Here is a 72,089-nt window from a genome sequence, read left to right on the forward strand (position 1 = left end):
TAACAATTTGCTTATGGCTGGAATAGAATACATAACATTATGAAAAACTCGTTTCTATGCATTAGCTCACCACACCACAAAAAGTGCTACTCCCTAACATTAACTAAGACTATTGAAGCACATTGGGAATGTATGGAAGAAGGAGGGGATGAACAGAGAGATAGAGACAGATGCAGAGAGAAATGACAGAAATATGTTTTGCAGGACATGTAGGAATGTTGTGTTAGTCTTACTTATGAAATCATCATTAATCCATCCTGCTCTGTATAATGAACCGATTGCTATAGGTACAGATAAGAGGTGGGAGATTGCAATAATCATGAATACCTAACCAAGATAAGATTGGTTTACTAAGTCTCCCTGTTGGAGCAGAAATGTTTTTGAATATGATGTCTTGCTGCACGATTCCATTGTTATGTTAAGGAAATGTGTTATATGTAAACAAATACAGACATTTGTAAGTAAATATAGATAAGAATATGAACTGTCATGAAGTAACAAACTGACATGCAACTCTAATCAAACCCATGACACTATGCCAAAACATCAGGCTACAAACAGTAAATATCTATACACTCTATATAGGAACTCCTACTTTAATTTATCCAGCAGCTTAATAAATGTTACATTAACTGCTCTACAGTACTGTCTTTAGTATGGATTTACTCTGTATTCCCATAGTACAACAAATTTAAGGACATTTGCACAGAAGTAACCAGACTACTGCAGACTAAATTATTAATTCTTAGTTTTTGCAATAAAAAGTTAAACAGCAGTCAGTGTCACGCAGCTTTGCTGCACTATGCCAAATTTCACATGAATGCTGAAGAAATAAACTGAACGTTTTTTCATGGTCCATTTCTGGCCATGTGTGTTTTGTGTGTGTGTGTGTGTGTGTGTGTGTGTGTGTGTGTGTGTGTGTGTGTGTGTGTGTGTGTGTGTGTGTGTGTGTGTGTGTGAATCTATTTTTTGACCAGACTAAACATATGAAAAAGGTTTGGATATGAAAGTGGTGAAAATGGAGTTGGCAAGCAGAGGGTAGCACATAAAGTAAAATAATACAGGTATTTGTAGGAGGGTCATAGGAGAGCACCATAGCTAGCCACTTCTTCACAATATCAGTGTATAATTTTACAAGCAATTTCATCACTTTCTAAAGTCACCACAACAATTATGGGTGACAACAATGGAAACATGTATAGCCAACTGGATTGAATCAATTGTGTCAGGTTGCTACATAGTACTATATATGGGACTTAATTTCTTTGTGGAACAGGTGCCCATTTTTTTTTTTTTGGGAGAGAAAGGAATGTTGGGAAAGGCTTAGGAATGAAGAGAAAGGTAGTTAGCACAGGTTATGAAGCATCCACAGACATACAGGATACAATACAAACAAGACAAACAAGAATGGTGATGGAGACTAAAGGTTGGGTGACACCGTGATTGGGGATAGGTAGGGGACATTAGAGGTGCACCCACATCCAGCATGAGAACAGTGAGAATCTAGACCTCACCCTCAGAATTGTCACCACTGTCTCCTGCAGCAGCTCCCTGGGCCAGTGCCAGACATAGTATCATCTTTGCAATATGACACAGGACTCTTTCAACTCTGCTGATATATGCATCACAGCCCATCTCTATAGTATCCTCCACCAGCCCTGTCCATCCTGCAGGGTGACAAAATCACAATTTCTACTACTACTACTACTACTGCTCCTGGAGGGTACCATTGCACCAGCAGCTGGGGCAGAGTTACCTGATGTACTTGGGGCAGGTAGGGCAGGGTCGTGGAGGTAATACTGACTGGTTGTGACCCTGAAGTGCTGAGTGTCTGTGCTGACATCTTTGGAGATATGGTGGGCAGAGCCACAGTGGTTGGTGTACCTTTTCTGTGTTATTGATGATTAATTTGTATCAGCAAGTTATGCAAGCAGCAGATTGTTAATAACGTATATCCTCTCCCAAAAAAAGAGGCAATGCTGGGGGAGACAAAAAAAGAGATAATTAGATACATGTCATGTAACAGCACTGCATAACGTAAACAAGCTTTTATTTAGCAATACATAAACAACTATGATGATTTACTATTGCACACTTTTGAAGCAAGCATATATGATGAAAAGGTATTTATCTGGTATTAAATAAACAAATTTCTCTAATTTAATATAAGAAATAGCTGCTTTTATTTCACTATGACAGACTGGAATTATGCATTCTAACTTAAATTTTACAATTACCATAATGTAATTCTTCCTGATATACTGTTGCTAAGCTCTTATAAATAATTATCAATTTCTAACAAAATGCTGATTTTTACATACTGAACCCATACACACAGTAAATCTCGCACTCTAATTGTCTAAGGTAAGCAGCAACACTTATTGGGGAAGGCATGCATGCTTGAGATGAATGATGAGCTATGCCTGCTCAAGCTTGAGTGAATGAAAATAATATGTCTTTAATTTTCACTGGACTCATACTTACCCCATGCCTCTCTGAGGCAAGTTAATCTCTTCTGGTGCACTTCATGGTTTGCAACAATCTCTTCTGCAGCTGTAGAGATCAAAAAGAAGAGAAACAGATACAAAAGCATAACGAGTTACTGCATTGGCTGGCTAGATAATTACTGCCACATTACAGAAGGGTTTTGGGCTAGAATACTTCCACAACTGACGTGTTCTCAATCCTAAATTTAGCCTCTTATTGGCTTTGGAGGTCTTGCTTGCTCTTTTTAAGGTCACTACCATAGGTTCATAGGTTGATACTAGGCTATCTGCCCTAGGGAATTTATAAGCCTAGCCAGAGTGTGTTTGGCTTTGGCCACCCTTTTAGATTAGGTGACTGTGCCTCTGTATAGTAGGTCACAGAAGATAGCCCTTTTAAGGTTAGTTTACTGTGCCTCTGTCTAGTAGGGACACAGAAGATATCCCAGGGGTAAACCTATGATCTCCCATCCACTCGTCAAGATTTCTCTTGAAGAGGGTCATTGAGGTGTCTGCCTAACATGGATTGGGATTTTTGTTCCAGAGTGAGGGGAGCCTCTGGGATATGAATATGTCCCTCCAGCATGTCCTATTTATTTATGTGCTGAGGTTTAAGTCCCTGGAGCATGTAGCTCTAAGGGATTTGGATATCCTGGGGTGGAGCATGTCCATTAATTCTGGTTTGGACATGGCTTTATACGTCAGGCACAGATCGCCTCTGAGTAGGCGGTAAGCAACTGAGTAGAGCTGGAGTTTCTTTAGCTTAACTGCGTAGGGCATCTGTTTGAGTCCCTTGATCCTCTTGGTGAGGTACTTTTGGGGTCTTTCCAGTTGCTGCAGGTGTTGGGTAAGATACATCCCAAATGGGGCATTGTATTCAATTATGGGCCTGATGAGTGATGAGTCGAGGGGCACAATGACCTCTCTTGATCTAGATGTGAACCCTTTCGTGATAAGGTGGGCTATATAGAAGGTCTTTCTAACCACTTTGGCAACATGATTGTCAAAGGAAAGATTGCTAACTACTTGGGTCCCCAAATCCCTAATTACTTCTTCCGTACTTAATGGATTACCACCTATGTGGTAATTTGTGAGCACTTTGTTTTTCCCAAAGGGGATGACTATGCACTTTTTGGCATTTAGCTTTAGGCCATGGCTCTGGCACCAGTAATCCATCTCTGTGAGACTCTTTTGGAGGATGCTTGTGTCAGTTGGTGAGTCGATTATGGCACCCAGTTTGCAGTCATCTGCGAACTTGGTCAGCCATAGTCCTCCCGTGTTAGCCTGTACCTCAGAGAAATATATACCGAACAAGAGAGGTCCCAGGACTGAGCCTTGTGGGAAGCCACTTGTAACTGGTTTAGAGTCTGACATGGCACCTGCAATTCTGACCATGTGGGTTCTATCCCTGAGCCAGTTTGCAACCCATCTTGTGACATAGGGGTTGATATTTAAGCTGGTGAGCTTATTTATGATGCCCGAGTGGGGTATTGTATCGAAGGCTTTTGCGAGGTCCAGGTAGGCTGTGTGGACTACCTTCCCTTCATCTATGGCCTTGGTGACTGTTTCAAAGAAGTCGACCAGGTTCAAGAGGCAAGATCTGCCCTTAACAAAGCCAAATTGGGTAGGATCCAGTGTTTGGAGGTTCCCAATGTCTTTGTTTATGAGTTCCATGATGATATACTCCATAGCTTTGCAGACCAGGCTAGTCAGGCTTACAGGGCGATAGTTTGCGGGGTCCGTTGTGGCACTACCTTTGTGGAGTGGGACCACTGTTGCTGTACGCCATTCCTTGGGTACATATCCTGTAGTAAGGCTGAGATTGAACAGTGACTTTATGTGAGGGTTCAGTTCTTCTTGGAGCTCATGTAAGACGCAGCCCAGGACACCGTCTGGTCCCATTGATGCTGTGTTTTTTGCTTTGGAGAGGGCAGCTCTCACCTGTGCATCTGTGATGTCAGGGAGGCTACACTCTGTTGGGATAGACATTTGCTCTTTTGGGGGGGAAGGGGGGGGAGTTTGCACTGAACCTGTCTGCCAGGATGTTGGCAATGTCTGTGGGTTCAGTGTATTTTTTGTCATTTTGCACTAACTCAGAGCATATCTGGGAGTTGCCACCAAGGTTCCTGACATAACTAAAGAAGGCCTTGTGATTATCTTTAGCGTCTTGTGCAATTTTTCTTTCAAAGCTGGCCTTAGATAATTTTATGAGGGATTGTAGTTTCTTGCTACTACTGATCAGAGATGCCTTCCTTTTTTTGGGATTTTGCTCTATCATGTAGTAGCTTCCTCCTTCTGTTGTATAGCTTATTTATGGCTGGGGTCCACCAGACAGGTCTCCTGCCTTTGGAGGAGTGAGTCTTGGTTTTATTTGGGATAGGATGATCCATGCATTCCTGTAGGTGTCCAGAGAATGCGTTTGTAAAGGATTCTGCGGTTTGGGCCATATTTTCCACTGGCCCGGGGGCTTTGAAGGATTAGACCTCGGTTTTGAGAAGTGTGAAGTTTGCTTTTGAGATGGTGGCGATGTTGTTCCCCATTGTGTGGAATGCCAGTTGCAGTGGAAACAGCCTTGAAACCTGGTGTAATCCCCCTGCAGCAGCCTATAGCTGTAGTGCTTCATGAGGAGTTCCACAAATATCCTGGACTCCTCAGTACTACACCTTTGTGCTCTAAAGTAGCACCATTCTACCAACTGCCAAGTATATCTGCAAAAGTCAAGATTACAACCAATGTCTAAACTGACACCTAAATCAGCTCTCACATGTTACTGGTATTGTACAAACATGCACAGCCTTGCCAACTGCATTTTTAAAGTTGTAAGTGGATGGACCCATTGCAGACATATTGGCATTACTTACAGCAGATAGCAGTGAATGTATGAAATATGTCTTTGAGCTGTGCCATTTGTGATGCTCCACCCATTGTCACAGTTTCCAGTGGACTGCTTACTGGCATGGATTTTGAAGGTTACACTTTGGAAGGTGAAAGATGGCTGAGCTCTGACATATCATCAGTTTGGAGCTCACCCAAGGTTAAAATATTTTATAACAACTGGAAATAGAACTCATGGGATACAGGAGGCAACAATTTGCAACTGAATGTTTTCACTAATATTTCCAAAGGAGAACTAAATCTTCACCATGGAGATTTGACATTTCCTGCTATCTGAATGAATGGAGATACACTTCATAGAGGCCTGTATGCATGTCTTTGTAATCCTGTCTTGAAATACATTCCTAAGTAAAAGTCATTTCTATTGCAATTAATTATGGTTCATATAGCTACTTGCTGGTGTGAGCATTAGCTCTAGATGATTATCACTTTGGAAATGACACCCTGACCCATGTCAAAAGAGGAAAAAAAGAGTTGTTGATAGATGGCTGAATGGATGGATACAGTTGAATGTGAAGATCAAGACAGGTGGGTTTATGTTACATGCAGAAGACATAAGGGTCCTAAATATATAGTTGAGATATGTTATGAGTCATGATGATTACAACAAAGGTATTGTGCCCTTCATACATATGCTACTGATTTTTTAATGAAATATATTTATTGTTATGTTGAAGAAAGTGGACATTTAGGTTGTGTTTATATGTCATACATTAACTATATATGTTAAAAAGCACATTTTCAATATGCAGGGCTTACTGATAAGTTGCTTGACAGAATCATGTTTAACATTATCAATTTCCATTAATGTTATGGTCCAAAACTTTCTAAACATTTGCAACTTACATCCTTTTTAAAAAGTATTTTCTAGATGGATTCAAACCCTTAAGATCATAGAGGAATTTATTTAAAGTCATTGTTCTCACAACTTGTGCCACAGAGACAGTTCTATGAAAAGTAGAATTTCTCCTCTCAGTACTTATCCAGAGTGCTGAAGATACACTGTTTCCAGGCATGTTTGAGCTATTTAAGGCAGCCTAAACTAAATTTTTCACTTTTTTTTCTTTAGGTAGGGAACTGTCTTTGCATGATGCCAAGAAGAGAGCAAATCTGACTTAAAATGGAAAGAAATGAAAAAGTAAATATTGTGAATTACGGCAACATGTTCTGTAAAAAGGATTCAAACAAATCTTTATGTATGTTATTTCTGCTAGTTCACCTCATTTACACCTTGCACCACAGAGAAAATTACCTGACAAGTGCATTTTCCTGAATGATTACTACCCAGGGTTCTGCCAGCAGCACAAAACCGACAGGTGTTTTTAAACTGCCTAAGACAGCTTAAACTAAAGTTGCCTTTATCTTTAAATAGTGCACACTGTTTGCATGATGCCAAGCAAATACCAAATGCACCATAAAAAGAAATCAAATAAAAAATTCATATTATGATAAATTGCAATGTTTTCTCTACGTACTATTCAAACAATGCTTCATGTGCTTTTCTCCTCTTGATTCACTTCAGTTACACCTCGTACCTCAGAATTTGACATCTGTCAGGTGCATTTACTGAAGTAAGTACTCCCCTGTTGTTGGGCGGGGGATGCAATGATACCAGGTCTTATTTAACTAACTAAGGCAGCCTAAACTAAATTTTTACTTTTTTCCTTAAGTAGTGAACCTTATTTGTGTGATGCTAAGCAGAGAGGAAATATTCCTAAAAATGGAGTACAATTGAAAATTAACTATTGTTCATTATGGCAAGATGTTCTGTAAACAGGATTAAAACACTGCCTCATGTACCTTATTTCTGCCTAAACTAAATGTTTCAGCTTTTTCTTTAGGTAGTGAACCATCTTTGCATGATGGCAAATAGAGAGCATGTAGAACAGTCACTGAAGGGTATTATATGTTAGGAAAATTATAGGCACTGAATGAAATGCAGTGCATGGGTATATGTAGCAATGACTGGGTATAGGTAGCAATGAACAAAGTAAGAAATGCATTCAAGTGAACAATTCTTCCTTCTCACATCTCCATGCAACATCAGACGTACTTTACTGAACACATCATCAGACCTGTATTTTCCTGACATACTATCTTTATAGTGGACAGAATAATGATCAGATGTTGTTAGCAATAGTGACAACAGTAGATTTTTAAACAAAACTATGGTATCACAAATTGAGATTAAATATATATTCTGACTATCTTCTACAAAAGTATCATGCCAGTGGAGTCACGTCTTGCCTTGCATCATATCTGCTCCCCGGTATGATGTATCCTCCGAAGTAGCATGCTCCTCGTGTAAGTCCACAGTGATCTCTAAAATGTTATGTGTTAGCTGTTAATATCTTACAGAGTTGTATGGCACTACATAATTATTTTAAGTGATTGATATACACATACTGGTAGTATCTGACATTAGACAGTTGAGAAATGCCACCAAAAAGTCTATACTACTAGATAAAAGAAACTTCAATCATAACAACCAGCAAACCCATCAATATAAACCTCAAAAGTTCTAGGCAGGCATTAACAGACTCCTCCACCCAGGACAGTCCAAACTCCCACCCCAACAGGATCCAACTATGAAAGTCCTAAGCATATCGTTAATGCCTTTAATACCTTCTTTACTGAAGCAGTCCAAACTCTCGCTGACTCACTACCTTCTGTTAGCACATCTACCATCCTCCTTGTCGACTTTAACCCCCTAATTTAATTTACAACCAGTCCCAATGTCCCTCATCTGCACTCTTCTTCATAAACTAAAACCTTGCACCCCCTCAGCTGACCATCTACCAACAGAATATCTGCAGATAGCTGCAGCAGCAATATCCTTTCCTATTTCCATCCTTATAAATAGAACCATCACTGAAGGAATAATCCCATCTATCTGGAAAGTCTCCCATATTATCCCACTCCACAAAGGAGGCAACTCAACTGAACTCTTAAGCTACTGCCCAATAGCTTTACTCTCCCCTTTAGCTAAAATTATGGAAAAATGTATCCACCGCCAACTACTAGACCACTTACTGAAAAATAACTTACTAGCTAACTGCCAGCACGGCTTTAGGCCTCACCATAATACCACCACAGCCCTCCTATCCTTTTCTGACTGTATTAACAATAACTGAAAGAACAATACTCTATCCTCAGCACTCTTTATTGACCTATCATAAGCCTTTGATATGGTCAACCATCACCTTCTCTTGAATATACTTGGTTCTCTCTCACTAGATATACAGGCGTTACAATGGTTTAAATCCTACCTTGAGAATAGATAACAGGCTGTGCTCTGGGAAAATAATCTATCCTCTCACCTTCCTATTTCCCTAGGAGTCCCCCAAGGTTCTGTCTTAGGTCCTCTCCTATTCTCAATTTTCATAAATGATCTCAATCTGATCATTCCTCAAGCTACATGTATCCAATATGCTGATGCCGCCACACTAATATGCTCAGCTACCTCTACACCTCAACTTCAGGCCATTACCCAAACAGTGCTTAACAGTGCAGAAAGGTGGTTCTTACAGCATAGCCTCCTCCTGAATCCTAAAAAAACAAAACTACTGCTCTTCACTCCCACACAAAGTTCCCCTCCAATTCACTTCACAGTTATATCCAATGATGGTATCATTATATCTCCTAACCCAACTACCAAGCTCTTAGAGGTTACAATAGACCATAATCTTAGCTTTGGCATACATATTAACAAAACAATAAAAACAGTAAACAGAAAATTAAGCTCCTTCTATAGGATTAAACCCTTCCTTACTCCAACAGCTAGAACAACTATTGCCCTCACCCATCTAATTTCCACCCTTCTCTATGCCTGTCCCATCTATACCAACCTATCAAAAAACAACCTTAACAAACTAGCTACCTCCTACAACAATATTGCCATATTTGCTACTGGTTCCTCATTTAGAACTCACCACTGCCAAAACCTAAAGCAACTAGGATGGCTAGAACTTCATAATCAACTCCAAATTAAACAACTTATTATCGCCCATAAAATCCTCTATCTTCCAAAAAATTCTCCTATACTTACTAGCCTTCTTACCTCCTATAGTAATTTGACAACCCTTCGCTCAGCCAATAAAGTACTGGTATCCACAGTCAAATCCAAAAATAAGGCTGGTGACTCTCTGTTCGCCAACACTGTTGGCAAACCCTGGAACCTCCTTCCCAATGAACTCCCATCTCTCTCCTCAGTAAAAATGTTCAAAAAACAACTCAGACAACACCTTTGCAACCACTGGTTATGCCCATGTACTAACCCAGACTAATCTTACCACCACTTTCTCTGTAGCCTTCCCACATTGCCATTTGCAATTGAATTCATACTCTCTCCATGCCTCAGACAGTAGTCACACCTTTACTTTTTTAGGCTTTATAACAGTTGCATTCACATAATCTTTCTCTAATTGTGTACTTGCTTAGCTAGCAGCAGTAATCTATTTATCACATAAAAACATCCATATAAACTTTCTTTATACTTCCTACTACATGCTTCTCTTAAGTTGCTATGCTAATATAGGATAAATGGTATAACTCTCTGCTAAATACTGCTCCTTGAGCTGTTATATTTATTTGTGTATTTTTTCTTCACCTCTCTTCCTTATTGTGTGCCACTTTAAAATAGTTTGTTGCTCTATCTGTTTCTTATCTTCTGCTCCTTTAATAATAATATTTGTCTATATAACGTGTATTCTTCAGCTTCAAATAGTACTGTACCTTAAGTTGTTGCATAATTATTTATCTGTACCTGAAGTTGTAAGTTTTGCTTATGTAGAGCTTTTCTCCATGGGCCTCTACTGAAAATGGACATATATCCAGTTAGACTAGCCCGGTCAACAAATGTAAAATAAAATAAAATAAATAAATAAAATAAAATAAAATCTGCAAGCTGCCCTATGAGGTTTTAATCTGTGTTTGATAAGTTATGTCTACTAGCTTAACTGCGCTTATTTTTAATTTTATTATGCTAGTTTCTTCACTGTGTTTATAGGATTATTTTATTAATTTTTGCTGGTCTACATGCTAACAGCTAAAGATATAAAAATAGGCAGCTCTGACTTTGTTTTGCATATTTCTGCCTGTTAGTTGAAAATAGCTGTTTTGGGTTACTGCAGCAACATTGCTATTATAGTGTTAGAGGTGTTTTAGAGCTATGTATTGTATGTATTCTTGCCAAGTGTTAAGGTACCCTGTGTTTTCTGTCTCTTACTTTCCATCTAGTCTCTTGTCCTCCATTTTTAATATCATACCTAGCTTTCATGAGTACGCATTGTCTCAAACCACACTACAGAGCATAGTGTCTTGGTAATCTGTTGCTAAGAATACTTTATGTTTCTGCTGCCATTGTTTCTATTTAACACTGTACAGATAAACAACACTAGTATGCTACTGTGGAATCTTCATTAAACAATTCACCTTCAGCGGTATTATACTTAACACTTTTTTTCTCTTTTTCTTCCTCCTAGTTGTGCAATATAATTTTGCTTGTATACAGCTGACTATGCTGAGCCTGAGTCCCTCGCAAGACTGACATCCCATCTGCTTATCAAAAAAGAAACCTATCCATCTGTTTGTTTTTTTTTTTTTTTGCAACAAAGTATGTCACAACCTAAGATTTCTTAAGTCTATGAAGTTTTGTAACTAATTAGTTTCTTTTGTCATAACTTGCAGACAGCACGCTACAAGGAATGGCAGTCGCCCATACGTCATACCCGGTAAACCCATTTTTATTTCCCCTGCTTCAATGCCCCTATGTTACTCCTAGAATCTTAGTTTTTACCACTCTTTGGCAACTTGTTTGTTTTTGCTTAATCTTTGGCCAGGTTTTTGCCCCTGCATACTTTTTGGTATAGCTGTACTTTCTTATTAGTTCTGATACCCTTTCACTATTGTTTAAACTGTAAACATTTTACCAAGTTCTTATAACCTCACTTGCTAGCCCCCATCAATAATTTTCTTTTATCCAGTACATTTGTCTTTCTTTGACAGTTGGCTAGTTGTTTCAGTGACATTACCTGCTTACTGGTTCCTCTGCAGTCATTATCCCCCTGGAATGGGAGATAGCTTTATTTTATTACACTTAGCTCTCTGAGACTCGCGCAAACCCTCTCCGTTCACCCTCGCTCTGCTCAGGCTCACTCCGCTCCCGTACTCTACCCCTATCCCAAACCATCTCTGCTTACTCTATATTTATTATTACTCCTTAACTGCCATGCCCAAGCCTTATCCACCCACAACCCAATTTTCTTTCCACACCACTCCTCTTTTCTCAATTATATCTTGTTACCAAACCACACCCTCATTGTTTTCCTTCCCAGCACAATAGAACAACTCTACATCCAACTCTCCTCACACTGACTAATACACATTTACTCCCTCTACACTATCTTTCTTACCTACTTCACTACATAAGCCCCCCACAGCAATTATTCTCCTTACCACTCTCTATTTCTCCTCCTTCCACTACTCTTTTTTGCACCCCTCACAAATTTCTAATAATCTGCCCAATAAAACCAGTGTCACTCCCCAGCACTCTCAAAATCACCATACAAGTAAACAAGATGCTAGTATTCTTTGTCTTATTCCCCACCTTACTCCTTCTCACTGAATTATCAGCTTACTGCACTACCCTACCTTACCCTCCTACATCACCCACAACTACCCACACAGCATCACCCTGCTTCTCATCCATATACTTCCAGGTGTCCATCCCTATTTAATATCTCCTTTATCCATTTTCATAATTTCAAGCATCTCAACCTCCTACTCTCTTTTCCCAAACACAGGCTAAAATCTACTACCGACCTTTCTATCACTACCTATCTTTCTTTCTTAACCACATATATAGTACTTCCAACTACACTCTTACAAGATGGGGTCATCCACCCCAATCCCAGTCCAACCCCTCCCGCAGACACAAAGAACTCTGTTACACTCACAAGGCATCGACGTCTCACTTCCTCATTGAAATACCTATCACTCTATTCTATTAACCTACAAAGTTTTCTCAACATAATTACAGAATTTCATGCTTGGATCACCCACTACTCACCTCACATCGTAACTCTGTCAGAAATGTGGCTAAAACCTCACATTACAAACACTGAAATTCTACCTCCAAAGTACAACATATTCGGGCAAGATAGACTCTCTAAAAAAGGGGGTGGCATCACCATACTATACTCAGAGCACCTCAACCTCACCACCCTCTCCTTAACAATCCCAGACTTCTCCCAAGCAGAACTCCTCCTCCTTAACTTCCACTTTAATCCAGATAAAAAACTTGCCATAGTGTCCATATACATACCCCCCTCCCTCCCCAGCAATAACATTCCAATTCTTGAAAATATCTTATCCTGGATCTCCCAACATATAACATATAAAACAATCATACTTGGTGATGTTAATATCAACTGTAATAAGCTCTCCCCTAACTCCCCTAGCTCCACTTTTAACCTATATGGTTTCACCCAACTTATAACCTCTCCCACTTGCATACATAATAACGCAAGCTATATCCTCGAATGGCTCCTAACCTCCAACCCCAATCAGTATCACTATCCCACCACCTTACCAGACTCTCTAAGCAATCATCTTCCTATCTCTATAGTAGACTACCCCTTCAAACTCCAGAAACCCACCAATATAGAAATTGCTATAACTTGCCAAATTGTAATGTAGAAACTTTCAGTGATGAACTCTCCCTGATTAACTGGTCATACCTATATAACCTCCCCCTAAATTATGCTGTTCTTGAATTCAACATAATTTTCCTAAACATACTAGATGTCTCAGCTCCCACCAGAAAAAATAGGATCTAATCTAATCTCACCCCATGGCTCTCTAAAGATACTCTATCCACCATAAAACTTAGAGATAGTACCTGGAAACTATGGTCTAAGTCTAAATCCCCTTCGGTCCTCCTTAAATACAAAGAAACTCAGAAACCTTACAAAAAAAACATTATCTCTCAGGACTAGACTAAATTATATCAGGAATCCCAATCCACTCAGTTCTACAACCCCAAAAAAGTTCTGGCACACTATGAATAGTAAACTCCATCCTGGAATTCACAGTACACCTAACCACTTCCCCACCAATACTCACCTTGAATCCGACACTTTTCTAAACAACTACATCACAGACTCCATCAGAAAACTTACCCCACCATATAAAAACCAAACTCAACCACTGACCTCCTTAATTTCCCACTCCCAATCAGCCTTCTCCCTGAAACCTGTCTCAGATAACTACATCAAATCCCTTCTGTCAAAATGCAAACCATGCTCACCCTCATTCGACAATCTACCCTCACGATTTCTTAAACTTGCCGCTAACTCTATCACCTATCCCATCTCAGTTCTTATTAACCATTCAATAAAAGAATCCACAGTCCCTGAAATCTGGAATACTTTTATATTATTCCACTTCACAAGGAAGGTAACTCCACCGAACCCTCCAATTACTAACCAATAGCCATCCTATCCCCTCTCTCAAATATTCTTGAGAAATGTATTCATAAGCAACTCTTAAACTACTTAATTCATAAAAACCTCCTTACCCCCTCTCAGCATGGTTTTAGACCTCACCACAGCACATCCACCACCCTCTTATCATTCACCTAGACTGTAGCTGAACCAAGGGACAACAATAAACTTGTAGCATGTGTCTTCCTTGACCTCTCAAAAGCCTTTGACACTGTCTCCCACCCTAAGCTCCTCTCTAAACTCTCTGAATTAAACTTCTAGACTCTCACTATCATCTGGTTCTCCAGCTATCTCAACAACTGTCAACAATCTGTTAGATGGCAAACCTCTTACTCATCCTTTTTACCAATACAATCTGGTGTCCCCAGGGGATCCATTCCAGACCCATGTGATGCCCGTGCACTAGCCCAGCAATCAAGGAGCCTCAATCATCACCACTGACACCAGTGAGGGACATCCATATAGGGAAAGGATAATAAATACACACACAGTAAAGTACAATTTCCCTTAAGAGCACTCAGAGATCAAAGTCAGTCTGGGGGTGGTTTCTCCCTTTCTCTCCAGGTCCCTAATAAGACTCCCTACTGGCACAGCTATACGGTCCAGATCTCAGCCTAGTGGGCAAGCTAAAACCTCCAACACCCTCTCTGTTCAACCAGTGTTTTGTATCCCTGCCCAAGTAGCTGACACACACACACTTTGAGATGAGAGTATAAACAACCACGCAGACACTCCTGGGGAAGGCTGGCACAGGTTCTCCAGCTGTGCCCCTTTTACCCAGACTATATGAAAATACCACTTGCCACCATCCACTAATATTTATCAGCTACTAAAAGGCCCTTATGAAAGGGTTTCCAATTATACTGTCCAATATTATTATCCAAATGGTAAGTGCAACTGAACAGTCAAGGCGTATTTTGGAGTGACTTGGACAGTATCACTATATATATGCAATGTACTCTAGAGCTTAAATTATCTCTGCACAAAACAGCCACAGTTGGAAGGTTTAAAAATATTTAATAATAAATAATAAAAACACAAGACAATACTTCTTACTATACAGTGCTAGTCAAAAGTTCAGAGATCACAGAGAAATACTTAAAATAATACAGTAGAAAAGTTCTGACATCAATACAGAAAAAAAAACTAATCTAATCTTCCTAATGTCTAGCTATATCTAAGAGAAAACACAGTTTTAAAATAAACTTACATATAGAACACAGACAAAGTGCTGGTGAGTTGGATGTTCTGAATTCAGATGCTAAATACCCTAATTTATTCTGTCCTTAAATTGATAACACAGTACCACTGATTCATTTCAGATTACATCATTTATTTCTGGTTCTCAGGCTAACAGAAACTCGGAGGTTAATAGCCCTTTTGATCTTGCAGCTGGTCAGTAAGCCAGAGCAATAAATGAAATTATACATGCAAATTTTAGCAATTAACTCTGGTCTCAAAACAATAGCCAGAATTCCTTCATTCAGACATCTCGTCTCCAAGCCCTGAAATCAAAGATATTCATGAAATGCATGACTTGTCAGCTTTCTTACAGCAGAGTGCACTGTTGTTACATTTTTTTCAGTTCAACATCCAATACAGTCTTTTCACATTTAAGAGAACAAGCCTGTGGCTTACATTAATATTTACAAATTACAGAATTATCTACAAAATTCTATCTATCTAGGCTGGCAGCCTTCTCCTATCTTTACAATCCACTTCTCTTTAATATTTTCACTAACAATCTTTGCTCTGCCTGTACCTCCTGTTCACTAACTCATTGCGCTGATGACTCTATCCTTACCATCTCTGACAACCCCACTGACCTCCACTCCCTCATCCAGAATTCCTTTAACACCATAGAACACTGGCTAACTGACAGCCAACTTATCCTGAACCCAAAGAAAACCAAACTCCTCTTCTTTCTTCCAAAATTGGCATCTCATCTCAAAACCTCTTTCCATATGTCTTCTCTTGACAACACCATTATTCATGTAGACTCCTCTACTAAACTTCTTGGAATTAAAATTGACGACCAACTAAAATTTGACCATCACATCTTGCAGTCCATCAAAAAGACCAATCAAAAGTTAGGGTTACTTTACAGACACCTTTATCCAACACCACTAAGATCACACTTGCCCAAATCTATTTCCTCCTCTGCCTTTTTTACACTTACGCTATATTCACACACATCCAAACAAATCTTTTAACTAGACTTACACAAACTTACCACCAGACAGCCAGATTTTCCTACATCCTCCCTTAAATGCCCCATTACTGCCTTGCCTTAAAAAACTACAGTGGCTTGAGTTCCCACAACTACTCAAACTTTCTCAACTACAAATGGCACACTCTCTCCTCTAGAAACCTACAAACTGTCCCTCCCTGTTCACCTTTCTATCCCTTTACACCCATGCAAGATCTCTCCATAGCACTGATCAAGCACTGCTTAACACCTATAAATCTAACAAAACCATAGGCAAATTACTTTACAAATGCTCTGTAGCACAAACCTGGAACATACACCAAACAATCCTATGACTTCTCCAATTTTCTCCCCTCTTCAAAAAAGAACTAAAAATCTATCTTGCCAACTCACCTTCATGCACCTGCCATCACCCCACCTCTACCACCCCTACCCCATTCCGCCTTTCCCCTGATCATCACTACTCTTCTTCCCCTTATTAATTCTTCCCAATCTTTTCTAACCTTACCACCCCCCTCTTCCCACTTCTTATACTCCTGCTAACCCCTTTTTTCTATTTATTTGGTACTTCCTTTCCTATATCTTACATCCCCTTTCTTTACCCACCACTTGCAATGCCTTCATTTCATAGAATTATCTTCCCCAAATATTATCCATCTAGCAAACTCCCCTGTTATTTGATATAGTACTCACATTTTTTTTATTTTCGTACCAATATCTATTTTTGACTTGTAATCAAACTGTCCTTGTTATTACAGCTGCATGTTAATTCACTTCCTGCTCCATCATGTATATTTTTGATTTGTAATGATACTGCATTGTTAGTACAGCTGCATTTTAATTTCTCTTTTTTCTACATCATGTATCAATATCAAATATTTCTAGGAACCTGTCTCCATCATTGTTTTCATCAGTCATTTTTTTTATTATTACTGTGCAGCTTTTTTCTCGTTTCACATTATCATGTAATATGCATTTTTTCATATATGATATGTCTTTATATAGTACTTTTATCATGTATGTTTATCTTATACTTTTTACATTGTATTTTTGGAGCTTTTCTCCTTGGGTCTGCACTGAAAATGGGCCCTTAGCCTTGCTGGACTAACCCAGTCAACAAAAGACAAATAAATAATAAATACATATATAATTAATCTATTTGCTCATTGCAGTTACAACTTGTGCCACATAGAAAGATACATGCCAATTGTAATTTTCTCTAAGTACTAACCAGGATGCTGTTGGCCACTCAATGTTACCTGGCTGGTTTGTGCAACATATGGCAGCCTAGACTAAAATTTTCCCTTTTTTCCTTAAACAGTGAAAGTGATTTTCATGCTGACAAGCAGTGTGTAAATAATACAAGACAGGACATAAAGAAGCCAGCATTGAAATATTGGGACTGTCCATCTCGTATCAGTAAATGCACTTCAAGTTACAATCTTACCAACTGTATATCAAGAAGAAAACTGTGAACGCTGATTGTTCATGCTGTCAGGGTAATCTGAGACACATGCAAGCCGTTAACAGGTAACACTTCTAAGTGCTTTTCCTTTCATTGCTGAGGGCATATGCATGTAATCAAGTAGAATCCTATACCATGTATTCATTCCCTACACTTTCTACAAATTTTTGTATTCAGGAATGCTAATGATTTGATAACTCATTTGCATACTTCCAGTGCTGTCTCTGTAGTATATGGAGGTAATGGTGTAGGCAATGCCTTTGTGTCATGCTGGGGAGACTGATCTGAAACACAGAGTTAAATAGTGGATAAATAGCAGGACTTCGGGGGATTTAACTATTTCCTACAGTCCTGAATTGTCAAGGTATGTTGCTATTTCTTAAATGATGCTTTCATTTGGACATTACAACTGTGAAATGCAGTGACTGATGAAGAGTATTTATATAGATTTATATTTACATTTATCCCTTACTTTTGGCATAGCCATTTCTACATTTCTACAGTTATTAAAAACTAAATGAAAACTCCAGCCAAGCTAGAACTTCCAGTGACTGACCTCTCAAACCTCTTGTATCAGAGGCACATGGGATGTATACAAATGACCCTTATGAATATCAGGTTTTTCAGCTATATGGCGATTCTGAATGCCCATGATTTTTTTTCTTTTTAAGTCGTTTTAATGGACAGATAAAGCCAAACCCACTAGCTGCAGATATTCATATTTCAGCCTTGTTATGACCTCTCAAACCTCTTATATCAGTGGCCCATGAGATATATGCAAATAACCCTCATGAACATCAGGTGTTTCAGCTATATGGTGATTCTGAATGCCCATGACTTTTTTCTTTTTAAGTTGTTTTAATTGACAATTTCATCCCAATGAAGCCAAACTCCACTAGCTGCGGATATGCATATTCCGGCTGTGTTATGACCTTATCAGCACAGCACAAGCAGAGTGTTTGACTAAGCATAAGATACACAGGTCATTTGCATATATCCCATGTGCCTCTGATACAAGAGATTTGAGAGGTCACTCAGTGGAAGTTCTAGCTTGGCTGGAGTTTTCATTTAGTTTTTACTGATTGTTTTTTCTGTGTGACCTTCTCACTCTTTGTTTTAGTTTGTTTGTTGAGATATTTTGCAGTCACCCTAATGGTAATGGACATCAGCTGTATATAACAACCCTGTGTTTCACATATGTAGCCAAGTGCTCTGCTTGTGCTGTGCTGATGAAATCACAATAAGGCTGAATAGACATATTCACAACTAGTGGAATTTGGCTTTTTTGGTCTAAAATTATCTGTTAAAATAATTTAAAAAGGAAAAAGCCATGGGTGTTTAGAATCCTCATATAGGTAAAACACCTGCTGTTGTAAGGGTTATTTGCATATATCCTATATGTCTCTGATGCAGAGGTTTGAGAGGTCACTCAGTGGAAGTTTTATCTTGGCTGGGCTTTTCTTTTAGTTTTTACAGGTTGTTTTTGTGTGTGTGACCTTCACACTCTTTGTTTTAGTTCATTTCTGCAGTTATGCTACTGAATGCCACTTCACAAATGTATTATTCAAATTTCTGTCATGTTTGCAAACTTTTTGCAGACAATGGTATTGTACATATGTAGGTATGGCAGGAAAAGGAAAATGTGTTCTCTTTGTGTATTCCGACTGGACTCCACAGCAGTGAATAAGGATGTTATAATATTTGGTGTTACTTATGTAATGCTGCATTGATAATTACTAAATTGTTAATGCAGAAATTTATGGCAAATTTTACACCTGTGTTATCTCCATTACTAAGGTGTAATACAAATAAACCACTGGACTATGGCAAGCAAAACATTCAAATATTTAATCAGGTTGCTAAATGGTTTTGGTTTGTTGAGTATGTAAGGAGTCTGGCTGGATTGGGGGGTTGGTATGGGAGGATGTATTGGGGGCGCTAAGTTGAATATAGTCACAGGGGATATACAGACATCGATATGACAGACATAGTGATCTAACATTTTTATTTGAGTTACAGTTTCCACACTTCATTATTATTACTGCAGGTATGAATTGTGTCCTTTGAGGTTGCCCCTGTCTGCTGCTATCAGAACACAAGCATTACATGGTTAGGTAAAGATCGTGGTGTCTTACAAGCATCGGCTTTCATCTTTGTGCATGCATAGCATCTTGGCTTTGAGCTACATAGTGATTGTGTGTGCTATCATTTGCCTCTTAGCCAGAGCCAGGGCAGACTGTGTATGCCTCCATCTGCCAGCACCATTTGCAGTTGGTTGTTCACCCTCAGACTCCTCATCTGTATTTCCTTCTGCTGGCCCTCTCTATGGTCCTTGCCAATGTTGTCCTGCCCCTTACTGTTCTTGATGGGGCTGTTTCCTGAGAATGATATTCTGTAACATGGCACACACTGTAAGTATTTCTGCACAGGTGCCAGGGTCGTATTGTAGTGCACCTCCTGATAAGTCTAGACACCAGAACTTTGATTTAAGCAAGCCAAACACTCATTCTATAATATTTTTTGTTTGAGTGTGGGTCTTGTTCTATCCTTAATTGGTGGGATTTTGTAGGTTTCTCAAGGGTGTCATGAGTGAGGCCACCAATACATAACACGCATCACCCACTAGATGCCCTTGTGGGATGTCAACCCTAGAAACCCTGGTGTACAGCTCACAAGTGTGCCATATGTGTGAGTCATGGAAACTGCCTGACTTACCTACACAGACATTATAGATGATCCCTTGGCCATCACAGACACCTGACAGTTTAAGGATTGGAAATCTTTTCCATTGATGTATCATCTTCCATTTTCTCTAGATGAGACTTTTATTTCTATGTATGTGTGCAGGATTTCCCTGGAGACTGAGGTGGGGGCAGCAGAGGTTGCATATTTCTTTTAGGGTTTCCCTGCCTATCCTGTATCTGTCAACCATTTCTGTTTCATGCAGTCCACAATATGTCAAACAGGGTCATGCCAAATGTCTGGCAGCAACAACACACTGATTGAAAGCCTGTTGCACATACAGCATAATAATTACAGCAACAAGCCCTAACATGTTCTTTTTTTTTTTTTTTTTTTTTGTAAATATAATTGTGCTCGTATTCCAAAAGGTTTTGTACATGGCAAACCACCTACACCAAGTGTGCATTATTGCTTTATAGGTACCAGAATAGCTATGCCATATTGCATAGATTAATTAGCATGTACTTTTGCTCCTTATGCCTTAATTAACATATTCTGCCATTTCCCATTGTTACACAGCTCTGCACATTGTATAGAGCAGCTTAATGAATACTAAATTGCACATCATCATATTGCCACAGCTGGGCAATGCCAACACAATCAGCACCTTTCTTGTAGCTGTTAATGAATCCAAAATGTTTCTGTTGTCTCACACTATAATTACTGTTTTTTTTTTTATTTTGCTAGTAGCATCATCACTTCCTTTTTATGCCCACCAACTGAAGCATACATTTTTGGATATTTTAGCAGTTCCTCTACTCTTTGCTAACATCCTCCCTTTATGCTGGTCAGCTCATCATATTTCCATTCTCCCATCCAACCTTCAGCATTGGTGTTGTGTGTTTCCTTAGTTACTGGCAACATATCCAGAATAGTGTGCAATCCATTCACCATATTTCACTAACTGCGTAGCAAAATCTTCTGTTTCACTATATCAGTCCATCCTCCTGCAACTCTTTCAACATATGGTTCACCCTCTACACACACTCCATTTTAGTCTTTCTTCATCTAGTCTATTTCTGTTTAATGCAGTGTCATGGCTTTATCTGCTGCCTGCTATATTCCAGTCACTGCATACACAGTCATGCTACTGTGCCTAGCCTCTGCCATATTGGATTCATTCTCCTCAATAATCCAGGACAGAAATGCTGTAGAGTGACCTGTCCCAAAAGACTAGGGGAATTTCCATTGTGTCTTGCCCAAATTTGGTCTGTTCAGTATGTGTACCTCCAAAGGGACCTCTGAAAACATGTTACTGGCCTAGTAGGATTAACCTAGTTGACAAAGTGTGAATAAATAAATATTAGCAAGGAAGGGTGTCCACTGCTCTGCCAAGTACACAACAGTTGTATTGTAAGTGGTTGCAGTGCCATAGGTTACCCCATTAGGAAGAGAAGTAGTGCAATGGTGTCTCCTTTCTGAATCATATGCAATCGGCAGCAGGATAGATTACATATGTGCTCTGTGTATGAAGTACAATACCTGCACAATGGAGCAAGATCACACCCATGATCTTACCACACCGTGTACAAATCTTTGTGAATTGTTAAGGTCTTTGATATGCAAGTTAATTGCATACCACCCCTGTTCCACTATGCTCCATTTAATAAAATATCTACTATGTGACTTCATATACACACATGTGAAGTGTATGTATTTGCATTCTCAATTATCAAATGACAAATTATAGCAAAAATGTAATCAACTCCACTAACAGTCAAAAAAAAAAAAAAATCAAAACAAAACAAACAAAAAACAGAAGGGCAAGCACTACAGTTCCCCCTTCCTACAAGAGATTGGACTCGCCCACACTCATTGCATCTTGTTAATGTCAAATCTGAGATCAAGCAACAGTGGGGAAAGTGTGCAATGTCTAATAATTTCTTGGCAATAGTAAGATGGTGTATGTTTAATAAAACATGAATTAATCATAATATTCAATAATTCATGGTTCACCGAACTGCACCCATTCATATAGAGATACAGATATAAATTCAATGGATGTCATGCAATTCATCACTGTTTTGATTGTAAAATCATATCTGGTCTGCAGCTTTTTCATCAAAGTCTGTCTTAGTGATCACAGTCCATTGGTATACTGCATAAGGGATGTAGGAATTGCATCCCCATTCACCCACAGAAGTATTTAAAAAAAGAGTAGCTGTTGGTCAGGCTTGGTGAAACTTTTTTTCTGATTTGTAGAGTAGACTCTCTGTGACTTGATTAAATACACACACACACACACACACACACACACACACACACACGCACACACACACACACACACACACACACACACACACACACACACACACACACATATATATGTGTGTGTATAGGGACAACAATCTCATTATTAAATAACTACTGTGTAAACTTCCATACACAGCTAAACAAATGTTATGAAACAAATAACATAATGCATTTTGTGTTATTTTGTAAACATATTTACTCTGAGATTGCTTCTTGTTTTGCATTTTATTGTTTCAGTATCCATTCCCAGTACATCTCTAATTCTTTGGCTTGTATATACAGGAGATAATACAGAGCAGAGCACAACTTTCTGCAATGCAAAGCAAGTAGTGATTGAACTTCCCAAACATATCTCTGTCTCTTATAGATTGCATAGCTTTACTAAATGTTGGGGTAACCCATGTATTTTCCAAGCAGTAACAAGGCTCATTGGTTAATTGGTACAGTGGTGCAAGAAATGTTGCAGGAAAATGTCTTCCAGCATCACTGATGGCTTGGTGGTTTCTTCTTAATAAACTGGAAACCACTTCTGTGTTATTTTCATTGTTCCTATTCTTTCACTGTCTCTCTCTTCAAGTCTCCATGCCTGTTATGACGCATTTAAATAGTTTATCATCACAACTTCTGCATGCTATTCATGCAACTGCTTACAAGTACTGCTGCTAAAAGTTGTGCTTTTTACCAACCACCATCTCCCATAGTATCCCTCAAACACACAATTGTCACTGCCCAGACTTCTGTTTATGATGCTAATACGCATGTGCTTTATGAAATACAGTATCCAGTAAACAAAGCAGAATGACTGACATATGCCACACTTACACTGCACAAAGAATATTTAGAACTGCATTGTGCAGTGGCAGACTTAAATGATCAGTGCAAAGAAATGCAAAAGAAAGAAGAAAACAGAATGTGCAGTTGCATTTCAACTTGATATCCCTCGTACTGTCAAGCTGTATAGAAGGATACAACAAATCATGGGTGAAGTGAAAATCAGTCTCGAGTTCAGATGCACAATCACCAACATGTCTAGTGCGATATCTGTTATATGCAACAGATGGGAGAGCTACTATTTTATGAAAGCTCTTTTCATCATCATCATCATCATCAGCAGCAGCAGCAGCAGCAGCCACCATCTTCAAATTTTCCATATAGGATTGAGGTATCGTGTTAACTCTCACTATCTCTCAATTCAATACCACACTTTTGCCTTCTTAGGCACTCATGCCTGACTGTCACAGATCTTCTTTCACACAATCCATCCACCTCTGCTGGATGTCCTTGTTTCCTCTCACCTTCTTCCTGTCTGTCCCAAATCTTCTTCACCAGATTGCCTTCTGCTTTTCTGTGCATGTCTAAACCACCATAATCTGTTCTCTTTGATCTTACGGCAATTGGAGCTACTTTGGCTTCTGCTTTTATGTCCTCATTTCTTCATCTTTCCCACAGCGTGCATCCTACTACCCTTCTCAGGCATTTCATTTCCATCACCTCTCGTTTCCTCATCTGCTCTGCCTTTACTGCCCAGGTTTCTGTACCATAAAGTAGTACTGGTCATACCACTGTTGTGCACCTTAATTTTCAGCTTCTTCGGCATTCTTCTGTCATAGACTACACCTGAGATTCTGTCAGTTGGGTGCAGCCCCGCTGATTCTAGCTTTGACATCTTCATTCAGACTTCCCTTCTCCTCAACCTCCCCTCCCCGATACTTGCAGCTATTTTCTTGTTTTACTATCTTCCCTTCTAACTCAATTCTCAGCTTCTTCTGATTTCACCGGCTTGTGCCATTACCACCATCTTATCTGTGCTTACTTTCATCCCATGTGCCTTCTGTTTTCATTCCATTACTCTATCCTTTGTTGAAGTTCTTGCTCAGAGTCTGCCTGTAATGCCACATCATCTGCATACAGCAACTTTGTTAATCTTTCCCCTCCAACCTACTTGCTAATATGTGCCAGCACCAGTATGAACAGCAATGGGCTCAGAGCTGAACCCTGGTGCACACCCACTTCAACTAGGAACCCCTCTATGAGACCGAGCACTGTTCATACTTGAGTCATTGGATTCCTGTACAGAGCCTGCACTAATTCTACCAATGTTTCTGGGACTTCAAACCACCACAGTACTCCCTAAGTACTCAGCTTTTGAGGGATCTTGTCATCTGCTTTCTCCAAGTCTAGGAATGCCCAGTTGGAATCTTTCCTCATCACTGATTCTTCTCAGCTATCTGTATCACTGCAAACATCGGGTGACTTATGCTGCATCCTGATCAGAATCTGAACTGTTCATCTCCCATCTTACATTCTACTACTCTGTGTATTCATTTATCAGTCATCCTCTCCAGAACTTTCATGCAGTGTGACAGGATTTTAATGCCTCTGTACTGCCCACAGTGGTGAATGTCCCCTTTGTTCTTGTACACTGGCATGAGTAAATGAGTATGTGTATTATCCAGACATCTGGGATATGCCTTTCTCTCCACACTGCTATAAATACCCTCAGGAGTGATTTCTTCCTTGTCTCACCCAGCATATTTATCATATCTGCTGTGACCTCATCTGAACCTGCTGCTTTCCCCTGACTTCATTTTCCTTAGTGCTATTCTTACTACTTCTATGGTGGGCTTCTCTTCTTCTCTCATTGTAGGCTGTTTCTTTGGCAGTACAGTTTCTGTGGTGTTTTCTTCATTCAGAAGCTGCTGAAAATACTCTTTGATGTCCTTTGGACTGGTGAGCAGGTTGTTGCTGGCATCCCTCATGAAGGGTGTCTGACTATCTTCTTTATATTTCTGTCTTTGACTTGTAACCCAATAAACTTCCTTTGTGCCACCTATTGACTCATTTTCCAGAAGCTGGTAGAGTGCTTCAGATGCCCTGTTCTTTGATATTGCAACTCCTTTCTTAGCTTCTTTGTTAGTCAACCAGTAGTCCTTCCTAGCCTGGTTAGTCTTTTCAATCTCCCACTTCTTCCTGCACTCCTTCTTTCTTTTGATGACTTCTGGACTTCTGCATTCCCCCACCTGATTTCTTTATATACCTTATTCCCATAAATGGCTCAGCCACATATCTGTTCTGTAGTCCTCACACATGCTGTTTTGAGGTGCTGCCATTCTTCTTCACCTTCACCTATTTCTTCCTCTTCTTGGAGTGCTAGAACCATGAGTAATTCCTTAAACCATTGTACTTTCTCTCCACTGAACTTCTGGGTCTTAGCCTGGGCTCTGTTGACCTTAGCATCTTCTCTGAGCATTGCTTGCAGCTGAATGTGGCAATCAGTAGTTTATGCTGTGGGATGACTGTTTCATTGGCAATGATTTTGAAATCACTGATTCTACCTCAGAGCCCTTTGCTTAATAGGAGGTAATCTACATGAGTTGCATGTTGGCCACTTTTTTATGTGACTTTGTGACTTTCTCTTTTTCTGAACCATGTGTTGGATACTATCAAGCCATTTGCCAAACAGAAGTCTAGAATGGCCTTTCCTTCATTATTCCTCTTGCCACACCCATGTGAATCTAGGTGGTCTTCATATCCTATTCTGTCTATCCCGATATGTGAATTCAAGTCAACCCATTATCAGCACCAATTCATGTTGTCCTGCTTTATTTAGTTGGTGCTGCAACTGCTGTCTGAATGCACTCTTTTCCTCACTATGACAATCCTGTGGTAAGGCATAGGCTACTATTATGAATACTGCCCTATCCTTACACTGTTAGCCATGAGTCTGCCACTAATTTTGATGATATCCCTCATTGTCACCACAATTCCCACACCATATCTAGCCTGTCCTCCTCCTGAAAAGATGACTCTGGATCCCAAGTCAAGTGGCTTTGCTGCACTGCCCTTCCATCTTGCCTCTTGGATAAATATGATGTCCAGCTTCCTCCATATAATCACATCATCGACTTCCAAGCTGCATCCTGTCAGTTATCCTACATTAAGTATAGCAATTCTCACTTCATATTGATTGGTTTTACATCCAGTTGGGCAACTATATACCAGCCGCCTGTAGCTTATTGACACAGGGCTGCTGGGATTTATGGCAGGCACACACACCGGTAACTACCCATGCCTATTTTGGTGGCATTAGTCAACATGACCAAGTCATTTAGAGCCATATTTTACTCCATTGAGTGGCTAGCCTTCTCACAGCATGCAAACTGTAATTTGTGTTTTTCTATCATGAGGATATTGCCCATTACAGAAGATGACCAAAGTGGTTGGTTTGTACAACTCTTCCCCCTATACGGTACCTTATAGAGTCTGTGTTGCAACCAGTAGTTTATGCTGTGGGCTGACTGTTTCATTGGCAATGACTTTGCAATCACAGATTCTACCTAAGACCCCTTTGCCTAATAGGAGGAAATCTACCTGAGTTCCATGTTGGCCATTTTTGAAGAAGATTAGAATAGCCTCTCATTTATGCATTTTGCCCCATACATGTGGACCCAGACAGTCCTCATATCCTATTATGTCTGTCCCAATATGTGCATTCAAGTCACCCATTATCAGCAACAATTTATGTTGTCATGCTTTATTTAGTAGGTCCTGTAACTGCTGTCTGAATGCACTCTTTTCCTCACATTTTATGCTCAATTTCTGAGTAACTTGGTTGGCTACAATCACCTGCATTAGAAGCTGAAGTTAAGTGCAAACTTGCAGTACTGTGTTTTATTCTTCTAAGTGCAAACTTGCAGTTTTAAAAGTACTGTATTTTTTGTGTTACCTAATTGTTTCACTAAATAGTGTGCTGTGTCTCCCTCTGCAGTTTGTTCTGCACCCTCCCTCCCTGTTCTTGTCTTGGTGTTAGTGTTGGTGGCTCTGGAATTGCCTGCCCCTCCTGTAAGTCTGTATTTGAACACTCCTCCTGGGTACATTTCATTTTCTCACTTAGCCGAGTACAGTGAGATCATATTCTGAGTCTAGTGTTCACTCTACTTAATACAGAGAGAAGATTTGAGAAGGCTAACCCACTTAGGTTCTTCCTTCCTCTCTCCTTGCACTTTATTAACAAACAAAAAATATTGCACTTTATTCATCTGCTTTTACTGTGTTTGTGTTTCCTCCTACTTTATTTTGCTTTTGCCTCTTCTTAAAAGTACTTTTATTTATTCTGCTGCATTTATTACTGCTTGGTAGTAGCCTGATTAAATTGCAACTGCTATTCTAAGTCTTTTGGTTTAAGCACTTGGGCTTCATACCAGTTGTTTTACATTAAGAAGGTTTGTGTTCTGCACTGTTATGGCAGGAGAGGTAACTTACATCATTCTAAGCTGGGAATTGCTGATTGAAGGCTCAGTGTCTGCTATTCTAAAATTGTATTAGTTCTGGTTTAAGCACTTGGGCTTCAGGCCAGTTATTCTAGATTAGGAAGGTTTGTGGTCTGCACTCTTGTGGGAGGAGAGGCTGGATTCTGCCCTTCTGAGCTGGGAATTTCTAGTCACAGGCTTATTGTGCCTCCTTATCTGAACTGTTTCTTTCTGAAATTGGTGCGCTTGTTGCTGTAGCATAGACCAGATTCAGGCCTGCTGAATCTAGCTTTGTTTGTATAACTTGAGCACTGATCCAGACCATCATTTTTTGGAGAAGGTTCCCCTGCACCCTAGTGGCAGGAGTGTGCAGTTAGAACTTATCTGATTGAAGACTGCTGGAACAGGGCTTAATTTTGAGCTTTTTTCTGGTTAATTGGGTAACTTAAAATAAAAGAAATAACATCAAACAACAAATGACAAAAGAAATAAAAATAATGAAACTTGATTATAAACCAAACTGCACTTTTAATAACAAAAGTAAGCAAAGTAATAAAATCCAGTAAGCGCTTTCATCTTCTAACAAATAAGACTTTGTCAGACTGAATTTAAAATGACACCATCATTCATTTAAATACTAAAACTCCACATCACGTAGCCATACAGGTTTAATGTTTTATCCCCTTCCTCTTCAAGTAAGCTAGAAAATCCTCTCTGCTGTTAAGCCCTGGAGGATAGCAAGCATTCAACTTAACCTGCCATGTGTATTCCAACCATCCAAGCTCTTCTTCTGCATTGAACTTTGTTTCATAATCAGTAATAGCTCCCAATACCACAAATTTTAAATCAACTGTACAATCACCTGTTTTGTAGTGTTTGCCTAAAGCATTGTTGTCATTACCTGTCTCCACAGCTCTTTTATGTTCATACATTCTCTTGAATAATTCCCTACAGGTTCGACCCACATAAAATGCCCCACAAGATTTGCAAACAATTAAATAGACAACATACTTGGATTTACATGTGTAAATATTGTTGATCTTGATCTTATAATTGTTAATAGTAATTACTTTGATTCCCTCATAAATCAAATCACAAAGACTACATGCAAAATGTTTCTCCATCCTACCACCCATACTGAAGGGTTTAACATTAAGTTGGCTTTGAAAAAATGTTTTAAAGCTCTTCCCTTTTTTGTACACACAACATGGACTCTCTCCAGCTGCCTTGTAAACCTCTTCATTGCTTTTCAGTATTTTCCAGTTAGTTCTAATAATCTGTTTTATAGCTTCTGAATCCACACTAGTGGATATTTGCATAGCAGTCTTAAAGTCAATAATCCTACTTCTCTTTGGGGGCACTCCAAGGTTGTTTCTCACTTCTTTCACTTCTTCAAATTTGCTCTTAACCAAATCTTTGGAATAACCCCTAGCTGTAAATTTACGACATATGTCTGTTCCTTCATTAATGAAATCAACATCCCCTGAAGTTAGTTAATGAGCCCTCATCAATTAGCCTTTCATAATATTTTCTTTCATATGCTTGGGATGCATGTTTGAAAAGTGCAAATAGGCATTGTGTTGTATATTCTTTTTGTTAATTTTAGTTAACAATTTGCCTGTTTCTTTGTACACTATCACATCTAAATATAAAATGCTCTTGTCATCCCATGCCGATGTAAACTTCAAATAAGTACAGACCCCATTTAGATACACTAAAAAGGTATTTAGGGATTCAATGCCCCCTCTCCATACAATAAACAGATTGTCAATAAAATGTTTATAATAAAGCATGTTGTTTTTAAATAAAGCAATAAAAATGTGCCTTTTCTCCCAACCATTCATAAAGATGTTAACATAACTGGGTGCCATCACTGCACCCATGGCCACCCCATTCTTTTGATAATAGAAATCATCCCTGAACTTAAAATAGTTGTAACTAAGAATGACATCTAACATCTCCATTAATAAACTGATAGTACTGTTGGAAAAAAGACCAGAACACAAAAGTTCTAACCTTCCTGTTTCCATTCGCTCTTCACTGGGAATGACTGTATACAATGATTTTATGTCCAGGGTAACTAGTAGGTCAGAATCTATAATGTCAACATTTTAATAGAAATAGCAAAATCAAAAGTGTCTTTGATATAGGCAGTGCCTTTCACAACTACCCTTTGCAAATGTTTGCCGACAAAAATAGAGATAGCATCAGTTTTCGTCCCTTCACTAGCAACAATGTGTCTAAATGGGGGGTCATCCAAATTTTTGTGAACCTTGGCTCGACCAAAATTTTACTAAATCTAGGTGATGCGTTATAAATGTATTTCTTAATGTCCTCAGTTATCCTACCTGTATAGAACCATTCCTCCACTAGTGCATCAATAAAACTGTAAGATTTTTTGACTGCAGAAAATTTTACTTTTTCATAAAAAATATCATCAGCCAACAAACAATGCATTTTGTTATCATAATAATCCCTATTACACACTACTAATGCATTCCCTTTATCTGCCTTACTAATAAGTAATTTATCATCATTCACCAAATCATAAAACAACTTGCACTCCTTGGCAGTCATATTAAAATACTTAAAGCTGCTATGATTGTCCAACAGTTCAATTATTTGAAGTTCGGTCATGCTGAGAAAAATTTCCAAATCTTTTCTCAATGGAGGGTTGAAAATACTTGGTTTTCTGAACAAGTTACTAGAAATGCTGTCACTGTTTTTGAACAATAATTTAAAATTAAATTTTCTAGTAAAGTCTCTCAACTCATGGCTAACATCACATTTGTTAGCTCTACTAGATGGAACAAAATTCCAACCCTTGCTCAAAACTTCACAAGTAGTGGCATCAAAAAATTGTGATGCCAAACTGACTATTGTATAACTACAAGCATCAAATGTACCTGAAGAGAAAGCTAGTTTTTCCATTTCCTCCACGTTTTCTTCTTGGATGGCTTGTTGTAATTCCCCATGTTGATAGCAGCTACTTCTGTCCATGTCCTATGGCCATTCGGCCCCTTTTGGTAAACTTGTACATTCTGTGCTTGTTGTCCCCCTTGAAAATTTTCGAAATATGAAGAACAAGGAGATAAACTGGCCAAATTTCCTTAATGTCATTGTCCACGCTAAGCCAAATGCTCCGAGCGTCTTGGCTCTTCTTCGTCTCCACCAGCATTTGCAGACGCCTCATTTCCTGCTACTGAACGTACTGAATCAATTCTTGCATCAGTGCGCTCTGATGTAACTCTAATATAAGCAACTCCTTCCTCATATTCTTTAAGGTTGCACTTGAATTTTTTGATTTTGCACTTAGAAAAAAGCTCATTTTCTTTAGTGAGTTTATCTTGAATCAAGCCAAATTTACTTTCAAAATTCTCAGCAGTCAATCTGTCCTTAAAAGAGAAAAAGTTGTAATTGATTTTGCTGTTCAACTGCTCTATTTTTAGCTTATTAAACTCAGACAGCATTTCTACATACTGCAACCCTACCTTTTGGTTGAGCTCAACCCATCTATCAATAAATTATTTAGGTAGGTCACGCCCATTTGGCATCTTGGTGATTCTAAGTCCATTGGGAACACTTTTAACTTGCAAACAATTGTCAAAATAGGTGACATCCCATTGCAAACTTTTCAGCTTGATAAGATCTTTCTCTAATTCTTTAAACAGCTCCAACGCATCAAAAGAATAGCTTTTGTAGCTATCTGCATTGCTGAAAGTTGCAAAGACATCAGTTGGTGGAGCCAAACAATTAGACAACAGTTCACTAGTCCTTTTAGGCAGCTGTCCCTGCCTTATTGACCCACTGTTCCTTAAACCCTCTTGGTTCAACATTAAAGATCCACTTGGGCCATCATGCAGTGTGCACCCAGCAGGAACTGCCAAAAAACTTGAGGCAATGTGGCTCATAGCAAAAAGTAACAAACGAAAATAAAAGAAATAACATCAAAAACCAAATAACAAAAGAAATAAAAATAATGAAACTTGATTATAAACCAAACTGCACTTTTAATAACAAAAGTAAGCAAAGTAATAAAATCCAGTAAGCGCTTTTGTCTTCTAACAAATAAGACTTCATCAGGCTGAATTTAAAATGACACTATCATTCATTTAAATACTAAAACTCCACATCACATGGCCATACAGGTTTACTGTTTTAACCCCTTGGGTGGTAGGATGGAGAAATGTTTTGCATGTAGTCTTTGTGATTTGATTTATGAGGGAATCAAAGTAATTACTATTAACAATTATAAGATCAAGATCAACAACATTTACACATGTAAATCCAATTATGTTGTCTATTTAATTGTTTGCAAATCTTGTGGGGAACTTTATGTGGGTCAAACCTGTAGGGAATTATTCAAGAGAATGTTTGAACATAAAAGAGCTGTGGAGACAGGTAATGACAACAATGCTTTAGGCAAACACTACAAAACAACTGATTGTATAGTTGATTTCAAATATGTGGTATTGGGAGCTATTACTGATTATGAAACAAAGTTCAATGCAGAAGAAGAGCTTGGATGGTTGGAATACACATGGCAGGTTAAGCTGAATGCTTGCTATCCTCCAGGGCTTAACAGCAGAGAGAATGTTGTAGCTTACTTGAAGAGGAAGGGGTTAAAACATTAAACCTGTATGGTCATGTGATGTGGAGTTTTAGTATTTAAATGAATGATGGTGTCATTTCAAATTCAGTCCGAGGAAGTCTTGTTTGTTAGAAGATGAAAGCGTTTACTGAATTTTATTACTTTGCTTACTATGGTATATATATATATATATATATATATATATATATATATATATATATATATATATAATTGCACTTTATTCATCTGCTTTTACTGTATTTCTGTTTCTTCCCACTTTATTATTAGGGCATTGACTACAACTCTGATCTGAGATATATAACAATAAGTATCTTTTTCTGTGCATTTAAAGTGTTTTTTTTTCTTGTATCTGCTTTATTTTCTGAAAAAAAAAATACTTATTTCCCACCTTTCTAAGGTAGTATAGTCCAGTTTTCAGGTTAGTGATAAATTCAGGGCTGTGTTACAAGTCTCTGTGTTTATGTAGGTAAAACTGAGAGAAAACTGAGGGACAGGATATATGAACACACAAACCAGATAAGCACTAAACATACTAACAATGCCCTATACAGACATATTAGTAATTCTCAAGATTGTAAAGAGTTCAATTTTATTATTTTAGAGAAAGTATTAAGAAATCCGAGGGGTGGGGACTATAGAACATATATAGAAGAAAGGGAAACAAAATGGCAAATTAAATTACAAGCAAGTCTAACCCCAGGCTTAAATGAAATTATTTCTATAAAGCCTTTATTAAATAAAAAAGTGGATTTTATGAAATGAAATGAGATGGTTTTATATAATTAAATGAAAATAAGAATTGCATTTTTTACAATTAACATGTTTTTTAACAAAAAGATTTTAAAGATGGTTTTGATATGTACTTGCACTTTAAATACATCCTATCAATTTTTTAATGAGTGATATTACTGACTGAATAAAGTATTTAATGGGGAAAAGGGGAATGAATGTAGATTCTGATTAAATCCCTTAATGAAGGGAAGAAAGCACTCAATCGTTTGTAAATGTGAATAAAAACTTTGAAGAAGTGATTTCCAGCCGTGGCAGTGTTTGTTTTCAGGATTACTAGAAGTCTCTGTGTTTGCCCATAATACCTTACTTAGACAGAAGGAAGATTCTCTGTTCACCTGTGAGAGAGGGGAGTTTTGAGCAGCCTGTCTGTCCCTGGAGGAGTGGTATCATCCCGGAAATTAGTAGTTTATTGGCCATTTTGGGCTAATTTCTATCTCTTTCATTTCCCTGCTATAAAAACTGCATTTGCTCGATTTTGCGTGCTAGGCATCTCCGGTTAGCTAGAGTATAACTATTCCCGGCTCCACAAAGTCTTCTCTTCAATTTTTCCCTTGGAACTAGACAAACTTTCAACTTAAGCACTCAAACCATTCATTTCTTAGCCCTGCACTTGCTCATAACTCATAGCAAGCACTTATAAACCCTAGCACTAGACCCCCCTATACTGTACAGTAGGACAAGGCTCTCTATTCAACCTTAGAAGCCAATCGGTAAAACAGTTCACTGCACCTATCCAGGCTTGTCAAAAGGGCAGTTTCAGGTGTACTCTCCAGTTCAACTGGTGAATCTGGGCATTTTGAGGCAATATTACAACTGCCTCATGTACACCGACAACCCTCTCCTCCTACCACCAAACACTAATACATGCGAGAGATGCAATTATACAGCCAAACTGGAGGCTAAGCTCTCTCAACCCATGACTGGATCAGACAGTCAAGATGAGAAGGGAAATACTTGCATCACACCACCAGTCTCACATAGACCCATTAAACCAGCACCGGCAAAAAACACACATTAATACACTAAAACATACCTGGAGGCTCTAAATAAAAATCTGCAAAAGCAACAGAGACCTCCAAAGCAGACATCCAAGCAACCTCCACCCCCCCCGACACAAAACATGAAACACATACTTCACAAAACCAGTGGACCAAGCAATCACAGCCCTTAAGGCAAAATAACATACCCAACACACTAGTAATAGGTGACTCTATAGTTCAGGCACACTGACATCCTACTCGCTAGGCTGAACAAGGAGAAGGTTACTGTTAGCTGCCTGTCGGGTGCCAGGATCCACCACATAACACAAGCACTTAGGTCACTCCACAACTTAGGTCACTCCACTCCACTGTCATTGTCCACGTTGGTGTGAATGACCTGAGCCATACCTCTCTGGACTATATGAAAAGAGACATGGAAGAGCTTTCTCATCACATAGCCCAGGCTGGTATGATCCTGACCCTGAGTAGCATCCTGTCCTCACCAAGAATGATACCACGGTATAAAAAAAAAACTATCAATTTCAACAATTGGCTAAGTTTCTGGTGTCAATGTCTGTCCACCTGGGATAACATGCTCGACAAGCCATGCTGCTTCACTAGAGACAGCTTGCACCTGTCACCCTTAGGCTTTTGAATACTGGCCAAGGCTCTTGCCACCCCCATAGTGCCTTTTTTAGGCAAGGCTCAAAAGACAAACCCACTGCCATAAATAGCACACGTAACAAAAAAACTGAGGGTGACACTACTCAATGCCAGAAGTCTAAACCTCAGAATGCACACACTCGAGGCACTCCTCAATATGGAGAAAATCGATATATGTGCAGTAACAGAAGCCTGGTTTAAGGCTCCAGAGGGCAACTCAGCACTACAAGGCTACAACTCATGCAATACATTTTGGCCACAGAACCCGGACCAAAATATAAAAGGCGGGTGGGCGTATCCATATTCATCAAGGATACCCACACCTCCAGGTTAGTGGCAGAGCACTATGCTTCAGAGATCATCCACATGTGACTAACAATGGGCAAAACTGCAATTCAAATTGTAACTTGCTAGAAATCACACACCATGTCCCAGGACCCCCTTTCCATGTTTCTGGAAACACTGGGAAACATAAAGGTCCTACCAAACACCCTAATACTGGCTGATTTCAATTACCCAAACATTAACTGGGAGAACTACTCAAGTACTAACTCCCTTGCCCAACATTTCCTAGAATTTATAAACTCAAACACCCTGGATCAACTGGTCAGCACTCCCACCAGAAGTGACAACATATTGGACCTGGTCATCACCAACATGGGTGACTGGTGTTCCACACCTGAGGTCAACCCCTCGCTGGTTAGATCTGACCATAAAAAATCACTCTGGAAATCTACATTCCACCCCCACTCCCGGTCAAGGAAACCATCATGAAAAACTTTTCAAAAGAAAACTTCACGTTACTTAAGACCAAGGTGAAAAGTTTCAAAGCCCCCATGCTAAATGATAATGCTGTCCAAGCTGCAAAATCCTTTACTAATGCATTCTACGGGCACCTACAAGAATGCATGGATCATGCTATCCGAAGAAAAAACAAGACTCACTCCTCCAAGAAAAGGAAACCAGTCTGTTGGACCCCTGACATAAACAAGCTGTACAGCAGAAGGAGTAAACTAGAACAGAAAAGAGTAAAATCCCATGAAGGGAAGACATCCCTGATCAGTATCAGCAAGAAACTATGATCCCTCATAAAATCATCCAAGGCTAGCTTCGAAGGAAAAATTGCCAAGGACTCCAAAGATAACCACAAGGCATTCTTTAGCTATGTCAAGAATCTAAGTGGCAATGCTCAGATCTGCTTGGAGTTAGTGCAGAATGGCACAAAATACACTGAACCGACCAAAATTGACAACATCCTGGCAGACAGGTTCAGTGAAAACCTCAACCCCCTCAAACCCCGAAAAGAGCCTATAAACATATCAGAAGAATGTAGAGTCCCTGAAATCACAGGCACCCAGGATAAAACAACCCTCTCCAAAGCCAAAAACACAGCATCAATGGGACTGAATGGTGTCCCAGGCTGTGTCCTACACAAGCTCAAAGACGAACTAATCCCTCACCTAAACACACTGTTCAAACTCAGCCTCTCCACAGGCTATGTACCCATAGAGTGGCACACAGAAATGGTTATTCCACTCCACAAAGATGGAGCCACAACAGACCCCTGGAACTATCACCCTATAAGCCTAACTAGCTTGGTCTGCAAGGCTATGGAGTGCATCATCATGGAACTCATTAACAGAGACATTAGGAACCTCCAAACACTGGACCCTACCAGTTTGGCTTTGTTAAGGGCAGCTCATGCCTCCTAAACCTGGTAGACTTCTTTGAGACAGTTATCAAGGCTATAGACAAGGGAAAGGTGGTACACACAGCCTACCTAGACCACGCAAAGGCTTTCAACACCATTCCCCATTCTAGTATTATAGAGAAGCTTACCAGCCTGAACATAAACCCCTATGTCACAAGATGGGTTGCCAACTGGCTCACAGACAGAACCCACATAGTGAGAGTTGCGGGATCTAGGTCCGACTCAAAACCAGTTACAAGTGGCATTCCCCAGGGCTCAGTCCTAGGACCCCTCCTGTTTGGCATATACTTCTCAGAGGTACAGGCAAGCACAGGGGTACTATGGCTGACCAAGCTTGTAGACGACTGCAAACTAGGGGCTAAAATTGACTCTCTGGTTGACACAGACATCCTCCAGAAGGGTCTCACTGAGAAGGATACCTGGTGTCAAAATCATGGCCTCAAGCTAAATGCCAAAAAGTGCATAGTTATCCCCTTTTGGAAAAAACAAAGTACCCACAAACTGCCACATAGGTGGTAGTCCCCTAAATATGGAAGACGTAATAAGGGATCTGGGGAACCCAAGTAGATAGTAATCTCTCCTTTGATAATCACATTGCCAAAGTGGTTAGAAAATGCTTCTATGTGGCCCACTTAATCACAAAAGGGTTCACATCCAGATCAAAAGAGGTCATTGTGCCCCTCTACATATCACTCATCAGACCCATCATAGAGTACAGTGTCCCATTTGGGATGTACCTTACAAGACACCTGCAACAGCTGGAAAGACCACAGCAGTACCAAACCAAGAGGATCACTGGCCTCAAAAAGATGCCCTATGCAGCTCAAGTGAAGAAACTCCAGCTGTACTCAGTTGCATATCTCCTACTCAGAGGTGATCTCTGCCTGACATACAAGGGCATGTCCAACCCGTAATTGATGGACATGCTCCACCTAAAGAAAACCATATCCCCTTGAGCCACATGCTCTAGGGATCTAAACCTCACCACAGCAATAAATAGGATGTGCTGAAGGGATAGATTCCTGTCCCAGAGACTTCCCATGCTTTGGGACAAGATTCCAATCTACATTAGGCAGAGCTCCTCACTAACACTCTTCAAGAGAAACCTTGACGAGTGGATAGGAAACAAAATGTTTACCCCGGGGATCACTTCAGTGGCTCTGCTGGACGGGTCTATATCAGAAGACCAAATGGATAAAATTCTGAATGTCAAAACAGCGAAAAGACTGGACCTTGAAGTGCTGCTTGCCAGATCGTGGAACAGTGAAGATTGGAATATTTGCCCTTTCCTCACTGTAGTGCGATCTCAGAGTCGGTATATGTATTTAACGGGGGTGTGGGGAGCGCAGCCCCTACAATAGCAAGTTCAAGACGCGGTCTTTTCGCTGTTTTGTTGTTTGATATTTTTTCCTTTTGGTCTTCTGATATAGACCCTGCTGGACAGAGGCACAGGGAACTAATCTAAGGGGGCAGCGAAAGCCAACACATTCTGGCTAGGCTTATAAATGCCTTTGGGCAGATAGCCTAGTACCTACCTATGAACCTGTGAACTATCACAACCCTGGTGTGGAGTATAGGCTACTATTATGAATACTGCCATATCCTTACACTGGAGTGTGTTAGCCATGAGTCTGCCACTAATTCTGATGATATCCCTCATTGTCACCATAATTCCCACACCATTTCTAGCCTGTCCTCTTCCTGAATAGTTGACTGTGGATCCCAAGCAAAGTGGCTTTGCTGCATTGCCCTTCCATCTTGCCTCTTGGATAAATTGAATGTCCAGCATCCTCTATATCATCTCATCATCCACTTCCAAGCTGCATCCTGTCAGTTAACCTACATTAAGTGTAGCAATTTTCAGTTCATGTTGATTGGTTCTACATCCAGCTGGGCAACTAGATACCAGCCAGCCAATAGCTTATTGACACAGGGCTGCTGGGCTTTATGGTGGGCACACACACTGGTAACTACCCATGCCTATTTTGGTGACATTAGTCAACAAGACCAAGTCACCTAGAGCCATGTTTTACTCCAATGAGTGGCTAGCCCTCCCACAGCATGCAGACTGTGATCTGTGTTTTTCTATCATGAGGATATTGCGTACCACAGAAGATGCCCAAAGTGGTTGGTTTATACAACTCTTCCCCCTGTAGGGCACCATATAGAGTCTGTGCTGCTGCCAATAGCTCCATTCATTGGTGAGTTTGAGATGGAAACAGCATGTTTTCAGAGGTGGGAGGAACCACACAGAGACACAGGGATAACATGCAAACAACAGACAGGCATTGGCCAGAGGTCAGGATTGTTCATGGGAGGTGAAGACTTTTACCATTATGAAAGCTCTTCTGTTAAACATAATCTCTCCAATCCCAGCTCCCTGAAAAGAGCAATCTCTGACTACTTTTTTCATTTCTTGTACTTAATATTGCATTATGTGCAAATACTTTTTTCACTTTTGTAGAACTTACAGCCATGAAAATAGCACATATAAATAATTAGGGTGTCTAAGTGAAGTCCACAACATGAAGTTTACAGGGGTTTAACTCTTTGCTGACAATAACTTTTTCATGCTGCAACCCATAAGATTGCTTCAGATAGGTTTCAGTCATCAGGTTTTATTAGTGGGCTGTGCATTAACATATTTTAGGACTTTTTCATGCACAGCTACAGTGAACTGCATGTTTAATGAAGGTGTGCACAGTATTATTGCTTTTACTATATTGCTGCTCATGCCTTTGTCATTTTTTAGCACACTTGGAGTAATGTGTTTATAAGAGCATTTCTTATTTTAGTTGAGTCACATTAAAATATTCCATAGCAAAGCAAGCTTCATAAAGCTCTCTCTCTCTCGTTTTATATATATATATATATATATATATATATATATATATATATATATATATATATATATATATCTCAAAAGTCACAATTCTTGAGCCATATGGCTTCAAAGACAAATATGCACATAGCTAACTTTATCATTTTTATTAGAAAAGGATATCTGGTAGTCCAATGATTTGCCCTCTGTGAGAAAACGTTTTTTTCTATTTCCTTAGTTTCACCAATGTTGAAGCCTGTACTTGCCCTATCACAGCTTTCTGAGTAGGACATTTTAACAAGTTTTGCTCTTACAAACAATCCATTGCAGGAAAAACACATTTAGAAGAGTACATATCTAATAAACAATGAAAGACTTCCAGTTTTCTAAAATATCATTCAGTAATTTTTAGGGTTATTCTTTCTGTTTCTGTCACCACATACATTACTGCTTTGTTGAACATGTTTCTGTTTGTGTCCATGCAGTCAACAGTTTCCTGTCCAGGAGATGACACATATGTTGTGATGCAGCTTTTCTCAGTCCATTGCAGATTGTTGAAAATATGTTCTGGCTCATGCAGCCAAATCTCTGATAATCCATTACAAGCTCTACTGCAACTAGTAGCAATTGTGGATGTAGTACATCCAATGCTATAGAGCTTGAAAATGTGTCTGCTTATTCTTTACTACTGGCTTTTAATAATTGCCAAACGTATGAGCCAAACACTGAAATGATGGAACCACCATAGTAGTATTGTTCTATTTAACAGAAGTGTGAATATTTGGTGTGTCTGTCCATTGTTAATATTGAAAGTAAATATTAATTTAGGCATTTTTCTGGGCACATTCCTTCTTTGTTTGTACCACCTATAAGCTTCATCACTAGTTTGTATTAGTGGTAAAAGTTTCATCTCTAGTTTGTATTAGCTGTAATGTTTCCTTTACTACTTTGTAATTGTTTGTTTGAATCTTTTACTCTTGTATAATTATCATGTATAACCTATTGTAACTGATTGTTTGGAGCTTTTCTCCCTGGACTCTATTGAAAACGGGTTCATTTTGGCCCAATGGACTATCCTGGTGAACCAACTGCAAATAAATAAATAAAAAAATAAAAGAAGTAATTTCTCCTTTTCCAAAGCAGGGCAGTAAGCTACTTTGGCTTCCTAGTCTACATTTGCATCTCATTGTTGGTGCAGTAATTGCCATTATGGCCCTCAAAATCACATTGCTTATCATTTATGACTATAGTATGATAGTCGTATAACTGCTCTGTCTATCTAGTTTGATGTCCATCTAAAATTCCCTGACTAAAGGAAACAACATTTAGAGTGAAAGAGATGAAACAGACTCTAAAATAAAAGCAATAAGCTCATACTGGAAGTAAACTATGAATCACATATAACAACTATGAATCACATATAACAAATGCACACTGGAAATGCAGATACACAAGTTAAGATAGAAAAATGCTACACTAAAGAGCAAGTATAATACATTCATCTGATCAAGCATACATTGTAGTTTCCAAAAAAAACGGGTAGGAATTCCTAACAATGAACCCTCCAGTGATTCTGATAACATCTGCTGCAATATTGTTGCTTTTCAAATGTTGCAAATCCAAATTAAGCTCACTCTCAGTAAGCGCAAGACATGTAATAGACAGGAATCAGCACTATATAAACTGCAACTTGTGGGAAATGCTCTCTAGACATTGAGCTTAAACTATGGCAGGCATGTCTGGAGTTGCTGAAGAGGGTGTATGCTTTTGGGAGCAGCATTGGGGTATCCAGGAGTCCAAGATTTTTGTTGGACTCCTAGTTATAGAGAATGAGACCAGGTTACGGCAGCAAGACTATTCTGGCTCAGAATATAAATCTGAAGCCTGGGATAGTGTTGCCAGGGCCTTAAACAGTGAGACAGTTATCCCTCACACGTCAGTAATGCAGACATCATTCTGATGTCCTCTGGAGGAGGAAGCGGGATACCCTGGAGCTTTGGATCGGGGAATGTCAGGCAAGGGACAGCCCACAGATGTGTAAGTAGCAATTTTAGTAAGTAATTGTAAAAGTTAAAAGCTGAATATAGTCAAGACTGGTACTCATAGTGGAGTTCTGTTCTTTTTTTTTCCCAAAGCTGCTGAGGAGAGAGTGTCAAATGTTCGATCCTATTCTGCATGTCTAGTAAGGATGTGAGAAGCATGTGGTATGTATGCATCAGAATAGTACTGTCTAAATGGTCTTTTAATAATAATAATAATAATAATAATAATAATAATAATAATAATATTAATAATAATAATAATCTGTATAGTAATTTTGTAGTATTAAAAGTTATGGACCACTTAGTTGGCATTTAATACGATTGTATCAAGTTGAGCATGCATATCCCAATTGTAAAAGAAACTATGCATGCCTTAATCTATATGACAAAGCAATGGTGTCAATTTTCTCAAATAACAGTGAGCATGCATCTCTAAACTATAAAAGGAAAAGTATGCATGCAGTAGTCTGTAGGAGAAAAGAACAGTACAGTAGTTTATAGTATTCATCGGTTGTGGGTTCAAAAACTGCACTTCCCAAATATTCAGTACTGTTAGGTTTTCATCATTATTGGAATGTAACTTCATTCCTCTGTACCAGTGGCACAAATAGCCTTCTGTAATCTGTAATCAGTATAACTGGAACACACATATGTGCAATATATGCACACGTCAAGGACCGGTGACTACAATCTGTACTATAGTGTGCCTCTGTTATAAACTGGGTAGTCATAAAAGTAAGGAAGAAACGTCTTAGAGGAGTTTGTAGTGTTAAAAGTAAAAGTAACAGAATAGAGTAAAATAATTGTATCAATATTTTGTATGTCACATATGAAGTTATTAATATTCTCCCTTTTTTTCTCATCCCAACCCTTCTCTCTCTCTTGCTCTCTTTTTTGTTTGTTTAGTTTTTTTTGGCGAGGTTATTATTTTCTTTTTTGTGTATGTGTGTTTATTTTTATTATTTTTTTGTTTTTTTCCACACCACAGTGGGGTAGACTGTCTGATGAGAACCACCTGTAACCAATCCACTGGCTACAGCATGGCTGCCCAGCACATCTGGTGCTGTACCTGGTAGCACCCCCTTTGACACCCCTCCACTACCTGGCCCCTCAGTTAGTTCTTCCCCGGAGGATAGACCTGCGGATCCCTCTGGACTCAGCGGTGGAGGAGATGAGTTTATCACCTATGATGAACTGCCAGGGATGGTGCATAGGATTGTGTGCCACACTGTTGATGCATGCCTATGACAGATGGAGTGCCTCCTCTCCATCCTAGTGCAGAGCACCTACAGGAGGTTCAAATATCAGACACTACAGTCAGTGGAGCAGTGAGATGACAGTGATGACAGTCCACTGGTTGAGAACTAGATTCTCACTGTCATCTGCTTCAACATGCAAGAGACTGAGATTTCCCATCCCTCTCCCCATCCATGGTGTTTACCCACCTCATGTGTCCTTCACCATCCCTGTTTCTTGTCTTGTTTATCTTGTCTGTCTGCAATTGCTTCCTCATCTGCCCAACTTACCTCACCCAGACATTCCTACAGCCCCTTCCCAATATTCTTCTCTCCTTGTCTCTCTCTCTCTCTCTCTCTCTCTCAAAAAAAAAAATCCCATACATAGCTGTCCATTTCGCACATGTGTGTACATGAAACACATGATTCTTTCAGATTCTTTATACAATTCTTTAGACAACAGATTGTGTTGTGGCCACCCTTCTCTCTGGGGGTTGCAGTCCAAATTCAGGCAAATTTGTATGTTTTATTCTGGAAGAAATGGATATCTATGGTTCTTTCCTATATCCTTCCTGCACATGTCTGCCTTATTTTCACTTTGTTCTTCCCCCTGCTTGCTCCCCATTTCACCACTTTCCTGTCTGTTGTGCTGTTGCCCTGCGAGCAACTCAGGTGTGCATTATGAAACATTGACACATTTTTGTAACCCTAGCCCTCCATAGAATAGACACATTTTGTTAGTCTTACACCACAACCTGGTCCATCAAGCTGATTTCTCATTACTTACTACAGTATATACCTTCCATAATGGATGGACAGTTTCCCACCATGTCTTCAGGCAGTGTGATGGACATGGACATCCTGAGGCCACAGAGCAATTGCCTCATGTATACTGACAACCAGTTACTGCTAAAACAAACTAATACAATATGTGAGAGCTGCATCTATACTATGAATTTGGAATCAATTCTCCCATATAACAACAAACCAGATATCAAATATGTTGTCAGCAAACACAATTCACCTGCTGTACATAAGCACACAACACATAAACCTACATATGCAGAGGTACTCGCTAGAAAGTAAAGATCAGAGACCTCCCAGGTGCAGACTTACTGCACACAGTACAGACCCAACAGAATGCACTACACATAATAATACACACACCAGTGTCTCAGCCAATAAGCTGCTCAGGCAAACCACCTCAAAACCAAATGTCTTGCACATAAGTGACTCCATAGTGACACACACAGATGACGACCTCGCCAAGCTGGACAAAGTGAAGGTCAAAGTCAGCTGCCTGACAGGTGCCAGGGTATGTCAGATCATGTAGCCACTCAAGTCTCTCAACAACAAATACCATTATGACTGTCATAGTCCTTGTTGCAGTGAATGACTGGAGGTGTACCGTACTGAACTATATGAAGGTGCTTGCCTCCCCCACAGTGGCCTTTTTAGGCAATGTCAGACGTAAAGTTCCAATGTAAAAAGTATCAACCACAGACAAACTGAGGATTATGCTGCTTAATGCATGGAGTGTAAATCACACTCCACTCAATGGAAGAACTCCTTATCTTGGCAGATGCTCATGTCTGTGCAGTCACACAGACATGATTTAAGCCTGCAGAGAGCACCCTGGCCATGCAGGGGTACAATGCCTTTTACACATTCAAACATCAAAACGAGCATAAAAGAAGCACAGGTGTAGATGTATACATCTTCATTAAAGACAAATACACTGCAAGACTCGTCAAAGAGTATGATTCTGTAGTGCTACTTCAGTTCCCACTAACTGTATGTAAAACCCCCTTCCATATCATTGTCCCACAGCCTGAACAACAAGGACCACTCTGCCTACTTGGACTTAACTGAGTCACTCACTAGACAGAGAAACACCTTGCTCATGTGTGATTTCAACTATCCTTCCATCGATTTGGAGTCATATATGTGCACAAACACACTTACCCTAAGGTTCCTGAGCTTTGTTAATACACATGGTGTGTAGCAGATAGTCTGCACCCCCATAAGTTGCTTGAATGTCCTAGACTTAGTACTGAGCGACAAAGTGGTTCTCTACACTAACCCCTGTTGGTTAACCTCTTCTGTTCCGGTCAGATCACAATTCAGTCTCATTCACATTCACAGTCATACCCGACACCAACTAAAGATCAGAAAGGATGAAACATTTCTCTAAAGCAAACTATAGGCTCCTAACCAATGCCATAAAGAATTGCAACCCCCTGCCACCACTATCAGCAATGACTGCTATACAGATGTGTACACAAGTGACCTGTATAAACAGTTATAAATATGTATAGAGTTGGCTGAACATGAACAGATCAAAACAAGTTCCTCACAGAAAACAAGCCATCCTAGTGGGCATCAAACATACATAGGTTATACAACAAGTGGAAGAAAGTAATGTCTTTGAACAAGAGTAAACTGACTCTGCAGAATAAGGACACCCTCCATAGTTTGAACAGGGAATTTAGCTATCTTGAAATTCCTCTAAAGCCATGTACAAACCTAAAGTAGCACCTCTAGCTTAAAATAATCAGGATGCATTCTTTAGCTATGTTAGACATCTAAAAGTGAAGGCCTGGCTTTGTGACCAACTAATAGTGGATGGTACCACTCATACTGACCCTGAGGATATTGCCAACCTGCTACCAAACAGTCTGGGGCAAACTTCACCCCTTGTTACTACCAGACATACCCCAAAGCATACCTGTCACCAGTCCTCTACCAAGTAACCTCCAATGAACCTAAGGTGATGTCTGCCTGAGCTCCAGGCCAGTGTCTGATCATAGCCTGGTGGGATGGTTGGATATGCAATAATCTGATATAGCTGATTACATCAGCGTTGTTGTTGAGCATATGGTGATAACAATATCCTGCATGCTGGTATGAAAGGACTTCTCTAATGTCAAGTAACATCTGTCTCACACACACACACACCCACACACACACACACACACACACACACACACACACACACACACACACACATACACAACACACGCACACACATGCACACACACACACAGTAGACTGCAGTGAGAACAGAACCCCTACCTATCTAGGTACACATATTGCAGACAACAGTATTATACGAAAGCACCACAGTACATGTCTGACTTTTACATCTCTGCAGCTCAACTTATAGTGGATGACATCAGCCAGCCATGTGGAAGATATGAGGTTGGGAGGGCTGCATAAAATGGATGTGTAGAAAATGGTACTTAATGTAAGTGCCATGGCACAAGTCTGACTTTTACATGGCTGCAGTTGAACTTATGATAGATGACATCAGCAGGCCATGTAGAGGACAACTGGTTGTGAGACCTGCATAGGCACATAGATTCATAGGTTCATATGAGGCCAGTAGACTAGCTGTACAGTGTGTCCTAGGTATGAAACAGCCTACCTGTGAAAAAAAACACAAGTACTCTTTTTGAGCATAGTTGATGTTTGAGTTTAGCAGAGCAAGGTTGTCAGCACCAGTGACTGGCCCTGTCCATGAGTGAGTACAGAACATTATATATTACACTCTGAAGTGTGGTTGATATATGTATGTAAAAATACTGAGCCCCCAGGATTTATTGCTTGTAGGGGTGGACAACACATGTATGTATTGTGAATATATGACATATACTGAGAATGTGCCCTGAAACACTAATTATATGTACAGAAGATTACCTGAATTTGGGCTGTCAATGATAGACATGTGTCTGTCCAGGACAAGATAACAATGTCCCACAGACTGCTGTAAAAGGCTCACTGTAAAGTACACACACATACACACACACACACACACACACACACACACACACACACACACACACACACATGCAACCCCCATTTGACTGCAGGGAGATTAGAACCCCTGTCTATCTCAGTACACACAACAGAACATAGTACTTAACACAAGCACCACAGCTCATGTCCAAGCTGGAATGTGTCAGACAACACTTTATAGATAATGGCATCAGCACTATCTGTTAAGGACAAAATAACAGTGTCCCACAAGCTGCTGTAAAAGGCTTTCTGTAAAGTCCAGCAACAGCAGGTGCACACACACACACACACACACACACACACACACACACACACACACACACACACACACACAAACCAACTCCTCATTTGACTGCAGTGTGAATAGAACCCCTACTTTTTATGTACACACACTACAGAACACAGCACTTAACACAAGCACCACAGCTCAAGTCTGACTTACAGTGTGTCAGACAACACTTTATAGATGATGACACCAGCAGTGTCTGTTGAGGACATGATAACAGTGTCCCACAGGCTGCTGTATAATGCTCTCTGTAAACACCAGCAACAGCTCACACGCACACAAACCACCCCCCTTTGACTGCAGTGAGAATGGCACCCCTACTTATCTAAGGACATTGACTACAGAACACAGTACCTATCGCATGCGCCATGACACAAGTTTGATTTTAACAGGACTGTAGGTAAACATATAGTAGGTGACATCGACAAGCCATGTGGGAGACAAGAGGTTTGGAGGCCTGCATGAAATATAGATGTGCAGGCTTGCGTAATCTAAAAAAAAATGGCAAGCCATGCCATTGGAGAGATAACTGTGAGATACACACTTCTGCTCTTCTCAGTAGATACACACACACACACACACACACACACACACACACACACACACACACACACACACAGTTGATTGCAGTGAAAATATAACCCCTGCCTATCTAAGGACACAGAATATAGAACAGAGTACTTATTGCACACGCCACAGCACAATCCTGATTTTGTCAGGACTGCTGGTGAACTAATAGTAGATGACATTGACAGGTCATGTGGGAGACAAGAGGTTGGAAGGTCTGCATTAGTTTTTATTTATTTTATTTATTTGACATTTGTTGACTGGGAGTGTCTGACTGAGCAAATCCATTTTTTAGCAGAGGCCTGGGGAGAAAACCTCCACAATAGCACAAATAACTAATTGCAGACAAACAATAATCTAAAGTACATATAAGTGATTACAATAAAGTAAGTAAAACAGTACAAGCTTACTTGCAGCAGTAGTCAGACTATGCACACTTTACAAGATGAGTACAGTGAGAAGATGCTGTGACCATGGTATTTTGAGAGAAGCTATGTTTAATGAACAGTTGTTGGAAACAGGGGGATCGGTTATTTACAAGTAACACAATAGAAAGTCAGTGTAAAACTGTTGAGGAGCAATTAGCAATAGAGAGAGTGATTTACAAGTTACAAAGTAGTCAGTCGGTGTAGAACAGTTGAAGAAACAGTTACAGCATCAGTAAAGTGTAGGTACACAGTGACAGTGCTGTTTGACTTTAGCTAAGATTTCCAGTTACAAGTTGTGATATTAAGTAGATATTCTTTGAGAACTTTTCTGAATTCATGAGTAGTAGTTATTTGCCTGATGCCAAGAGGAAGCTTGCTCCAGTTTTGGGCAGGGGAGTAGCTATAAAAGCTTTGACATTGTTTTTTTTTTTTTGGGGGGGGGGTTAAAGATTTCAAGGTGTTGCTTTTTAGAACTCCCAATGGGTCTAGCTGGAGTATAGAGAGAGACCAGATAGGAGATGCTGGGGGAGGCAGTGGGCTTGTAGAAGATATTAAACAAATAAAAAGAGACAAACAAATAAAATGAGACAAACAAGTATACTTCCTATACTGTCCGCAAAAAACCCCAAAACAACCCACAAAACATCTGGCTTTCCATCAACCAACTCCTAAACCCTGGACATACCGATACCCCCACCATCTACCTCAAACAACCCAGTCCCTATCTCTACTCATTTTAACACCAATTTCATCAACATCATCACCTCCCTTCTAAACAACCAACATACCCAGCCACTTACTATCCCCACCCCAGTCATAGACAATCATAGCCTCTTCTTCTTCTCACCCATACAAAGTACATAAATACCCTCTTGTTCAAACTCAAACCATGCTGCACAGCTGCAGAAAAGCCCCTTCAATTGCTTACCCAATTTCTATCCTGATCAATCACTCTATAAAAGAACATTATGTCCCACTCATATGGAAAATATTTCATATTATACCTCTCCACAAAGGTACCCCCTCTAAAGAACTTAGCAACTATCATCCCATAGCCATATCCCCCCTCAAAATTTTTTAGAAAAATGCATCCACAAACAGCTCATATCCTACTTCCTTAACAATAACCTTTTTCCCAGTTCTCAGCATCGTTTCAGACCAAAGCACAGTACCAGTACTGCTCTCCTAACCTTTCCTAACACCATCCACCATCTCATGAATGAAGGCCAGCATGTCTCTTCTATATTTCTCGATATGTCTAAATCCTACGACACTGTATCCCACCAGCTTCTACTAAATAAACTATCTTCCTATGGCCTTGGTTTACCCTCTCTAACCTGGTTCCACAGCTATCTCTCCAACCATTAACAAGCTACAAATTGGGAAAACTGTCTTTTCCCCCTACTCCCCATCTCTGTGGGTGCATCCCAAGGCTCTATTCTCGGTCCACTTCTCTTCATCATATTCACAAACAACTTCAGTACAGCAACCAAACATGCCTCCATAGTACATATGCAGGTGATGCTACCGTTATCTGCTCTGCCCCCTCACCCCAAAAGCTCCAAATAAAAACGCAATCCTCTTTTCTGGACATTGTAACCTACCTCTCCAAACACCAACTCATTTTAAATCCCAACAAAACCAAAATCATAGTTTTTAGTACAAAAAACGAAGACTTCCCAGCCCCCACTATCAATCACCTCTGAAAATGGTACCAAAATTTCCCCCACTAACCATACAAAACTTTTAGGTGTCACCATAGATGACAACCTTAAATTTAACATACATATTGCCCAAACCATCAAAAAGGTCCACATCAAACTAGGTTCCCTATACAGAGCCAAACCATTCATAACTCCCAGTGCCAGGCTAGCAACTGCTCGCACACACCTTTCATCTACCCTTCTTTATGGGTCTCTCATATTTACTAATCCTCAAAAATCTGACGTCAACATTCTAGAAACATGTTACCATAAAATTGCTATATTTGCCACTAATCACCCACACAGATCCCACCACTGCTCAGCTCATTCAAAATTAAACTGGCTGGAGCTCCCCAACCTTCTATCTCTCAATCAGCTATCCTTAGCCCACAAAATAATCTACCACACCAACAACTGCCCTGCCGTCTCCTCTTTAGTTCAACCTAATACTAATAGCAGATCCCTCAGATCTTCCAACAAACTCCTAATAAAAATATCCAACTCCCACAGCCAACATGGTGACTCACTCTATTCACACAAAATAGCCAAACTCTGGAACACCCTTTCAGACACAATAACAAAAAATCCAGTACATAACCAGTTCAAATCACTCCTAAAGGAAAACCTAACCAGTCACTGGCTGTGCTTCTGCCTCTCCCCAGGTTAATCTACTTCCCCACCTTTAGTTACCTTTCTCACCAGACCGGCTAACATCCCTTTTGTAAACTTTAACTTATATACTATCTACTGTTACTCTTGTACAGTCCTACTGATTGTATTATATTTGCTGCCACTGTGTTGTTTCTGCAACAGCAATTTTACAGTTCTACCAATTGTATTATATTTACTGCTACTCGTTTGTGTTCTACTGCTGTGGAGTCTTTCCCCTGGATCTCTACTAGTAATAAGGACCTGGCTTTGTACTGCTTCTAGATGTTGTAAATAATTCTATTATACTAATGTTTTACTGTTACTATGTTTTGTTTATTGTCTTATATTACTGTGGAGCTTTTATCCACGGGTCTCTGCTGAAAACAGCCCTCTGGCCAAGTCACACATACACAGTCAACAAATGCAATAAATAATAAATAAATAAATAAATAAATATCAAAACAGTTTATAGCAGAGAGTGAAAGACAGTGATGTAAATTTGGGGACTGATTAACAGCAAACCAGGCAGTTTTGTTGTAGGTGCTTTTGAGTTTGGCATGTAGGGAAGTCTGTAGATTACTTAGGATTTGTGAGCCATAGAAGAGACTGGGGAGAAGATAAGCAGAAGCTAGTGAGACTCTAGAGTCTTTAGTAAGGAACTTTTTATTTCTGTAGAGTAAACCTAATTTTTGGTGGGTTTTCTTTATGCAATGGTGGACATGGAGGTCAAATTTTAGTTGGTCATCCATGATGGCCCCTAGGAGTTTTGTTTGGGGTCCCACGTTGATAGTGGTGTTATTGAGAGAAGTGATAGAGAAAGTAGATTTGAGAGGGGAGAGAGATTTAGTGAGGAATAGCAGAAGTTTGTTCTTTTGGGGATTAAGAATAAGTTTGTTGTTAGTGAGCTATTTTTCTATGGAGGTTCATAGGTTCATAGTTAGGTACTAGGCTATCGGCCCTGGGGCCTATACAAGTCCAGCCAAAAAGGTATTCCATGAGAAGGCGAAGGCCGAGGTACCAGAATTAAAAAATTTATCCACACAGTTGGACTGCCTGTGTTGTGTTCAAGTATTTTTTGCCACCCAAGAAAATTATTTTCCTGTGCCACTGTCGAGCAGAGCCACAGAGGTGATCCCCGCGGTGAATTTACTATTTTCCATCCAATCATCAAGATATTTCTTGAAGAGTGCTAATGAGGAGCTTTGTTTGATATAGATAGGTAGTTTATTCCAGAGTATGGGAAGTCTCTGGGACAGGAATCTATCCCTCTGGCATGTTCTGTTTATTGTGGTGACAAGGTTTAGGTCCCTAGAGTGTGTAGCTCGGAGGGATTGGGATTTCTTTAAGTGGAGCATGTCCAACAGCTCTGGGTTTGACATAGCTTTGTATGTTAGGCAGAGATCACCTCTGAGTAGGCGATATGCGACAGAGTAAAGCTGGAGTGTTTTGAGATGGTCAGCGTAGGGTATCTGTTTGAGGCTGGTAATCCTCTTTGTGAGGTATTTCTGCGGCCTTTCCAGTTGTTGGAGATGTCTTGTGAGGTACATACCAAAAGGGGCGTTGTACTCTATAATGGGTCTAATGAGTGATGAGTAGTGGGGAACAATGACCTCTTTTTTTCTGGATGAGAAACCTTTTGTGATGAGGTGTGCCACATAGAATAATTTCCTGACTACTGTGGCAATGTGATTATCAAAGGAGAGACTACTGTCCACCTGTGTCCCAAGGTCTCTTATCACACTTTCAGTGTTAAGTATACTACCACCTATGTTGTAGTTCATGGGTACAAGTGTTTTTACCAAAGGGGATGACAATGCACTTTTTGGCATTGAGCTTGAGGCCATGGCTTTGACACCAGGCATCTGTCTCAGTGAGGCCCTTTTGTAGGATGTCCACATTGTTAGGAGTTTTGATTATGGCTCCTAGTTTGCAGTCATCTGCGAACTTCGTTAGCCAAAGACCTTCTGTGTTAGCCTGTACTTCAGAGAAGTAGATACCAAACAGGAAAGAACCCAGGACTGAACCCTGTGGTACTCCACTTGTCACTGGTCTGAAGTCAGATTTGGAGTCTGCTACTTTCACAGTGTGGGTTCTGTCAGTGAGCCATTTGGCAACCCATCTTGTGACATAGGGATTTATACCTAGTTTAGTGAATTTATCTATAATTCCAGAGTGGGGGATCGTGTCAAAAGCCTTAGCAAGATCTAGATAGGCTGTGTGAACCACCTTACCCTTGTCTACGGCTTTGGTGACTACTTCAAAGACATCTATCAGGTTTAGGAGACATGATCTGCCTTTTACAAACCCAAACTGGGTGGGATCCAGACTTTGGAGATTACCAATGTCTTTGTTTATAAGTTCCATGATGATACATACATTCCATGGCCTTGCAGACCAGGCTCGTCAGGCTAATGGGGTGGTAGTTCCCGGGGTCTGTGGTGGCTCCCCCCTTGTGGAGTGGGATAACCGTTGCTGTGCGCCATTCAGCAGGCACGAAGCCTGAGGTGAGGCTATGATTGAACATGGTACTTAGGTGGGGTGCCAGTTCATTCTGTAGTTCATGTAGAACGCAGCCTGGGATGTTGTCTGGTCCCATGGATGAGGTGTTCTTGGCTTTGGAGAGTGTGGTTTTTACCTGTGCAACCATGATTACAGGAACTTTGCATTCTTCCGGTATAGAGATGGGCTCTTTAGGGGGTGAGAAGGGGGTAAAGTTAGCACTGAACCTATCTGCCAGGATTTTGGCAATATCAGTTGGGTCTGTATATTTAGTGCCATTGTGCTGTAACTCAGAGCAGATCTGAGTGTTGCCATTCAGATTCTTGACATAGCTGTAGAATGCTTTGTGGTTGTCTTTAGAATCAGTGGCAATTTTGTTTTTGTAACTAGCTTTTGAGGATTTTATCAGGGATCGCAGCTTCTTACTGAGGCTGACCAGGGAGCTCCTCCACTCGTGGGATTTTACTCTCTTTTGCAAGAGTTTCTTCCTTCTGTTGTACAATTTGTTTATGGCAGGGGACCACCAGATTGGCTTCCTTTGTTTAGGAGGATAGCGTCTTGGTTCTGTTTGGAATAGCACGATCCATGCACTCATGTAAGTGCTTTTAAAGTGCAATTGTGTAGGATTCAGTAGTCATAACTGTGTTGTCCATCTGCATGGGTGTCATGAAGTTCACCACTTCTGTCTTAAGAAGCATGAAGTTGGCTTTGGACAAATTTTTTATTACAGTTTCCTTAATGGGGGGGTGGAGGCAGGATGTGAATATCTAGGGTAATTAGCTTATGGTCGGATCGGACCAATGAGGCATTGTCTTCAGGTGTGGAACACTGGTCACTCATATTGGTAATGACTAGATCTAGGATAGTGTTGCCCCTGGGGGGGTGTGGATAAGTTGATCCAGGGCATTGGAGTTTATGAATTCCAGAAAGCGTTGAGTGAAGGAGTTGGTACATGAGTAGTTTTCCCAGTTAATGGTGGGGTAGTTGAAATCGCCCATTATTAGGTTGTTTGGTTGAACCCTAATATTTTCCAGTACATCAAGAAAAGAGGAGTGGGAATCCTGGGGCATGGTGGGTGATCTGTAGCAAGCTACAATTTGGATTGCAGTTTTGCCCAGAGTTAGTTGCACTTGGATAACCTCAGCTGCATTATGCTGAGCAACTAGCCCGGAGTTGTGAATATCCTTAATGAATATGGATACATCTCCGCCTTTGGTGTTCCGGTCCAGGTTACATGGCTGAAAAGTGTGGTATGAGTTATAGCCTGGTAGTGAGGGGTGCTCTCTGGGGCCTTGAACCAGGTCTCAGTCACTGCACAGATGTCAATGTTCTCCATTTTAAGGAGTGCCTCGAGTGAGTGTATTTTGAGATTTAGACTTCTGGCATTGAGTAGCATCACCCTCAGTTTTTGCTTGCCTGTTACGGTGATGAATTTGTCATTTGAACCTTGCCTAAAAAGGCACTATAGGGGCGGCAAGAACCTTAGCCAGTATCTGGAATCCCAGGGGTGACAGGTGCAGGTCATCTCTGGCAAAGCATCGTGGTTTGTCGACCATGTCATCCCAGGCAGACAGATACTGGATCCCTTTAGAATGGCACCAGAAGCTTAGCCAATTGTTGAAGTCAATCATTTTGTCCTTGTACTGCGGCATCATTCTGGGTGATGGCAGAATGCTACTCAGGGCTAGGGTCATACCTGCCTGGGCTACAAGATCGGAGAGCTCTTCCATGTCTCTTTTCATGTAGTCCAGGGAGGTACGTCTCAGGTCGTTCACACCAACATGGACAATGACAGAGTCATATTTGTACTTGTTGTGGAGTGACCTGAGTGCATGGGTCATGTGGCAGATCCTGGCACCCGACAGGCAGCTGACAATAACCTTCTCCTTGTTTAGCCTGCTGAGTGGGACATTAGTGTGCCTGACTATAGAGTCGCCTATGACTAGTGTGTTGGGTACGTTGTTTTGCCTTATTGGCTGTGGTTGAGTGGCACACTGAGTCTGTGGGCTATGTGTCATTTGGGTTGTGTTGGGGGGTGGAATTTGCTTGCATTTCTGCTTTGGAGGTCTCTGTTGCTTGAGCAGATTATTGTCGAGAGCCTCCATGAATGTTTTTGTATTTCTATGTCTGGATTTTGGTGGTGTTGATTTAATGAGATTATGTGATGAGTGTGGTGTGGTGCAGGTGTTTACCTTCTCCTCTTGACTGTCAAGTGCAGTCTTGATTGGAAAGAGCTTTACCTCCAGTTTGGCTATATAAGTGCATCTCTCACAGGTTGTAGTGTTGGGTGGTAGGAGGAGAGGGTTGTTTGTGTACATGAGGCAATTTCTACATTGCCCCAAGATGCTCAGATTCATCAGATAGACAGGAGAGAACACTGGGAGCTGACCCTTGAACATGCCTGAATAAAAAAAAAATATTTTCCTCTAGATAAGTGAGGAAAGTGAGTACAAGAGCTGTTTTTCTCTAAGCAAGTGAGGAAAGTAAGTACCAAAACTGTTTTCCTCTAGGTAATGAGGAAGGTTGAGTGCTGCAGTAATTAGTAGGTTATTTAGTGCTTACAAGTTCTGAACAAGTGCTGATCATGAATAAGCAAATTCAACTGCTAAAAGTAAGAATCTGTATCTGGACTAAACTAGTTACAGGAAAGGGGGGAAACAAGTGCAAATGTGGGCTTTGAAGGAATTTTTGGTGAAGGTGTACAGAACAGAGATGGTGTCAGCAGTAGAGATGATAGCAGGGTCAGTGTCATATTGTATGAGAGAAGAGTGAGGACAGGATGTAGACAGCTGGTTTGTGAAGATGTTGAAAATCAGGTGGCCAAGGATAGACACTTTAAGGACTCCCATCTTGATGTGTAGGAAGGGAAATAGAATGGAGAGCCATTTTACGGATTGTTGCTGGTTGGAGAGGTAGCTGGAGAACCAGGAGATAGTTGATGGACAGAGGTTGAGGCTGGGTAGTTTGGAGAGGAGGATTAGGTGAGAAACCATGTCAAAGGCTTTAGAGAGGTCAAGGAAGAGGCAGGAGACCAGTTTGTTGTTATTTCTGTCCAGGAAGGGAGCTGGAGGGATAAAAGGAAATTAGGACAGTAGAGGAGGTGTGGTTAGGAAGAAATCCATGATAGGTAAAGGTGAGTAGGTTTTCAAGGAGTAGATAGTCCATGATTTATTTGTGCACACATTTTTCTAGTATTTTTCATGGGTCTATATTATATTCTCGAAAGCCGACAATGTAGAATCTGACATTGTCGACACAAGAATATCGAACGCTCAGAATCTCGAGTGTGTAAATGGAAATCTCCGTAAGGGGAGATTTCCATTTACTGCAATGTAGTGCGGTCTCTGAGTTGGTATATTTAAGTAGCGGGGTGTGTGGTGGGTGTAGGGTGGCCTGCCCCCCTGCTTTAACCCATTAGGGTACTTTTTTCTTTTTTTTTTTTTTGTCATTTTATAAGGTTGATGTTTGAAGACATCGAACATATGGTGTCGACCATATGTTATTCAATGTTTTCAAATGTTGATCTTATAATATAGACCCTTTTTCAAAGGGTGATAATATTGCTATGGGACAGTAGTTACCTGAATCAGTAGAGTTACCTACTTTGTGAATAGGTATAGTATTGAACTGTTTCCACAGGTATTTTACTTCATAGTGTCATCTGAGGCTACTAGCCTAATAGCTGTAGGCTGTTTGGAAGCGTAGCTGTGTAACAACAAAAGTACCCTTATACAGCATACTTGGCTGTTTGAGTTTTTCAGAGCAAAGCTGTGAACACTACCAAGTGACCCTGTCCATGAGTGAGCACACAACATTATGTATAACACTTTGTATTGTGGTTGATATATGTGTAAAAAAGGTAATGAGACCCCAGGGTTGTAGTGCTTGTCTGAGGTGGTTGTGGGGGGGGGGGGGTTAGCCTTAGTTTGCAATGTTTCTACATGTAATTTTATGTCACACAAAGGAACTGGACAATAAACAGCAATGATAAAATATCATACGGACATTTCCATAGCACAAGCATTGGATTTGAGTGCTGGTTAACAAAGTGTATACGTATGTGAGCTAGGCCTGCTTGCGCACAGGGAAGAAGTGCGAAAATGCAAGGCACATTGCTAGTGCTTGCTACTATACTCCGGTCCCATCTGTACTCCAGGCTGAATTTTCATGATGGCTAAGAGCATTAATTTAATCTAATTGTTTTCTATTTTTGGGTGTTTACTTTCTATAAAGTCTGGTTTTCCCGTTTCTGCAATGTTCCGCATCTCGCAAACAAGATAAGCTTAGCCAAATTTTTTTTTTTTCGGGAAGCAGCGCATCAAACAAAACTGAAATTAAAAGAAGACAAATAGGAAAAGATACTAAAACTATGGAATGCATGCACAAAATCTGTACAAGCACAGCAAAACTTGATAATACACATCACAAATTTCTACACGTGAGAGCATTTGAACCCTCAAACCAATACAGCTTCCAAAAACATGAGAGATGTCTTAGTCCTCTTGGCCACACAAATAGTGTTGTGTCACTGAAATGGAAAGTCATTCTTCACATAACCAACTGCATCAGAATGTACACTGCTATCAAACCATTAGCTGCGATTTGTACATTTAATTCTCTTTACTATATTTGGACATAGAGCAGTTAGTGATTATACAACCTGTCATAATTATGCTTACAAATGTACAGCTCTGTGTTACCTTTCTGTGTTTATTTATCATTTATCAGTTATCTAACACATGCAGTGTGTAAGCCATTCTATATCATTGGTTTTAACATGTGAGAAGATATTAACTGTGAACAATATGATATGTATTTGCCAACCAATGAAGTCCAGGATGGATGGCACAAAAACACATATACTGTTCTTTTGGGGGTAGCATACCTGAGTTACTGTTAGGGCATGAATGTGAACAAGGGCACACTCCTCTTTTGGAGGGGACATAGCTCAGTTACTGTTATAACATAAACAAGTCTAAAGGCTGAAACTGCAATGAGTATCATTACTTTCTAACATCTGTCATAAATGATTTATCAGTACTAAGGTATGGTACTAACCTGTGGCCATGCAGGGAACATCAGAAATCTTCAGAGGTATGACTGTGAATCTGTCATGCCTGAGGCCTACTAATTACTAGTGGACAAATATGAGTAATATAAATGTTTGGTGTCACATGTTAAGGTACTTTCTGTACAAATCCACCACTATTTACTTCCTTACTGTACCAAGTTAGGAAATACAAGGATATGTCATATTATTAAAGAATACACTCAGGTTCAGGGCTTACCTTGCAAATGCAGCAATTGGCACACTTTTAATCCAGGGCTGACTCTCTCTGATGCAAGCAGTACACAGCCATTACATGGGGAGGTAAAGGTTGTGTGAGTTGCCTGGCATCAGTTTTACTATATGTATTTGAGTAGGAGAAATGTTTTAGGTCCCTATGTGGCCAGTGAATGTACTTTACATTGTCTCTTAGCCAAAGCAAGGGCATACTGATCACACCTATGTCTGCCTACAGGGACAGCAGCTGGGGGTTCCTCCTCCAAGTCCTCCTCTGAATGTGGCTGTGGTGACCTAGGTGTTAGTGGGGCTTTCACAAGGCTCTATCCTTGGGCCTCTACTATTCTCTCTCTTCACTGTCCAGCTCCACACTTTCACACTTCACGCCTCAGTGGTACAATATGCAGTTGACTCTATTCTAATGTGCAGCCTCCTCCATACAAAACCTCCACACCATAACACAAGATTCCTTCCTGTCTGTGGAAGCATGGCTCACTAACTCCCAACTCATTCTAAATCCCAATAAAATGCAACTCCTTCTCTTCTACCCAAGAAGATCCCCCCTCAACTTCCCTGTCTTTCAATATTTTATGGAAAAATAAAACTATTATCACCTCAATAACTCACACTAAACTGTTAGGTGTAGAAATTGACAATAACCTGAAATGTGATATTCACATAGCTCAAACCATTAAGAAAGTTCACAAGAAACTAGGTCTTCTGTACAGAAATAAACAATTTCTAACAACAAATACAAAAGCTGCTATCACTTGCACATACCGCTTGTCAACTCTCCTATATGGATCCACAATTCTAACCAACCTCCACAAATCTTATCTAAATAAATGAATCTTGTTACAATAAAATTGCCAAGCTTGCCACTGATGCCTCATACAGGACACATCATTAAAATATCTTAGACAGCTAAAATGGCTAGAACTTCCTCAACTGCTACATTTTAATCAATTAACCTTTGCCCACAAAATACTGCACCAATCAGATAAAAGCCCTGCTCTGCAAAATCTTATACAACCATACACCACTTCTAGAAACATCTGTTCCAGTAACAATCTCCTTCTAGACCGTACCAAAGCTAAAAACTCAGCCAGGGAATCAGTCTTCTCAAATTTCATTTAAAAAAAAAATGAAATAAACTGTCAACTCCAATAACCTCCAACTGCTGTATAATACAATTTAAAAAGCTTCTAAAATCACACTTAATAGATACTTGGCTCTGTTCTTGCAACTGTTCTGGATAGGCCTTACCTCAGTCTCTTTAACTAAATACTGTTCACTGTGGGTTATCTTACACCAATATTTGACCTCAACTATATGGAAACTAGTCTCTTTCTCATTTCAATTGTATATATCCATATATGATTCATGATGTAAATGTATGGAAACTAGTCTCTTTCTCATTTAAATTGTAGATATTCATGTATGATGTGTAATGTAAATGTTTACTTCTATACAATTGCATTGCCCATCATTATGTAACTATCGTTTGTGAATATCTCCATATTGTCTCACATCTTTGCCTGCTTCTGCAATATTAGTAATTCTTATAACTGGAGCTTTTCTTCCCAGGGCTGTGCTGAAAAAGGACCTGTGTCCAGTCATATTTACCTGGTAAACAAATGTAAAATAAATAAATGTTTGTCCCTTCCCCTTTCTGATCCTGCTGCAGCTGTTTCCACAGGGTCTGACTGTGGAGCTTAGCACAAACTGTGAAGATCTGTGTACATGCGCAGGGATTATACTGCAGGGCTCCAATGGATATATCTTGACACCAAAACCGTGACTTCAGAAGTCCAAACACATGTTCTATGATGTTTATAGTTTGAGTGTGTGCCTCATTACAGCATTCTTCCATGTGTGTGTGTGTATGTATGTGCACTTTTGACGGGTGTCATCATACACGGTTCCGGGCATAACTAACATCCCCCAGTAAATGGTCCTGTAGGATGTCTCTCTGAGCAAACATCTGGTACAGTTGTGATGTACACCAGATATGGGAGTCATGATAGCTGACAGGGTTGCCAGCACACACATTCAAGATAATTCACTGGGCATTACACACGACTTGGCAGCTGATGGAGTGGTATCCCGTGCAGCTAATATAGATTCTACCCTGCTCACCAGGTGATGCCTTAATTTGTACATGAGTGCAATCTATGGCACCCAGTACTTCAGGTTAGTGTGCTACATGGTGAAACAGTTGCATATTGCTGTCCCTCCCTTTTTTCAGAACTACAGGGAAAAATATGTGCTCACTGGAATGTATGAGTATAGCATCCAGAAATTGGTGGAGGATCCTGGAGACTGATTTTTATGACACACCCATCATGTCCCCAGCTGGTCCTTGAAAAGTACCAGTAACTAATATTCTAAGGCCTACACATACCTTAGTTTCCACTGGAATGGGTTCCTCTTGGTTGGCTGTGGCTCTTAGTTCAGGGCAGCAGAACTCACAAAGTTCTTGTAATGTGTCCGTGTCAATGCTGTAGTGCTCTACAATCTCCAGCTCATGTAGCACCTGAAGAGTTACCCTGGGCCTGAGCACTGTTCTCTTTCTTGGCTAGGCCTATTGTCAGCAGCACCAGTAACACTGGCTTCAGCCTTTAGCATATGGAGATGTAGAATAGCTTCAACAGCCCCTAACATCCTGTCAGTTAAAACGTCCTTGTCTCTACTCCAATGATATAATGTCCAAAATAAAACACCGAGGGTAAGGTATCACCAGACAAAGTTACTATACCAGATACTGAGAAAAAGAAAGGTGAATACTCCACGACAATCAAAGCAAACCAGATGATAATCACTTCAAATAACTATAAATCCACAACTGCAATGAAGGAATGACTTCTTTATTCAGCAAAGTAAGCACTTCCATGTCTCCCTGGACGCTTCATCAGACTTAAAACAAACACCAACATTCAGAGCTATTTAAATATCACATTGAACATCCTAAGAACCAAAAAAATGTCTCACAATAGACACCTGATAAAATGAGACAACATCCTTAAAGTTACCATTTCTCTAGAGTTAAGAATCATATTCTTATAATAACTATCATTTATGTATGCTTCTCTTAACTAAGCGAGAATACATAATCCTAAAAAATAATTTAGTAAATCTAATACAAAAGACAACTATACACAGAATAAAAGGTTACTATGCATATACTTAAGAAATGTGTTAAAAGTAACCAGTGCTTCATAATAAATGCATTCATAAAAAGGAAAGGGTATTGCTAAAAAGGGGGGTTGCTAGAAAAAGGAGGAAAGGAAGGGGGGGTTGTAATACACCTATATAGCCTTACAATAATATCAAGAACATTCCTATTAAATGCCTCACAAGTTTATCGAAATGGAAACTTATCTCAAAAAGGTGGTCAGAAACATCTGTATAGCCTGACAATACCATCAAAAACATTTTTATTATTTATATTAATTATTGTTAATGCCTCAGAGGTTTGTCCAAGAGGAATGGCTTTAATGTAAACCTATCGTTCAAGCCATGCCCTTTATCAGCAGATAACCTAATTATCCATTTAGCTTCCTCTTTCTCTGTATAATTACTGATGTTCCCTAACCTTTCTGTACCATGTATATATTCCAAAATCATAAATCTAAACTTATGTGTCATTTCATTACGTAAAACATGGTTACCTAAAGCATTACATTCGTTCTCTCTACTAATGGCATATATATGTTCTCTAATCCGCTCCCTTAATGTTCTGTTGGTTTTACCAACATAGAAACATTTACATTTATTACAGAGAGCTAAGTAAACCACATTTCTGGATTTACAATCAGCATAATGGTTAAACTCATATTTAATGCCTGTATCTGGATGTTCAAAAATATTTGTATTCATGATGAAGTTACATTGGTTAAAATTACGACACGCAAACGTCCCATTTGTAGAGGAAATTACTCTCCTTTTTTGTGTTTTTTCATAACAAAGCAATCTTTTCAGTGACTTGGTGTTTCTATAACTAAAGCTGGGATGAGCTCCTACTAATCCTTTTATGCTGCCATCTAGTTGCAGTATTCCCCAATGTTTCTTATTGACTTCTGTTACAGAGCTATTGCTGTTTGTATAGCGAATAACCACTCTTCTCATTCTTTGGCTACTAAATCTACGTTCTACTCTAGGGTCATTATTCCTCTTAATATATGGAAGACCAGCTTGATCACGTTCTATCTCTTGTAGTACTTCTAGGTCCTTCCTATGGTAACCTCTCTCTGTAAACCCTCTCTGTATGCCTTCAATTGCATTTAGATACACAGAATCCTTACTTGTTAAACGAGAATAGCGCATAGCTTGATTCTTCACTATATTCCTGTGTATGTGTGGCGGATGCATGCTATCTCTATGCAAGATAGCATTTCTCCTACATGGTTTTCTATAGATCTCTGTGTTTATTACCCCCTCCTCTTTCTGTATAAGAACATCTAGAAATTCCAGTCTAAACTGGGATCTCTCACTGGTCAAAGTCAAGAAGGTCGTAGTACCATTAATGTATGTGATAAACTCTTCCAAAGTATCCAAATCACCCCCCCATACCAAAAACACATAATCTACAAACCTCGTATAGTATTTTATGTATTTAGAATATAACAGGTGTTCCAGAATGTATGTAGATTCCCAATATGCCAACACCAAGTTGTGCCAATTCCTATGCCAATAATGACCCTCGAGTAGAACATGGATTTAGTAGTCAAAGAATGAGATACGTGGTTATTCCCTATACAAATAGCAATAGCTCTGTAACAGAAGTCATTAAGAAACATCGGGGAATACTGCAGTTAGATGGCAGCATAAAAAGATTAGTAGGAGCTCATCCCAGCTTTAGCTATAGAAACACTAAGTCACTGAAAAGATTGCTTTGTTATGAAAAAACACAAAAAAGGAGAGTAATTTCCTCTAGAAAGGGGATGTTTGTGTGTCGTAATTTTAACCAGTGTAACTTCATCATGAATACAAATATTTTTGAACATCCAGATACAGGCATTAAATATGAGTTTAGCCATTATGCTGATTGTAAATCCAGAAATGTGATTTACTTAGCTCTCTGTAATAAATGTAAATGTTTCTATGTTGGTAAAACCAACAGAACATTAAGGGAGCATATTAGAGAACATATATATGCCATTAGTAGAGAGAACGAATGCAATGCTTTAGCTAACCATGTTTTACGTAATGATACAACACATAAGTTTAGATTTATGATTTTGGAATATATACATGGTACAGAAAAGTTAGGGAACATCAGTAATTATACAGAGAAAGAGGAAGCTAAATGGGTAATTAGGTTATGTGCTGATAAAGGGCATGACTTGAATGATAGGTTTACATTAAAACCATTCCTCTTGGACAAACCTCTGAGACATTAACAATAATTAATATAAATAATAAAAATGTTTTTGATGGTATTGTCAGGCTATACAGATGTTTCTGACCACCTTTTTGAGATAAGTTTCCATTTGGATAAACTTGTGAGGCATTTAATAGGAATGTTCCTGATATTATTGTAAGGCTATATAGGTGTATAACAACCCCCCCTTCCTTTCCTCCTTTTTCTAGCAACCCCCTTTTTTAGCGATACCCTTTCCTTTTTAATGAATGCATTTATTATGAAGCACTAGTTACTTTTAACACATTTCTTAAGTATATGCATAGTAACCTTTTATTCTGTGTATAGTTGTCTTTTGTATTAGATTTACTAAATTATTTTTTAGGATTATGTATTCTCTCTTAGTTAAGAGAAGTATACATAAATGATAGTTATTGTAAGAATATGATTCTTAACTCTAGAGAAATGGTAACTTTAAGGATGTTGTCTCATTTTATCAGGTGTCTATTGTGAGACATTTTATTGGTTCTTACGATGTTCAATGTGATATTTAAATAGCTCTGAATGTTGGTGTTTAAGTCTGATGAAGCATCCAGGGAGACATGAAAGCGCTTACTTTGCTGAATAAAGAAGTCGTTCCTTCATTGTAGTTGTGGATTTATAGTTATTTGAAGTGATTATCATCTGGTTTGCTTCGATTGTTGTGGAGTATTCACCTTTCTTTTTCTCAGTATCTACTCCAATGATGTTGAACAATAAAGGAAAAACCAGGATGGAGGCTACATGGATACTTTATACATTATTGAATAGCTCCACCATGTTGGATTGGTTGAGTAACATGCAATTCACCTGCTTATGCTATAAAGAGCATCTATTTAACACACCTCTTGCTTGCTCATTAGTGCGCTACGCAAACCTCCACACATCTCTGCACACCTTCCCATAAATAAGGTAAGCATAGGCAAAACTGATATGGCCTCCATTCTCAGGATATCATACAAACAAGGACCATAAAAAGTGAAGGAAAGGTTGAACACCCTGGAGTTGAACCCAGGACCGTCTATTTTCCAGCCTTAACACATACATGTACTTCCACAGGAATAGTTATAAAGCAATACAGAGAAACCTGCCATTCTTTCCTCTGTTTCTCCTGGTTGCACTAAGTGCCACATCATGCAAACAAGAACAAAAATTAAAAAATTAATTTTAAATTAATGTGGACAGATCCAATACATTTTAATGAACAATAAAGAGGATGACATAGGAACTGTGCACTGCTTACATGTACTTTCACCCTTTACAGCCCTGCATGTTCACCTCTGCAAGTGTAACTTGACACCCCCATCCCAATGTCAGTATTCACTGTTACCATGCATTCAACATGAATACTGTAGAAGTGCTTACATGAAGTGAACATCCCTACACAGTTACTCTTTTTTGAGATTCAACAATTCTAATGAGTTTTGACATCATTTGCATATTCACAATGCTGACAGCCTGGAATCTTCATAGTTAGTAACTGTGCAGGAAGGGAAACTGCACGGGAGCCCAATGCTGTAACAGAGGAATACTGTAATCCATCAGCTACATCTTGCATATGCATACATTACAATATAATGCTCGGTTTCATAGAGGTTTACACATTTTAGCAGCCTGTATTACTTACACATATATTCTTCATTTAGGGGTGGAGAATGAAGCTGCATTTATGTCATGGCACTTAAAATGAATTATTATGATTGTTACACTAATTTTTTAGCATCCACCCTGTGTAACCAGGTCAGAATATGTGTGGTGTTACATGTTAAAGGCAGTTCTCTACAAATGTAAGAGCTTTTACTTGCTCTTGTTTCCATGTAGACTCCTTTCCGTGGCTGTATTTGGAAAGTTTTGGAATGCACGGCGAACATGGACACAAAGTCTACTCAGTTGCTTTACAGGTTGTTGAATCACTCCACCATGTTGATTTGCTTCATTAGCATAAATTTCAGCTACTTATGCTGTAATTTGTATGCCATTAAATTTCCTGTATTTGCACGTGCATGCACGCCATTGCACGCTGCTACTCAGAATTTACTGAATCTAAATGTTTTCATGCCTGTGTGCACATCGTGCCATGATGCACACACAGTAAATATTATCCTGTAAGCTTTATTGAATCCCCTGCTTGTTTTGCTATGGCTGCAGTCATCCAGGCTGTGCCTGAAATCGGTCAGCTAAGATCAGTGCACTTTTCAGTAAACAAGCTTAAGCGAATAAACAAATAAATAAACATACTGATGATTTATAGACTATACTTTTTTAATGTTTGCTTAATACTTATTTGTAAAGATGATTGAAATATGTTTATTTTTGAATACATAAACAAGGTTAGTATTTATTACTCCCTGGGACTCATCAAAGTTCCATGCAAGAATAAACTATTCTTGCACAGAATGGATCGTGCCCGTGTAGAGCAGCAGCGCACCTTACATATTAATGAAGGCGCCCTGCTGTATTCTCTACATGGACACGATCTGTGTACGAGTGCAGAAGGTGTGTCCATGCAGTGCCATATGGCACTTTCTAAGCCATACTTCTGCAGACACTGAAATGTAAAATAAATAATTTCAATGTCCACAGACACTGAAATGAAACCGGCAAAGAGGAAAGCAATACAGGCAGTGGCGGCTGGTGACATTAAATCAAAGGAAGGGGGGGCTGCAGGAAACAGCTGAATGGGTGGGGGTCAATGAGAAGGGGTGTGACCAACTAGAAAGGGGAGGAGCTATGCTCAAAACCACAAAAACTGTAACTTTAATTAAATACGCTGCCCTGGGTGCCAAACCATCATTATGAAAGTCCAATCAAGACAAAATGACGTGTAGAAGAAAAAATATTTCAATGTATTGGCTACATGACAGCTTACTTAATATCTAGATGGAAACAAAAATGGTGTGAGGCATGAAAAAAATAAATTACTTTTTAAATACATTACTGGAATGGCAGTCAAAATCAAGTATAAGAAAAACAAGCAGCACTCAACTCAAACCATTTCTCCTTGCACTGCAGTTCTAATTATAATTTATATTCACCTTTATTAAAGTACCAAATAACATGATGAAAGTAGCGATCTCTGTGACAGCCTCACTTGTAAAAATGTTTCTTATCCAAAAAAGGCCTGCTGCCTGACAACAACTGTCTTCTTGTTTCATGGGGAAAACATGATCAAAGTAAAAAATGAAAGGCAAACAAGAAACAAGCTCAAGATACATTGCTTAAATGATTATTGCACAGGTTATGGACCACACATGATAGATTGGCATTCTGTTTAGTTTACAGCTAAAGCCTGCAAATATGACTGCAAGTCTCCAACAAATGTAATGAGCTTTTTAAAATAATGTAATCCTGTCCTTTATTACAAATACTGTCATATGTATTTCAATACCCAAGGCTTATACGTTATCTAGTTATGTAAGTATTTTCTGCATGGCAACAACAGAAAGGCTTTCAATGTTGGCAGTTCTTTAACACTATCCTTATTAAAGCTTACTTGCATCTTACAATCTCAGACAAGCTTGCCTGATGGTCATTAAAGCATTGCTACTTAAACACAGAGCAACAGGCACTTTCTGAATAATAATAAGCATAACTCAACAGTATAGAACTATGACAGAAACCAGAACATTCTGCAAAATCAAGGTCAGATGGAAAGCCACTATAGTACTTGTGTCTACCTTGGATAGGGGGATACTCTGCACATTTACACTGCATAGCTGCTCCTTGCCTTGCTTGAACACATCCAGAGTCACTACATGGAGCAGTGGGTTGCCACAAGTATGTCACAATTTGAAATATCTCTGTCTGACTGTGATGGCCCTGACACATTTGTCATACCTCTCAACCTCAGAGCAAGACATCTGGACAAAGCCATACACAGAAGTGGTACAAAGGCCCAAAAATAGGGACAATTTTTAAATATTGCTCTTATAAACTTAGAAAGATAAAAGAATAGTAGGTATTGCATTAGTATGAATTTTCTGAAGGTTATAAAATCTGAAACTCAAATGTCTGTCATTATTTTCAAAATTCAGTCTTTAATGATTTGCCACTAATTTGCCAAAAAAAACACAATTTTATGAAAAATGGACCAAAAATGTGATGCAAAAATATAAAATAGCCACACAATACAGCTGGGAGCTTGTCAAAGAAGGGACACTTTTTAAATATTAGTACTGCTAACTTAAGCAGCTGACAAAATAAAATAATCTGCATGCATTTCTGAAATAAAGGTAATCTATAACTCTGATTATTACAGTTATTTATTAATTGTAAACCCTCAACATTTTCTTCCAAAATTGTTATTTTCCAGAGGGATTATTAGGGGAAGAGCAACATTTTGAGCCAAAATCAGGGACAGTTGTGAGGTTTGGATATGCCTTATGCTATAAAGCAATTTATTTGCATGTACCTCTCAACCTGTTAATGCAGGAAATTTGGACAAGGCCAAATATATTGGGGGAATATATAAACAGTACTACAAATTGCTCTTTTATAAACTGAGACAATTGATAGAATATAACAGGTCTTGCTTTAGCATGGATTTTTCTGAAGGTTATGAAGTCTGAAAATCAGTGTTTGTCATTATTTAGTGACTTAATTCCTAAATGATTTGCCAGAAAACCACAAATTTTATGAGGAACAAACCAAAAATAAGAAGCAAACATCTATTAATTCTGTGAAAATCTAGACAGTTGAGATGTATAGTTCAGCCAGGGCTGTCTTTGAGTTTGCTTTCTTTCTCCCTCACAAAATCATGCTTGAATGGAGCCTCCCCCCTGCAGCCATTCCAATGAACCATGACTTGGCTATTTCACCCCATTTACCATAAACACTAATGTGCATACTGCTACGATGATTTGGACTTCATTTGAAAGTTTTATTTTGCATTTTACAGCACAAAAACTAAGACATCTGCTAAACAAAACAATGCAGTCTCACAATGAAAACAGACTTAGCATTAAAACTTCTCTGCCCTTGAAACTCACATTCATTGAAACAGCATTGAAACCCACATTCAAAGAAAATACATTTTGTCAGTGGCAGATAAAGATTAACTTTGGGTTGTTTTCAAATCATAGGCCCCTTGCACATGAAACATACATGTGCTCTTTGATACACCTTCCTGGTTGTATTAAATTATATTCCTTGTACAATGCAGTACAGTTGTTAGAGGACGTTTAAATTTATTGTTTTGAACATTTTTCCAGTTATCAATGAAACAAAATGCATGCACCAATAATGACAAAACTGCCCAATTCAGACAGTTTTTCCAGTAAACAATGAAACAAAATGCATGCACAAATAATGACAAAACTGCCCAATTCAGAACATTTCCATCATAAAAGTCTACTCAAACTTCTACAATCTACCAGTATCAGTAAATATGCACAATCTCTGAAGAAGTAAAAGTCATCTAAATAATTACACATTAATGAAATCTGTAACTAATGAAGATGTTGCTGCTATCAAGCAACTTTATATTTCATTGTTTCATCTACAAATAAAGTGCCCATTGCCCTTGAGGAATAAATTGCCTATGTTACATTAAAAAAATGATAAGCTATTAATATTGCAATAGAGAATGGATAGCAAACTGATAGCAGGTTCATAGTTACTAGGTATCTTCCCCAAGAAGGACTGCAGCATCCACCCCCTTTATAACACAGTACAGTGTCAGCAATACATCTATCTACTGTGGGAGTAGAACCCAGAGCCTTCTGCATCAAAAGCAAGTACCTTACCTGTTGTGCTATTAACAATGCAAGCAAACTTAGCATAAGCAGCACTAAACTTTTGTTCCCTGCAGCTCTCAGCTTCTTGTAAAGTCTACTTGACACTCAGCTATATCTCTGCACTTTGCAGCACAAGACATCTGGAAAAAAGCCAAAATTTATTGAGGGGGGGGCAAAAGCCAAAAAAAGGGACACATTTTAAACATTGCTTGTATAATGTTGGAAAATTGCTAGAATAAAATGCTGTGTTACCACCATACATTTTATTGCCAAGTATTGAACCCAGGACCCTTTGCAAAACAGTCAGCGCAATATACCACTATGTCAAATCATCTGCTTTGTGAAAGTGAGGAAGACTTAAACTTAAATGGCTACCATTTAGTGAAATTGGTTCTCACCATAGCTGTCAACCTCTTAGCACAAACACCTAAACAAAACCAATAATGGGGGAAAACAGCCCCCAAAGATATTTAGTGAATTCAGTTCCATAGCTCTCAACCTCTAAGCAAAAAAAAACACATAGACAAAGCCAGTAATGGGGGAATACAGCCCCCAAACATGCTCAGTGAATTCAGTTCTCACCATAGCTCTCAACCTTAGCACAAAAAACCTGGACGAAGCCAATAATGGGGGAATACAGTCCCAAAAATAGAGACAAATTTCAAATACCCATGTTATAAACTTAGAAAATTGCTAGAATAAAAGGTTTTGTGTTACTGTGTACTTTCTGAAGAATATGAAGTCTGAAATTCAAATGTCTGTTATTTTTATTTATTTAAAATTTGTTAACCATGAAAGTCTGTCTTGGAACAAAAGCTAATGCACCCTAGCCAAGAATAAAAGCAGAGAACGTGCCGCTGTCAGGCAACAATGCTACCACTGCACTACTGACTGCATAAAATAAAAATACAGAAACCACAGATTTTATGAGGAACAGAACAAATATGAAACAAAAATCTGCAATTTTTTTTACAAATGGTGGTGAGTAGGAAATTCAGGCCCTTGCCACCTGCAACCAAGGTACAGGGCTCAAGCCGGAGGTATTCTCTACCCACCACCATGTGTTCTCTCTAGTCACCAGTATACAGCAACTTGGGCATTACACTTACAAACATACATACAAGATAGATTATACCGATTTACCTTTGCCTCCTACTCCTATCAAGCAGGGGGCATACAACTAAATTATAGACCACATAATGTAACCCAAAAGAGTATTAACAGGTTAAACCCCTCCCAATACTTATATGTCACCTGCCCTATTTTGAGGCTACAACGGCTAAACCAGTACTCAAATGAATACAACAAGCTTGAATAACAAATGGGAACAACTGGATTTATGGCTCTCAAGTCAACAATGACAAAATAATTACCTTAGCAGAATTATGGCTAAAAAATGGTAGTTGGATGTCATCAGACATACAGAGAGATATTAAATATACACAGAAAACTGTCCTGGGAAAAAATATAGAATAACGGATCATAATGCCAGTAGAAAAGAAAGCCAACTCAATGCCACCCTAACAACCACAAATACTTCCTCTAACTCCAGTCCAAAGTGGACCCTAATACAGGCAATGCATGGGGATAAAACAAAGCCTTTCATAGCATCAGTCTATATCTCACCACAAAATCAGACTAATGAAATAAACCATAAACCACGTGCTATCACATACCAAAAGGTGTTTAACAGTAATTGTGGGTGGCATAAACCTTGACTGCAAAAGTTATTTAACATAGCAACATACCAGGGGAAATATTAATCAACCTAACACAACTGTTTCTGAGAAGGTAGTAGACCATATCCCACAAGAGGTAAATGTACCCTCTTTCAAACTAGCATCACAAAGATTGCAGATAAATTATCTGCGCTAGTTATATTTCATTTCATACTAAACAATCACTGTTGAATCATCCCTAGAGAGAAAAAAAAAAGTAAGCACCCAGGATCATTCCAATATGCACCATAACTAAGGCAGGCAAAACCACATTGGTATAAAAGCTACAACTTATAAACTGGGAACAAGTTTACAAATATTAGAATTCTACAACTGCACTATCCAACTTCTGCATAATATTAACTCTAATTAAAAAATATATATATAGATAAATACGCACACGCACACACACACAGACACACACACACACACACACACACACACACACACACACACACACACACACACACACACACACACACACACACACACACACACGCACACACATACACGCACACATACTTACGCGGGTCCAGGGCCTTCATTGTGCTGTATAGCTCCATATTTCCACTTGCTATGCTCCTAGGGCCTACTGTTAGCTCCTGTGGATGTCACCGATCCCGTGGTGACGTCCTTGCTTCCTGTGAGAACAGGCCAGCCTGTGGACATTGCAGTCCAATCCCTTTCTAGTCTATGCAGTTGTACCTAACTGTATAGACTTCTGGGATGCTCTTGACTGCTGTGTTTGCAATCTGGACTGCTGCTGAATCAGTTGGGAGCTCTGTGCATGCTCCAGACTGGTTCAGCAGCAGTCTAGATGTTGGAAATGCCTCGAGTGCGCATGTGCGAAGGTCCGTGATTTTTGTCCTTCTTTTTAAATGTTTTTTTTTTCTTTCTTCTGCAGCTGGGGTCTTTCTTCTTTGTTTTACAGCTGAGGGGGCTGCAGTCCAATAGCACAGGCCGCCCCTAAATACAGGGGGTGTGGCACAGCTTCTGTGAAACACCCCTTGTATTGCTAAAGTGCTGTATGGCACTTCTGCATCCTGTAGAAGCAGGAAATGTGTGCAAATGCACACACATACCCTCAACCACACAGATTCTCACAGAATGCCAGAATTTAGCCTAATATATTTGGTCCACCTCCATAAAAGAATCGTTTTCTGCCAAATTAGTGTAAAATCATTAAAGTCCGAAGTTGGAAAATAATGAGAGACATTTGAGTCTCAGACAATATACCCTTCAGAAAATTCATGCCAGTACAAAGCTTGTTATTCTATCAACTTTCTAAGTTGGCAACAGCAAAATTAAAAAAAATGTCCCTATGTTTGGGCCTTTGTCCCACTTTTATTTATGGCTATGTCCA

Source organism: Protopterus annectens, chromosome 3.part0 (assembly GCF_019279795.1).
Source record: "Protopterus annectens isolate FY-2018-M chromosome 3.part0, PAN1.0, whole genome shotgun sequence".
NCBI lineage: Eukaryota > Metazoa > Chordata > Ceratodontiformes > Protopteridae > Protopterus > Protopterus annectens.